General features: G+C 35.0%; 3 protein-coding genes across 7 annotated transcripts; 1 reads left to right on the forward strand and 2 right to left on the reverse strand.

The window, feature by feature from the left end:
* Positions 1-245: 245 nt before the first annotated feature.
* zgc:136472 lies at positions 246-14,805 on the reverse strand. Its single transcript, NM_001040241.1, is given in 11 exon segments — positions 246-420; positions 503-592; positions 2,685-2,866; positions 3,449-3,569; positions 6,347-6,544; positions 8,735-8,860; positions 8,944-9,051; positions 9,604-9,741; positions 11,321-11,454; positions 12,110-12,316; positions 14,576-14,805. Coding segments are annotated over 11 exon segments (1,533 nt in total). The 5' UTR covers positions 14,742-14,805; the 3' UTR covers positions 246-357.
* A 19,056-nt stretch (positions 14,806-33,861) lies between these two features.
* Positions 33,862-41,633, reverse strand: ubn1 (ubinuclein 1). Its single transcript, NM_001105118.1, is given in 8 exon segments — positions 33,862-34,054; positions 34,718-34,788; positions 36,560-37,001; positions 37,512-37,609; positions 39,756-39,893; positions 40,007-40,118; positions 40,830-40,928; positions 41,430-41,633. Coding segments are annotated over 6 exon segments (948 nt in total). The 5' UTR covers positions 40,058-40,118; positions 40,830-40,928; positions 41,430-41,633; the 3' UTR covers positions 33,862-33,906.
* uncx4.1 (Unc4.1 homeobox (C. elegans)) lies at positions 41,524-57,741 on the forward strand. Of its 5 annotated transcripts, XM_073944531.1 has the most exons (5): positions 41,524-41,602; positions 41,717-41,800; positions 48,624-48,713; positions 54,831-55,006; positions 56,437-57,741. In XM_073944531.1, the coding sequence occupies exons 4-5, from the start codon at positions 54,956-54,958 to the stop codon at positions 57,409-57,411; spliced, it is 1,026 nt and encodes a 341-aa protein (XP_073800632.1). In that variant the 5' UTR covers positions 41,524-41,602; positions 41,717-41,800; positions 48,624-48,713; positions 54,831-54,955; the 3' UTR covers positions 57,412-57,741.
* Positions 57,742-72,089: the final 14,348 nt, after the last annotated feature.

The following is a 72,089-nucleotide window of genomic DNA, read 5'->3' on the forward strand; positions in this document are numbered from 1 at the left end:
AAGCTTAGCCTCGGACAGCACTTTGGAGCAGTGGCTCCCTCTTGTGGACATGAGTGATGTGTGCAATTCATTCTTTCAACATTAGACGGAAGAATATCACATTGTGAACAGCAACAGTGGCTGACCAACCATACAGTGACCAATGCATCTTATTTTGGAGAACTTAAGTTGTAAATATTGAAACAACCTGCTGCACTCAAGATTGCTCAAACTGGAAACATCTATACAAAGTCGACTTAGTGTTGTACTTTTTGTAAGTGCTTTACTGTCAATATTTTCATTTCTGTGTAATACAACTTTCAGTTATTATTAAAGTGACACATTTACATTTCAAACAAATTAACAGCAAACACCACATTAGAGTTCCTCTTTCTGTGCAGCTTTCTGGTCTTCTAGATATTTCTTTCTCCGCTGCTCCTCCTGCAACACACACACACACACACAGAGGACTGTGAGTCTGCACAGTGATAATGTATGTATTATATAATCTAATGGGAGATACCTTGGCTTTCTCTGTCTTGGCTTTTTCAATTTCTATTTTCATGAATGTTACTATAGGCTTCAGCTTCCTCTTGCCAGAATAGGGTATCACCTGGAAAATAGGTTTAGTATGATTATTTCAAAATACAACACAATTTATTAACCTTTGTGTCAAAAAAACAAAAACAAAAAAACAGCCTTTCTGCAAGGTCTCAAAAAGTCTTAAGATGTCTTAAATCTCAAAATCTAATTGTTAGGGCCTTACAAAGTCTTACATTTACTGAAATATTGTGTTGTAGGTCTTTAATCTTCTTTAAACAGGTCTTAATTTTCCTTTGTTTAAGTATTGCTACCAAATTTGGCCAAAACCCAAACAATCACCAACAATCATCTCAATAAAACTTTAACTTTTTAATTTAAAAAAGTAATTTTTAACTTTATTTATCATAATGATTTAATTTTTTTTCCTTACAATAATATTTGTTTAAAGGTTCTCTATGTATTTTCTGCTGAGGACGCTGACCTGGACAGATTGCTGTGCATATATTTAGTTTATTTTAAAACGTTTAAAACATTTGTTCATTTTTATTTTATTTTAAAGGAAGTTTATGGTGTAAAAAAAGTGTATGGATGCAACTAGAGCTTGCTTGTTTTTACACAATGTTTAAAATATTTTGCTAAAAAATTTAAATGTAAAATATTTAAATTGTTTATTATTAAAGTATTATTGTATTATTTAATAATATATATTTTGTTTGATAGGGCAAATAAAAATATTTTCCATCTGGGCCATTTGAAAAATGCTTAAGCCGTTAACCCTTAATGGGTCTAAAATTCCATTCATAATGGTCTTAAAAAGTCTTAAATTTAACTTGGTGAAACCTGCAGAAACCCTGAATAAAATCACTTTAAAGTGGACAAAAAGGTCTGTCACAAAACATCATAAAAAATATATTATAATCTTTATTTCAACTTTAACTGACACAATTTTTTTCTCCAGCATCGGTTCTAATTATAATTATTATATATTTTTTTATTTTAAATATATACTTTATTGCACAGACAGGTCAAATATAAAACACACAACAGAAAAACAACACTTCAAACTAGAACTATCGAACATTACGTACAAACACACACACACACACACACACACACACACACACACAAACAAACCGCTCGGTAGAAATGACAAATCTATACAGACCCTTTTAAATGTATAAAAAATAAACAAATGAAATTAAATATAAAAGTATATAGTCCATAAATATAAGGGGGGAAAAAGAGAGAGGAAATGACACAATCTACATTGTAAAAAGCGCTATATAAATAAACATGAATTTAATTGAAATAAAGAATAAAGACAAGTTTACCCCTGACAAACTCAGTCAGAATCTAATGAGGTCAAAAAAAGTTTGAATGGGGGTCCAAGTTTGATAGAATTTGTCAGTAGAGCCCTGAATGAAATCCTTCACCTTTTCTAGAAAAAGAAATCACGTAAGATCTATTAACCTGCTATTGAAAGGGGAAGGTGTTGGACACTTCCAAAGAAGCAAAATGTATCTTCTCGCAACCGGTAAAGCAAATGCAATAACCTCAGATTGTTGTTTTGAGAGAAGAGATGTTAATTCTAATTCTAATTATTAAACATTCATTACTTTATTTTAATGCTTTAAATGCTGGTTTGTTTATAAAATGTCAGTTTAATATGCAGCAGGTGCTCACTGTCAGTGGCCGCAATCCTCTGTTAGGAAATGTTTTTTAAGATATGAAATGACTCAAGCATCACATATTTAAAGGTTTGTCAGTGAAAACCCCTCTTAACTCAAGCTATGTCTAAAATCTACCAGACCAACAACAAAAAAATCTACTTTTGTGAGGTGAAAACAAAAACAGTGTTCAGAATCTTCTGCACTTCATCAAAATCAAGCGCACTCTGTACAACAACAAATAATAGATGTAAAAGTGCAATCAAGTGTAATGTCTAAATGTATTTAATGAGGCTGAATTATTAAATTTTCAATACATGCCTAAGCCAACATGTCTGCAGTTGTTATGAGGCAAAATTATATATAAAAAAAACTGAAAATTAAGCACAAATAATAACACAACAACATGGCTGGCAATCATCATCACTGTTTTCACATTGAAATAGTATTCTGAATATGATGATGATATTTTTCTAACAAAAGCAGACTACTTACTCTCTCTGAATAAAGCGCTGGAAATAATTTGATGGATGGATATTTCTCTCCCAGATGAAGGTGTATGTCATTGGCAGTAATGTCAATTTTGGCGACGACGACACCTTGAATTTGACTGAAGTGATCAGCAAGCTCCTCCCACAGTGGAAACAGAGCACGACATTCACTGTTCCATGGTGCGTCTATTGAAATAATGAGCATACAGAGATTTCTACATACAGTTGAAGTCACAATTATTAAGCATCGACCTGTAAATTTATTTTTTAATTCTTTTAAGTTTTTTACCTAACTTTTATTAAATATTGAAATTAATTTATGTTGACAGTAGATAATGTTTTACTAGATATTTTTTAAGATACTAGTATTCAGCTTAAAGTGACATTTAAAGGCTTAACTAGGTTAAATAGGCAAGTTAGGCTAATTAGGCAAGTCATTGTATAGCGATTAAAAATATAGCTTAATGGAGCTAATAATATTGACCTTAAAATGTTTAAAAAAAAATGTGAACTGCTTTTATTCTAACCGAAATACAACAATTAAGACTTTCTTCAGAAGAAAAAATATAGGAAATACTGTAAAAAAATCCTTGCTCTGTTAAACATCATTTTGGAAATATTTAAAAACACAGTAGGGCTAATCATTTTGACTTCATTTGTATGATCAAAACGCACAGTTACAGCTCTTTACTCGTATCGTGTACCTACAAGCTAACTGAAGGAAAACAATACTGTTATATACATCAAGATGGAGCTTAATGTACCTACAGAACAACACAATCACGTTGTTGTTATGATTGAAGGCCACTTTTTCAAAGTTCATCCCAACCAGTTCTTTAACTGGCTGCGTGTCCCAGTTTGCAGGAACTGGTTCACTTTGCATCTTAGGCTGTAACACACAAAAAGAGAGACTGTGTCAAGCATTATTAGAAAGTTAAGCTTTATTGTCATTGTGTGGAACAAAAATGTCGTGTCTTGCAGGACCACAGTGCCACAAAAATAAACAATCATAAATATGAAAACAACACTGCAAATTAGAGCTATGAACAAAAGGAGAAAAGAAATCCAGAAAAATCACATTTTAGGATTATTTATTATGGTGAAAAAAGTATTTGGTCAATAACAAAATTTTGTCTTAATACTTTGTTATATACCCTTTGTTGGCAACTTGTCGTGTTTAGAGGAGAGAGAATGCTGAGTTGCATCCAAAGAACACAATACTCACTGCAAATAAAGCATGGGGATGAAAACATCATGCTTTGGGGCTGTTTTTCTGCAAAGGGAACAGGAGCCTCATGTACAAAGACTTGCGTTGAAATCATACTAAAACATGTGCGTACGCAGTAAAAATTCAGATGTATAATACAGTGTGTACGCCGAATTACACGTATATTCTCTTTGCACTGAGCGCAACATGCACGAGCGCAAAACCCCTCCCTGCCTCCTCCCCCGTATGAATATGCTAATGACTCTACTTTGGCAACACCCAAGGAAAAAGCCATGGCAAAAGCAAGCAAAAAGAGAAACTTTAAACAGAATGTGAATAGGAGGTGCTGCTTTTGGAGGTAGACCGAAAAAAAACGGGTGTTATTTGCAAGTTTGTTCTCCGGAATTGATAACAAAAGAAGAGAATAGAGTGGGAGAGTTTAGCTGACGCGGGTAACACAGTTGGGTCTAAACATCGCACTGAGTGGATTAAAAAAAGAAATAGTGTGATGTAAAGGTGTGAAAATTTGTAGTGTCCTTGACAGCGTGAGTGGCGTAGCTCGTTAAACGTATGGCAACATGTTTTGACATGTCAAGCATGAACTCGCTTCGAATCCAGCGTCTGATGAACTCATTCTTCTTTTTCCCCCGCTACATATCAGATTCATCACGAGGAAGACAAGTAAGAATCATTAATAAGTGTGTGCATCATATATTATTTGCACGTTTATTGAATGGAAATGTTTCTGATTCACGTATGCAAATTCATCTTCAGATGGCGCCTTTATAGAAATGGGTGTGCAGTAGATCGCTCTGATTACATTGGGCAAACCGGAGACCGCTGCAAGTTGCACTTTAATGTTTGGCTGGTCAACTGCATGGTATGGAAACCTTGTATAACCGCTAGACATGCGGACGAACCGCAAAGACACTTTGTTTGTAGTGTGCAATTAATCACAACTGCCTCTAGGAATCGCCAATGGAAATAAAACAAACACACACAAGAAATGTGCGTATGCCTGGCATGAAGTTGGCGTGGACCAGCGCACATTCCCACGTTTATTTCATCGTTAGTAAATATAAGCGTGAGCGTGAAATCTGGCGTACGCAGCGTTAATACATGAGGGCCCAGGACAACTGATCTGTGTAAAGGAAAGATCGAATGGGGCCATGTATTTGAGATTTTGAGTGAAAACCTTCTTCCATCAGCAAGGGCATTGCAGATGAAACATGGCTGGGTCTTTCAACATGACAATGATCCCAAACACACTGCCCGAGCAATGAAGAAGTGGTTTCGTAAGAAGCATTACAAGGTCCCGGAGAAGCCAAGCCAGTCTCCAGGTCTCAACCCCGCAGAAAATCTTAGGAGGGAGTTGAAAGTCGATGTTGCCCAACGACATCTTCAAAACATCACTACTCTAGAGGGCCAAAATACCAGCAACAGTGTGTGAAAACCTTTTATACTCATAAAGAGTTCAAACAGATGTCATTAATACAGGAGGACAGAGGAGCCTCTTAAAGAAGTTGCAGGTCTGTGAGAGCCAGAAATTCTGCTTGTTATTGACCAAATACTTATTTTACCAATTATTTCATCACAAATCCTACAATGGGATTTTCTGGATTTGTTTTCTTATTTTGTCTCTCATTGTTGAGATATGTCTATGATGAAAACTACAGCTCTCTCTCATCTTTTTAAGTGGGAGAACTTGCACAATTGGTGACTGACTAAATACTTTTTTGCCCCACTGTACATAACATACTGGAGCAGTAATCTAACTATAGACCATTTCAGTGTGATCATGTCATTGGCCCATAAACATTTCCTGTTTGTTATCAAACTATTTTATTTACTGTAATAAGAAGCAATTCAGTATTAATGTTAAAACAGCTATCACAACATTATCAATATGTGGCTCTTTTTGCATTATCGGAAGCTAGAGAAATGAAAATTGTAAAATAGAAAATATGTTGTGACCATTGTTTTTGTTTACATCCCCCAAAGTGGTCTATAGTAACTACTAACTATATATACACAAGTGCTTTTACATAAGGCAGAACAAAGCAAAAGGTTTTTAAGGTAAACACTGTTTTTCTTATTGAGTCCTTGTAAGATGGAGCAAGTTAAGAGTCCGGTGCCTTAAGAGAGAAGAGTGTTTCTACAGGTGGTTTGTCAAACCCACTCACCTGTGTGAAGCACACTCAGAAGTGCTTAATGTTTTTTTTTTTTGTTGTGTTTTATACATTTAATATACATTTGTATACAAATGCTCAATAACATAAATATCTAATAATGGATGTGCACCCAACGGTGTGGAAACTGCATTTTCATGTCGGAAACAACCAAAGACAGCTCAGGAATGTTTCCGGTGTCTTGTTAAATCTACTCTCAGAAGGTAAAAGGAGGACCCAACCTCTTACAAGCCAGATAAAGTGTTTATTAGGTGATGAAAGTATACTCACCTTAACTTTCCCATCCAGATAATTGAGACAGAACTCCATCAGAGTGTGTGTGTCAAACTGATCAGATGGCAGCTGGTATTGAAGGTTGTTGGATAAATTGACCATACGGACCTGAGGAGCCTCCTCTGACCTCACATGGAAATACTCCATCATACGGCCATTGCGTAGCTCACTCACATCGATCAGCACAAACAGAACCTAAAGAGAGAGATTCCAGTCACTATCTGCCTTGGTTTTGACTTATTAGTGAAGGTCCTGAAATATCATTAAAAACATCCTCATTAGGGAAAAAATAACATTATTTATTTAACCCTTGATTGGCCCACAGTGTCAGGGCGACCATGATGGATGTTTCCTATTTTTAAAAATATGTTTCCTTCATCTCAGGGACATAACACTCTCCAGCTTGTCCTAACCAAATAAAAAAAAAAAAAAAAAAAACTAGACTTGGTTGTTTTAAAGGAGTGTAAAAAATCACTATTTAGGTTTCTTGGAAAATGAATGGGAGAAGTGACAGAGAACATTATTATATAAATTGGCAAAAAATTAATAAATCTGGAAAATGTACATAATAAATGGTCTAATACTAAAGCACAAAATCAACATGGAGTGTGTCTAGGCATGGGCCGGCATAAGATTCTGACGGTATGATAACCTTGGATAAAAAAAATCACGCTTTCACGGTATTGTGCTCACTGCTCTAAAATCTGTTCTTTTTAAATGTCTGGGTAAAAAAACAAAACAAAAAAATCCCCTTTGAAAACAGTATATTTAATTTAGAGAAAGATTTAGAATATTTTGGAGCAGTAAACATGTCAGGCTAAATAATTCAAACAAATCATTGACTTCTGCTGTCTTAATTAGTTTCAAAAACACAGATTTCTTTACAAGTTAAAACAGCATGTTTGGAGATTTTTTCTGCTGAAGATACTGCTGTCCTAAAAAAAAGATATATATATATATAGAAATAAAAAATGTTACACATGGCTTAGGAACGGTATTACAGAAAATTTTGGCGGTTTTAAAACCTTGATTTTTCCAAACTGCGGTATACATTGAAAATGGTTATCGCTCCATGCCTAGTGTCAAACACACACACGTATAATCTTTTTTTTTACCTTTTGGGAAATTAATTATGTAATAAATTATATAATAAATAATGAAAATCCTGAAGCATACATTCAGTTTTAATTACCAAAAATAATATGTATGTTTAGTTTACTAAGGCTGCATTTACACTGCAGATCTTTTTTAATGACTGGCTTACAACATCTTTAATCTAATTGTCTGTATTCACACTGCACATGGCAAAGGCGCAATCAGCAGGACAAAAAAAAAAAAGCGCGGGCACTGACTGACAGCTGATAATAAAAGCGCAATCTTTTCTCTTTCCTGTATTTAATCTGTTCGCAGTGTTTCGTTTTATAAAAATTCTTTTGACAGGTTGTTTTACTATAGTTTATGACAGAAAAGTTCTCATTTGGCCATCTTCTTTTAATTTAGGCCTCTTTAAACCAGCAGGCATTTTCCATGATCTGATTTATGCATGTGATATTTGCAATAGTTTTATATTAGTTTATATTGGTTACGTGGTGGATATTGCACTTTCTCGCTCTCGTTACATGCATAAAAACTTGTGCTGCATGACAATATAAAAAGCTTTTCTAGTCCTCGTGTCTGAGATTTAAGGTTAGGAATTCTGATTTGAAATGAAAGCATTGACAGGTGAAAATCTGATCTACCTGCTTACACTGCAGACACGAGGACACAGATCCGATTCATATCGGATAAATTTTCCCATATGAACAAAGCCTGAATCTGATTTCAGATCCATGTGATTTTTCCTGCTTGCATGTACATGGGCTATATCCCATCTGTGCCACATGGGAGAAAAAAAAAATCGGAATTGAGTCACTTGAACCATACAGTGTACATGCAGCCTGTGTTAAATAAACATTTACAAGAAACCCATTTTTGTATATATTATTTGTAATTTCAGATACAAAAAAAAATATTTTTGTCTCTCCATGTTCTGGTTCTGTTACATTGGCTATAAAACATCTTTCAGCACTGACAGAAAAAGCATGCGTCTTGCTCCAAGTGATTTTACTTTTGCTGTTATTATTTTGCTCATTCATTTGTACTAAATATTTAGGATGCACTAAACGTTATTCATTATTTGTTAACTCTGTTATGCTGATATTTCAGTGAATTTCTCAATCACATTTTCAAAACAATAGTCTAGACATGCCATGTGCTGTCTGCTTTGAGGTTTGCATATTGAGTTTCTCACTATCAAAATAGTGAGAAACTCTGTTTAAAGTGTCTAATGTTGATGTCTAAATGTAAGACATCAACATTATCATTTCATATCTAAATGATACTGACCTTCCCTCTGAATCTTTCCGCCGTGGTTTTATAAGCGTTATAGATCTCCTCAAATCCTCCTTCAGTCTTACTAATAAACAGAAGCAAATGATTCAGTATCACCGAGTTCAGGATCTTAGATGCTGTCTGTGAGGAAGAACAAAAACAAAAGAAAGCAGCTTGTTCATTTTGCCATTACATGTCAAATTACCAACTAAATACAAAATTACCACGCCATTGTACTCGGTCACAAGTTCCATCTCATACAGTCTGATAAAATGAACGAGGTCTGTCTTCACCGTGCTGCTCTCCATCTCAAACTGCTGGTCAAGTTTAGACTAAGGAAAGCAATATGAATGAATGAGACACAATTCAATAATATACTGTCCACATAAAGCACCTCACTGTTTTCTGGTACATTACGGTCCCGTGAAGTGCTTTGAAATGTGCATTTTTATTCCTTGTTTGACAATCTTAACTGAAACATGAAGAGGTGTGGCATAAAGTAGCTCCTCCTCTTTAAAAAACAAAACTGCCAATAGAGTTTTGTTTCATCACCGCTCTGCCAGTGAGAGAGATTGAGCTCAAGCGCATTAAATGTGAAGCAGCTTGAAGGGGGTGGGGCATGTCAGATTGACAAAGCATTTGATTGGTCATGATTTGATCAAAATGAAATATGAGCTGACGTGAATAAAATCGCTGCTCCACTTAGGCTGAAGTGACAAACTACAAGCTTTACATGTTTATATCACTTTCATATTTTTTTAAACATGAATGTTGTCACTGTGTTGATGCACAATAGCTTATAGATATTCTAAAAACTAAGAATACTGAATTCAAAAATACTAAAATCTAAAAATTATTTCATGGGACCTTTAAAGAGAGCTGACCTTTCTGATGAGGAGAACAGAGTCTCTGCTGATCTCAAACTTGCTGAAAACTTCATGATGTCTCGTTACTCCAAACGGCAGATCGGCAACGTCTGCTGCAGTTTCGTAAAACACTTTCACTGCGCCTTCCTCAAGATCCTGTGACGCAGAAACACTGATGAACTTTGTTAGAAGCAGTACAAAAAACATATTTAGTTATGGGCTATAATAAGTCATTAGTAGGCTCACACGGAATCAGCGTGCGCAGAAATGCGCAGATTTCCACAGATTTTGGCCTATCATTGAGTCCATTTATTTACCATCATATTATTTTCTTGTGTAAATGTGTGTAAACTTATATTTATTCATTTTTAAATTAATTTCCATAAAATTATTGACTAATATGAAATTGTTCATTGTATTTATTTACAATACACTTTGTATTTAATATTTTCTGTCTTGTTGTAGATATATTATATGAAACTACTTGCTTTGTTTACCAAATAAGTGGCTCTAATTAGATATGCATTGTAAACATAAATAAAAGGTAAAAAGGTATTATTTGGATTATTTCATCAGTTAAGTTCTTAGTTTTGATACTTTCAAAATCATTCCTCATTTTTTACATAATTTTCCGCAGCGATAGCAAAAAATGTCTGCAGATTCTGCATAGCCCTGATCATCAGCCCTTTGTTTTGAACTCACCACACCTTAGTAAAGATATTTTGAGGTTTTAAAAGGTTTTAGTTTTAGATTGATTCATAAAAGAATCAGATTGTCAAAATATGCATAAAGATATTGTCATAATTTAATTTAATATAATATAATTCATGAATAGAGCTCAAATTCCAGTACAGCTTACACATGTTGATATGTTGTGTACATTTGCTGATTTTACCCCTACTAGTTTTTTTCGGATGGTTTGCTCCGCCTTTACTGGATTGTTTTAAGTTATATTACGAGATACGAAAGTCAAAGAAAGGAGGGTGCAACAGTTTTTTGACCGCAATTTATTGTTATACTGCATGAGAATTCATAAACATTATAATTGGAACGAAACCCGAGTCAATCTAGTGCCTGACTGATTTCCTGAAAATTCTGATAGTACAGATGTTTTAAACTGGCTCTTTCGAAACAATTCACATACCATTAGTAAAGACTTACAAATTCTTTAAAACATCTTTAGTTTTGACTGATCAACCCTTTATTTAAATTTGATTTAACTTTCTTTAAATTTTTATAAAATTTGCCAACTATTTGTTAAGTCAATTTAATGTACTAAACATCATGTTATGGCTGATTCCTCAATGAGTCATTTATTACAACTGATTGATTTGATACATTTTCATAAATTTAGCGAGTCACTTGTAAAGTAATTTTAATACGCTAAAATATCTTTTACTTCTGATTCATAAAGGATTCAGTTATAGATTTTATAGAACTTTTCATCAGTATCACAAAACATACAACTAAACCATGAATAAAATGTTTCATTTAAAGTTTTTGAGTTTTAAAAATAATATGGTGAAATTAATAAAAAAATAATTAGCACAAGTATTTAACAATGTTTTTTTTTTTTTTTTTTACGATTATCCATTTTCCTGACAAAAACTAAACAATAAACTATAGGACATATGTAAACTCCTATGAGAGATGACTCAAATTATTCTGATTATTCTATTGTGTGCTACTAAATAAAATAACAAAACAGATGAACTAAAACAAGTTCCCAGTTAACCTTAAATAATCCAAGCACCACAAGTTCCTCTCTGCGCAAGAAGTTCTCCAGCTGTGTGACATTACTGATGATGTCAGCACTCGGCCCTGCTCTTCTTTTAAGCCACGTCAGGATGGAGGCGGAGCTTTTAAGAACTGGGGGAGGAGTTACACAAAAACAATAATAATAATAATAATGCATTTTATTTAAAGGCGCCTTACATGACACTCAAGGTCACCGTACAGGACAGCTGGAACAATCAGTTCAAATAAAAACACAATAAAAGTCAATAGAATACAATACAAACTTTAAAAATGCAGTCGGGTTAAAGAGAGTAAGCTGTTCTAAACAGATGTGTTTTGAGTTTGAATTTAAATTGAGAAAGAGAGTCTAAATTACAGAGCTCAGCAGGGAGTGAATTCCAAAACTGAGGAGCAGAGTGGCTAAAAGATCTGCTCCCCATGGTGACAAGGCGGACAGAGGGAACAGTGAGGTGAATGGAAGAAGAAGACCTGAGTGTTCGAGAAGGTGTGGCGATATGAACAAGATTAGCAAGGTATGGAGGAGCGAGATTGTGGATGGCTTTAAAAGTGAGAAGAAGTATTTTATAATTAATTCTAAAAAAGATGGGAAGCCAGTGAAGCTGTTGTAGAGTGGGTGTGATGTGACAGATAGAGGGAGTTTTTGCGATAATACGGGCTGCAGAGTTTTGTACCAGTTGTAATTCATGAAGAGTTTTTAAAAAATAATGCATGCTCGTATTCACAACAAGTATTTTTTTGTCTAATAAATAAGATATTTCAATCTCACCAGGACAGTACACTGGGTTATTCTTGTCTCCAGACAGGTAGAGTCGTATTGATGGTAGTGTTGTGATGTTCAGGGATTCAGCAAGCTCTTTTTCCTTCTTTACATCCACTCCTCCGAGCTTTACATCAGAATCTGCTTCCTTCAGAGCTCCGGCTGCCTCTCTAAACTCCAGGATCGAGCCCAGAGACTGGCCAGACAGAGGAGCATCTACAGCAGGTTAAGAAATTAACAGCATCAAAGAGTCTTACTGAGATAATTGCTCATGTTTTATCATGATATTGACTTAAGCTTGAAATAAAAGTTACTTTAACAGGGGTAGCCTTTAAAGAAGACTCCATATTTTTGTGTATTTATACAGAAACGTTCAGAGAAACCAAATGTTTATAAGCAATTAAGTCAAAAAGGAGCTTTACCATGAGATTTAATTAGTAGGGAATCAGTAGTATAATTGCAGATAATTTGACATTGCAGCCTGCCATTATCAATGTATTCAAACAAACATCTATACATGAAAAGGGCTCTGGAATCAATCATGTGAAGCTTAGTTTGTTAATTTATTAGTTCATTCATTCATTTTCCTTCAGCTTAGTTCCTTATTCAGTGGAATGAACCGCCAACTATTCCAGCATATGTTTTACAGAGCGGATAACCTTTCATCCAGTCCTGGGATTTAGTTTGTTAATTCATTTTTTATATAGTAGTTACATAGTTTTTATAAGAAGTTTTTGTTTTAACTTTAGTTTAGCTAGCTAATTTTATGAAACGGAGTCTTAATGTAAAGTGTTAATGAACTATATCAGGGGTGCCCAAACTCTGTCCTGGAGGGCCCGTGTCCTGCAAGGTTTAGTTTCAACCCCAATCCAACACAACTGGGCTAACTAATCAAGCTCTTACTAGCCTTTCTAGAAACATCCTTGCAGGTGTGTGCTATAATAACCCTGCTTAAAAAAAACAGCATATGCTAGTATGCTACTCTTGCTGGTTTCAAAGCTGGTTTTGCTGATCTCGATGCTGGTCTTACTAGTCCAGCACTGAGGCCAGCAAAACCAGCATTAAAAGCAGCATCAAAACATTCCTTACCAGCATATGCTGTTTTTTTTACAGCAGGGAACACCACTATAAAATACTACAGAGCAATTCCATGCAAATGTCAATTTTGCCATGAAAAAAATTACATTTTTACCAAAATAGCGAAACCCTTACACATAAAATTTAGAAATGAAGTATTTTACAGTAGGCTACTCAAAAATGTCTCTGTCAATGTTTTCAAACTATTATATTTGATTTAGCAAAGTCACACAAGTGGCAATTTCACATCTATAACAAAGCTTTTTCCTCATAAATGCAAAAATGGCAAATAAAATAAAATTAACAATGTTTGTTCTATAGTAAGCCGACTCTTAACTTTTTGATAAGCTTTATTTTCGTTTGGGTTGTGCAGTTTAATTTTCAGAATTTAATTCACAAACTTTATTGTCACACCCATAATGCATGTTAATTTTCCTCATTCATTCATTTTCTTGTCGACTTAGTCCCTTTATTATTCTGGGGTCGCCACAGCGGAATGAACCGGCAACTTATCCAGCACGTTTTTACGCAGCGGATGCCCTTCCAGCCGCAACCAATCCATGGGAAATAATTTTCCTCATTTAAAATATAAAACATTTTCACAGATCGATATTTTTCTGATCCCAGAACTCTGTGGTAAGTAGTTTTGCAAAATATAAACAACTGATTCAATATAATGTTAACGTATACTTTCTATGGGAATTCATATTTTGAGTTTTTACTGCAAACGTCACATCCATAACGTTGGAATTGCATTACAATCAGAATATCCTTAAAATGCATAGTGAAGATTAATGATAATTATTCACAACATTTTGAACTGTCCTCGATAGTGTTCATTATCGTTCAAATACGTTCATTAGATATCATGTTCATTATTGTTTGTTTTAACTTTACCACTTGTGTGCAGCATACACTGTAGAAAAAAGCTGCAAGTTTCCTCTGCGCTATAAATTCTCACCATTAATTTTTTACAAGTCCCATGTGTGCCTTCTAGTCTTCTAATCTGTCTTCTTTACACACTTATGTGTCTTCATTAGTAAGTAAAAAGTCAATCAGCAGCAGATGTTTACATCCAAAGCAACACAATCCCTCTCTGTTTAAGTCATTTGCTCAAAGGCTCAGTGGTGATAACTCATCGTTCATTTCTTGAGGAGATCGAAAAAGAAACTTCCCAATTACAAGGCCTGAGATAACAGGCACCATCTTTCACGTGAAGTGCCTTCATTTAAAGAGATTATCTTTGAAATACATGATAGAAACTCTGGGAAACAAAACATGCAGTAAACTAAAGCTAGCGTTAATGTTTTTACTCCGAGTTGTTCGCCTCATTGTTTTATCACATAATGGAGCAGGATTTATGACAAGAGAGCCATAAAAACACACACATATACTCACAGAAGTGCACCAGGAGCTGCTCGTGTTGTTTAAGAGCTCGGTGGAAATTGCTTTTTGTCAGCACCAACACATCTTTGTCCTCGACGATTGAATTTGATTGACTCTCGGCCAGAGTTTGGTGTAAAAATAAACACACAATTAAACGCAACGTAACGTCCACCTTCATACTGCCTGCAGGAGCTGAAACTGACTGACCTTTGATTGCGTGAAGAGTAGCTAAAGGTGTGTGTGTGTGTGTGTGTGTCTACGTAATGATATCAGTGTGTACTTTGGCAAATGAATAGTTTACAGCCAATAATGAAAGAGCTGGAGAAGTCTGACGGCGACTTAAAACAGTATTTTTGTCCTTTGTGCACAAATCTCTGATCAGCGATATCTCCTTCATAGAAGGATTTTTTAAAGGGATAGTTCACACAAAATTGATAATTCTGTCATCGTTTACTTTTCATTGACCTCCAAATCTTCTTTCTGTGCACAAAAATATATAAACTCTGAGTAAATAGCCTATTTATTTTCTCCTGAGGTTGTCAATATTTACTGGTTTCCAACTCATTCATTCATTTTCCTTCGGCTTAGTGTCTTTATTCATCAGGGGTCACCACAATAGAATGAACTGCCCACTTATCCAGCATATGTTTTACACAGCGGATGCACTTCCAGCAGCAACCCAGTACCGAGAAACACCCATACTCTTACATTCACACACATACACTACAGCCAATTTTGTTTATTTAATTCACCTATGGTGCATGTCTTTGGATTGTGGGGGAAACCAGAACACCTGGAGAAAACCCACACAAACATTGGGAGAACATGCAAACTCCACACAGAAATGCCAGCTGACGCAGCTGGCATTTGAACCAGTGACCTTCTTGCTGTGAGGCGATGATGTTAACCACTGCACCATGATGCCCCTGGTTTTTAATATTCTTCAAAATTGAATTTATTATTTTAAATGTATTTGTTATCGTTCTATTTCAAATTTATGCACTTTTTTTTCTGGTCAGAGTAACTTCAAGGTCTAAGCACCTCCAAATTTACTGCAGACTTACACTAAATATTTTCAAGTTTTTAAAGTGATATTGAACAGAGCAAGGACATTTTCACAGTAATTCCTATTATAATTATCTCATATATATTTGTCATTCTTTTAGTTTGGCTGGAATCAAATCAGTTATATACTGTACATTTACAGTGCTCAGCATAATTGAGAATACTCCATTTTGAAAACAATTTTTTTATCCATTTCTCAGTAAAAATAGGCAATGTATTTTGGTGCATTTAAACAAAACAGATTTATTCAACAGATATATTTCTTAAAATAATGTTTTAGTCACCAAACATATTTAGAAATTAAAAGATAATGCAATTACACTCAAGCGAAATATTGCCAAAAAAAAATTACAACCAATTTTTTTGCTTCTCTTGATTTTTCCTACTTTTTTAAATTTGTATTTAATTTTTTTCTACAACATATAAGTTTGGGTGCACAAGTTTTTGGGCCGTTATCGTAAATTATTTTGTTAGATGAGCTCCAGATTTGGTTTTCGTACGAACTAATCTAATGTAAATGCACAAATATATTGTGCCGTTTTTAATGTAACAGCCATGTTAATAAAAGCTTTTTAACAAGTTTTTTTTTCCCCCAAGTGCCTTAGACTAATTATTTTGTTTTGCACACGTCAAAGAATCTCTTGATTCTGTGATTCCAAACTGATCCATTAATTACCCATAAGCTCCTTTAGCTCGTTTATAAAACTCTTAAATTGCAATTTAAGCTGAATCCTACTAAATAACAAAATAACTAGTAAGATTTTATGTACTGTCATCATGGCAAAATAAAAAAGTTATAAAATTGCTAATAAACTTCATGTTTAAAAATGTGAATAAGCCTTCTCTCCTTGATACAGCACTTGGGAAATATGTGAAAAAGAATTCACAGAACCGAGGGGTAATATTTTTGACTTCAGACAAACATCAGAATTTCCCCTCTAACAATAATATGTAGACCATAGAATGTTTTATGAAACTTTATTTTCCATATAATACCTTCAAATGTTTTTTTTTTCTTTCAAATAAATCATTTTTAGTATGTTCAAAAACAAAAGCAAGTGCATGTTCTCAACACATTTTGCAGCATTACTGAATTTGGCCACTGTACTTAAACAGCCCTGAGATCATTACACTGGCATCATGTTCATTACCCTGTCCAACAACAACTAAACAAATAAGGAAAAAGTGCAATCTCTGCCTATAGTACAACAGATTGGGACTTCATTTACTGCACTATTTTTTGTGCAGTGAACCCCTCCCCCCTATCATTTACTATTATTATAATAATTGGTTTCAATAAATAGGTTAGGACTCTTTAAAGTCAGATCATCCCCGAAAGTGAAGAATTTGCTTAATTAAGTGCATTACAAGTGCATTCGTTTGCACCGAGGTCACATGGCAGGTCATTTAATTTAATTAAATACTAGTTCATTAAATACCTTGAAAAACAACAACACAAAAAATACATTATAGCCCATTTGGGATCAGTGCATTTCCTCCTGTAAATAAACATTCGTTCTGATTCTAAAATGTAGGAATGAAATGTCTCCTTGTTCAGCTGTAATCTTTGTCCATGTCAAGTCACATCAGCTCAATCTTGATGAGTTTAGGAAAAGTGGCATTAGATAACAGCAGTCCATTTTCATTCATGTGGACATTAATGTAGTTTTCTCCGAGCGTTAAGACCGTCTTTGTGGATTTGGCTTCCATCTGTGTCAAGCAAAAAGGCATTATATTTCTCAAACAGATGTGATGGTTAAATTAAGCCAGAATTACATCAAACAATCAACATGAAATGACTCAATTTACTTCCATAGTTTAAGATTAATTTATGCTAAAACACAGGGCTTTATTTTGTTAAATGTATCATTTAAAAAAGAAAAGTCAAAATTTAAATAATTTTTTTATCTAATGTTTTTAAGTAAAATGGTTGAAATAATGTTCCATCATTCATCATTGAGTGTAACATAATTATTTAAAAATTAAACATATCTATATCATTACTTTTTAATGTATTGAGACAATTATAATAAATGTTTTTATGCTTTAAATTATTAAAATTGTCTTGCTTTATTCATGTCCTTCTATTATTGTAGCGCCACCTATGTGTATTAAGTTTAAGATAGCGCTTCAGGTTTGATAAACTAAATGTTTGATAAACTAAATAACAACAGAGATGTTAAAGTTAGGCACCTCTGATATGATTCTTTTATGATGTAATTCTCTGTTAAAATAAGCTAAATTAGAGTATAAATCTTCCCCAACTTTGATTACATTACCAGAAATGAACTCTGTAAATAATAAAACTCTTGGATAAATCAGAAAATATAATGCATTTAATTAGAATAGAAAAAGATTGGGGAAGAACCCAGTTCTAAGCAAAATACAAAAATTTGCAATATATGCAATAAATAAATAAAGTAAAAATAAAGTATAATAACCCAAATATAATTTTAAAAATTCTATTTATTTTTGAATTTTTATCATGTTTTTTAATTTCTTGTTCTACAAAGCTCTACGAAGCCTGAAAAGATTTCTTTTGACAAACAATATATTTATGATTATTAAAAAAATGGGGGAAAAAAAGAAGAGAGTCTTCTGAGACTTATGCTTGAAATAGATTTAGGGAAGAATTTGAATATCTATTATTATATATTATTTGATATATATTATATAATTATTATGCCAGCTGGTTGACAGGGATTGCTTCAAAACAGAGTATGTAATTTTATTGAAAACTATTAAGAATAACTTCAAAAATATGTCTTGATAGTATCTTAACTAAAATAACACTAGAATAAATATACACATATATACTTTATTAGGTACACCTGTCCAACTGCTTGTTAACGCAAAATTCTAATCACTCAATGCATTTAGTTAAGTGGCTTTGAATGTGGCATGGTTGTTGGTGTCAGACAGGCTGGTCTGAATATTTCAGAAACTGCTGATCTACTGGGATTTTCATGCACAACTATCTCTAGGGTTTACAGAGAATGCTCTGAAAAGGAGAAAATATCCAGTGAGCAGCAGTTCTGTGAGTGCAAATGCCTTGTTGATGCCAGAGGTCAGGAGAATGGCCGGACTGGTTGGAGCTGATAGAAAGGCAACAGTAACTCAACTAATAACTAGCTACAACTGAGGTATGCAGAAGAGCGTCTCTGAACACACAGCATGTCCAACCTTGAGGCGGATGGGCTACAGCAGCAGAACAAAAAATTGGACAATAGAAAATTGGAAAAACGTTGCCTCCTCTGAAAAGTCTAGATTTCTGCTGCCACATTTCTATGGTAGGGTCAGAATTTGACCTCAACAATATGAAAGCATGGATCCATCCTCCCTTGTATCAGCGGTTCAGGCTGGTGGTGGTGTAATGGTGTGGGAGATATTTTCTTGGCACAATTTGGGCCCATTAGTAGCAATTGAGCATCGTGTCAACAACAGCCTACCTGAGTATTGTTGCTGACCATGTCCATCCCTTTATGACCACAGTGTACCCATCTTCTGATGGCTACTTCCAGCAGGATAACATGCCATGTCATAAAGCATGAATCATCTCAGACTGGTTTCTTGAACATGACAATGAATTCACTGTACTCAAATGGCCTCCACAGTCACCAGAACTTAATCCAATAGAGCCCTTGTGGGATGTGGTTTATCAGGAGATTCACATCATGGATGTGCAGCCAACAAATCTGCAGCAACTGTGTGATGCTATCATGTCAATATGGACCGTAAATCTCTGAGGTATATCTCCAGAACCTTGTTGAATCTATGCAACGAAGGATAAAGGCAGTTCTGAATGGGCTCCAACCCGGTACTAGCAAGGTGTACCTAATAAAGTGTCTGGAGAGTGTATAAATGAATTGTATATCTTTTGACATTATTAAATAATTTATTGTTACATTAGTGGAAAACAAGTTCAACTAAAAGATTATTGTGTGTGCAAATTCTTAAGCATTGGAGAAAAAAAAATACAGAAATATTTTTTGCAGTTTTAAATTTTTTATGTGTATTAAAATAAATTGAGTCACTCTGGATTTCATGTTGAAACTACAAGACTGACATCATTAAGTCTAGCTTATGATGTCAAGAAATCAAAGGGGGAAAAAAAAAAAGAATCCACAAATCAAATTCACGGGTTATTACTAAACATGACCAAAATATGATTTGATTTACCAACAAGAAGAAATCATTTAGTCAAACAAAACACAAGCTGAGCATGCAGTATACTCTCAAACTTAAAGATAAACTCATATGAGTCAGAAAGGCAGGACCAAAGAAAGAGAGAAACATAATGCAAGCAAACACTCAAGATGAACACAATGACCAATGTGACCCTGGGCTTTTCCAAAGGGTGGACATTTACCTAAACCAAAGAGCCATGGAGACAGAGAATGAAGCGGAGCAGGAGAGACAGAGAGAAGATGAAGAGTGCTAGAGCACAGCATGGACTTCCCTGAAACGCCAAACACACCAGGAGGAAGAGGAGGAAGAGGAAGAAGAAAACACCAGGATGACTTATGCTACATTACAGTGATGTACAGCTCATCCAGTCTCTCATATACACGTGAAGACAAGAGTACTAAATCATCAGTGTGCGTGTGTGTGTGTGCGCCAACCTGATTTCACTAAGTAGGACATGCTCCTGAATTAACATCTATGTTGATCCTGGAATAACATTCCAATCAGCCAATCAGAATTAAGGTTTAGGCTTGAGGTTAGGCTTATACACTTCAACAAAAGTGTTATCCAACTATTATTCCCCTCTGATTTAATAATCTGGGAATAATTGACAGTTATGGTTGGGTTTAGGGGTGGGCACTAGGTATGGATTACATTTTCTAACAAAAATGATGTTCCAGGATCAACATAGATGTTAATCCAGATTGCACAATCATATCGTACTTGACAAAATCATGACGTGCGTTTGTGTGGGAATTTATCTCTGTACCTCTACGCTGGGCAAGGTGAAGTATGTCATTTTGGTTCGTGTCCAGTGTGTGGCATTACTGTGAAATAAACAGTACATACAGCTGTGGAAAACATTAGGAGACATCTAAAGTCTGTGTGAAATCTAAATTTATGGTGTTTATTTTGCTAGCGCACATTGTACCTAAAGAATGACAATTAATCAGTGGAAATGAATTGAAATAAATAGTTTTGGTAATCTTCAATCAAAGTCTGAATATTTGTTCCTGTGATTGGAATGGCAGTCCTTCTGTGTTGACCTCAGCTTGACGGCTTCTTAGCCACGCCCCTCTTACTGTTAGTCAGCTATGAGGATATGATGCGCAAAAAGAAAGCCCCACCCCCTACTCGATATTCAGTTTCAGTTGGAAGTGGATCAACATATGGAAATAAAAGTCAGCAACATCCGGTTCATGCAGTCTTTAAATTCTCAGGTTCTCTGGATATATTTTGTATGCCTTTGAGTAAAAATGTTAACATTTGTTTTATTCCATTAAGCCTGTTAAAATTTCATCCAGATTAAAAATGATCTAAATAGTATTATTATCTAAAATGTCTTGAAATCTTGGGAAATCTTGACTTTCCCAGGGATGGGTTGTGGCTGAAAGGGCATCCGTTGAGTAAAAACGAGCGGTTCATTCCGCTGTGGCGACCCCGAAATAATAGAGACTAAGCCGACAAGAAAATGAAGGAATGAATGAATGTTCATCTTGACAAAAGGTTTCTTTCATTTATTAGAATAAATGTCATCAGAAGTTTACAGAATAAAACAAAAAATGATGAACTATGAGCCGTAAATCCAGAGAAACTGAGAATTTCCAAGTGGTCTCTTAAATTTTTTCCACAGCTGTATTTAACATACCTTTACATACTGCAGACTTGCATGTACAGTATGTCAGCCAGTTAAGTAACAATTCTGAATTGAATTTAATATTAACGAATACAATAAAATCGCTATAAAGATGAATAAAAACACTGAACACTGACACTGAAAAACAAAAAATGCAAACAAATTAAATGAATAAATAGAAATTTAAGTTATTTACAACTATTAATAAAAAAATGTTTCCCAGAGATGGGTTGCAGCTAGAAGGGCATCCGCTGCGTAAAACATGTGCTTGGCGGTTCATTCCGATTTGGCAACCCCAGATTAAGGGACTAAGCCGAAAAGAAAACAAATGAATGAACGAATAAAATCATATCAATAATATTTAAAAACAATACTAACATACTGAAATTAGAGATAAAGATGAAAAGGGTTTGCCAAAAATATAATAAGAAGAATAAATGCTTCAAAACATTCTGTACATTCAAAAGTAACTTCTTTATTTTACTTGATGCATAGAAAAAATATATTCTTTAAAATTGTTTTTTTTTTACTATAATACAGTTTTAGTTTCATATAGTATATGCAAGACGCACTTCATGATTTGGCCAAATACGCTGCGGTCCTGGATTGACATCTATGTTGATCCTGAAACATGATTTTTGTTGGAAAATGTAGTCCATACCTATTCCCTACTCATAGGCCCAACCATAATTGTAAAGTATTCCCTAAATCAGAGGGGAATAATAGTTGAATAACAATTATGTTGAAGTGCATAAACCTAACTTTAAGCTAAACTTACCATAAACAGTAAACATATCCCTTAATTCTGATTGGCTGACTGGGATGTTGTTCCAGGATCAACATGGATGTTAATCCAGCAGCATGTCCTGCTTTGTGAAATTAGTTTGGCGTATGCAAGACAGTCACTTAATTGTCATTCTAAGTTAAAACTTTATATTTAATATGTATTTTAAGTAATTTGAAGTATTTTTACTTCAAATCGGTTATGCTGAATGAAAGAAATAAAATAAAAAAATTACATTTAATAATTTGATTTTGTTTCAGTTTGGTTTTATTTTTAATAAATCCCGTTTAAAAAATAATCCCGTTTAAAATTAATTCTATTTGTTCCTTAAACTGGCACATAAAACCACACTTCACCTTCACCCAAGCAGCGCTGATGTTTACTGATGTTATTTTGAGAGTGAGTGTCTGCTCACCGTGAGCGAGCGCATGCTGGAAGGCTCCAGGAGCTCCAGGATAAACAGCTGTTTTGCAGGCCTGTGTCTGTGTGGAGAGTTTGCTGCCTGGGCTCAGGCCAGGGAACGGCAGAGCATGCAGAGGGTTGAAGCCAGGCAAAACTCCTGGCTGGACACTGCAGGGGTAAGAGGACGGCAGGAGAGACAGAGACGGGGTGGGCAGAGCTGGAGTCCCACAGGAGATCTCACCCGCGGCCTAAAACGTCACACACAGAAACTCAAGTAATGACCTTAGTACATCATTTGAAATGAAGAGCAATTGATTTAATGTCTTAGGGGTGTTATAATGATGATGATGTAAATGTAAAGCAATGCAATCCGCTTGTTAAGTGTGACGTCACGTGAAGTGGCTTCCGCGTCCAAGCTCTCTATTTAACTGTATGTGGAGACACTTACATGGTGATAATAAACATTTACAAAGTGATGTAATACTTTAGAAAAATCACAATCCAAATATATATATATACATACAGTATATGTCCATGCCTTATATCAGATGGCCAGAATGTGATTACATTTTTTATAAATTGTTAATATTGGTGTCTGTGATGCAGCAAGTCCAGAGACTGATGTGTACACGATGATTTCAAATGAAATTCCCTTTAATGTGTGATAGGACTAAAAAGTGTTCATAAACAAAAAAAATTCTGAATTCAAATGAGTAGCGGCTTGGACCCAGAAGCAGTATTTTATACATCATGACTTAACAAGCGGATACATTCAGCTTTAGACATCCCAGAATTTTTTTTTTATTACATTTTAGAGTATATTAAATACTAACATTGTACTTTTGATTAAACAAATGCAACCCTGGTGTAAAAGAAAGACTTCCTTCGAAAACATTTTACAAACCCAAACTTTTCAACAGTAGTGTATTTACAGTGTTCAGCATATGAAGAGTTCAGATGCAAAAACCTCTAAATGCTGTCTAAAATGATCAAAAAAAAAAATATTCTCCTGTTTATGTTCAGTTATTTCACTTCAAATACAATGAAAAGAACTTATTCGCCCTTATAAAAGTAAAATTAGTGAGCCTACACACAGGAGAAAAAATATCAAACAGCATTTAGAGGTTTTTGCATATATGCATATACTCTTCATACATAAGTACACCCCTCACAAATCTATCTTTTAAATTAATAACTTAATAGGAAGCTTTAGAATATTATATACAGTTGAAGTCAGAATTATTAGCCCCCATGAATTATTAATCCACCTGTTTATTTTTTCCTCAATTTCTGTTTAACAGAGAGACTGTTTCAACCCATTTCTAAACATAATAGTTTTAATAACTCATTTCTAATACCTGATTTATTTGATCTTTGCCATGATGACAGTAAATAATATTTGACTGGATATTTTTTAAGACACTTCAATACAGCTTTCGATACAGTGACATTTAAAGGCTTAACTCGGTTAATTAGGTTAACTAAGCAGGTTAGGGTAATTAGGCAAGTTATTGTTTAATGATGGTTTGTTCTGTTGACTATTGGAAAAAAATAATTAGTTTAAAGGGGCTAATAATTTTGCCCGTAAAATTGTTTATAATCCAATTATTAACTTCTTTCATTTTCTCTCAAAAAATAAAAATATTATCAGACATACTGTGAAAATTTCCTTTCTCTGTTAAACATCATTTGGGAAAATTTTAAAAAATACAATAAAAATAAAAGGGGGCTAATAATTCTGACTTCAACTGTATGTGCATTTAGATTAGTCAGTACTGAAGCCAAATCTGGAGCTTATCTGGAGCTAACAAAATAACTTACAATAGCGGTCCAAAAAGTAGTAGCACCCAAATTTATATGTTATAGAAAAATATTACATACAAATCAAAGAAAAGAGGAAAAATCAAGAGAAGAAAAACATTAAACAATTTAGTTGAAATGTAGGCTGTGATTTTAAATTTTTTTGTGATATTTTACTTAAAATTAATTGTATTATCTTTTGAATTTCTAAATATGTTTGGTGAATAAAATCGTATTTTAATAAATATATCTGCTTAATAAACCTGTTTTGTTTAAATACACCAAAATACACTGCCTTTATTTACTGAGAAATGGATAATAATATTCATTTTCAAATTAGGGTGTACTTAATTATGCTGAGTACTGTATACATCATTTTATATTTATTATAAATTCATATTTATCGTTATATTTATCATGTTATGAAGAATTTATCCAAAAAAATTTATATACATTTTCATATGTTATTACCAAGAATATGACTTGTTTCCCTATAAATAGTGTTCTATTAATGAACTTTCTATTAATCAATGAATGAAATTAAAAGTGAAGCATGAAGTAAAAAGAGTTTGTGTATTACCAATTGCACTTTTTTTCATAAAAACTATGCAAAAAAAAAAAAATGGATTAACTGCAATTTATTTAGTAAGCAGTTAGTATCGCACAATAATAGCCATAATCAAGTATATTTACCCTGTTAGACTAATAATTTTAAAAATCATTTAGCTGCTTTTAAGTTTTCGGAAACCGTTTTCACTTTGATGGCAGAATGCCAATGAATAGTAATAGATGATAATAATATATCTGAAATATTAAAATAATATTAAAATAACAACAATTATTATACCAAACATTTAGATTTGCCATCTAACAAACTTGCAAAAGCTTAGTCTAAACTTTCTCATGAACTATTGATGCATATCTTCCCAACTTAAGATAAAAGTATAATGATTTACAGCATTTTCAAAACAAATAAAAGCCTTGCATAAAAAAACAAAATAGATGGCATGTTTTCAGACATGTTTCATATTCATTTTCAGACAACACAAAACCAATGGTTTAACTTACGTGAAGTTGGCACCCCATGAAAATAAACAATCCCCAAAACTATTAAAATCTTACATTTGTGTTGATTTGTGCTGCAAAAAAAATGAACGTTTGTGCTGGCTTGGTGTCTGAGATAATAAAATAATAATAAAATAATTCTTATAAAAATAATCTTTCAGACACCAAACCGGCACAAACGTTTGTTTTTTGCGGCACAAATGACCACAAATGTAGCACAAATTAATGGAATAGTTTTGGGGATTATTTATTTTTATGGGGTGCCAACAACACAGAGGTATATTACTACTTCTGAAGAGTTGTATTTGGTGGTATTTATAAAAAAAAAAAAAAAAAAAAATAATAATAATAAACAAATGCCCTCACGGCTGCCATAGAGGCGTGTGTGTGTCCTCTGGAGGCGGTGGTGGTCAGCAGTCTGGCCACCCCCTGCACCATTGACGCACAGTGACCCTGCGCTCCATCTGGAGGAGCCACCAGCGTCAGCTTCAGACTAGCCTTCTCTCCAGCCTCTGAATCCCCAGCAGCCTCAGCGCTGACCGGACTCCTCTGCTTCTCCATTTTGTTGCTGGCAGCGGCTGAAGATCTGTGGCTCTGGATGCAGTGCTGCGTGGAGAAGTTATTGGATGGTGTTTTTGCAGTGGTGCTCAGCGTGGCTGCAGCTTCAGGCTGCATGTTTGCAGGTAAACCCAGACGTTTGCGTTTCAGAGCAGGCGGACCCTGAACTTCATTGACATTCCTACTGTCCTCAGGGGCGCCGCTGGCCTGTGTGGCCAACAGTGGGAAAGGCTAGATTTTGAAACAAGTTTAACTCTAAAATTTCCTAATAAATGCAACATTCAAGACCTTGAGGTACCTTCTTTAGTTTTGTTGTGCCTATTGGTTTCTTCCTTGCCCTGTAAAATGCAGAGAAATGGCATTAAAATAACCACACAAAGGCTGAAGACTTTTTGTGCATTTCAGACATTCATTGAGGCATTTTGAGTGGCTGAAAATGTGGAATTATGATAGCCAAACAGCCCAGGACTAAATATAGTTACATTTGTCAGTCTACTAGCACAAACTACACATATCCCACATATATACACATCTAATGAGGGACATAATGAAACATTTGGAACTGGAGAAAATCAGATTCTCCCTAAAAAAAAAGAAACAAGTCAAATTCTATAAAAATCTGGCAACCTTTCATAGATTATTTTAAAGACAAAAATTCTATGGAAACGGTTAAATTGAAGAGGATTAGACAAATTTAGCTTAAAACTGAAGGTCAGTATTTATTTATTTTCATTATTATTATTATTATTTTTATTTACTTATTTTTCATCTATTATTATGTTACTTTCTTATGTATTGTGTGTATATTGTATCTTTTATTGTTAAATTTTGTGTAAATGTTCGTCGGACCAAATTTGTAAGTCAATGTGCTTGAATATTTAAATAAAATAATAAATACATTTATATATAAATTTAAATGTGAAATTATGAAAAGAGCAAGTTTAAAAATATATTTTTTGTTACTGTTAAACAGGACTACTAAAATGGACTGTATGAGTGTGCATGTGGGTAGTTTTTCTTCACAAAGTGACATTGGAAAATATTAGCATGGCATGTTAATAGCATGAATGGGATCATTCTGTCATCCCGATAAAATAAATATAAAAGGAAAAACATTTCTTCTCACAGTATATATTTACAGTACCTGTGAATGTTTTGCTTTTTGCTCATCTTGTTTTCCCCAAAACATTTAAATGAATAATAAAAAACAACGAACCAAACTCTTCTTTGTAAAGGTTGGCTATACATCTAAGGACTGTGTAGTAATGTAAAATTATACTTACACAACACCAGTAATGTGACCATGTGCTTTTCGGGTTTCTATAAGCAGAATCCTATTGAGAAAAATGAGAGAAATAAATCAGAAACTAACAATTCTGAAGATTTAAAGCAGGATTTACAGACTTTTTTAATATGATCACACATTATATATACCCTTTTCAAATGCATATTTATGCACATTTTGCACAAAGTCAATAATCATATATAGGTAAATGCCAGGATATTTATATCGATGGAAAACATTTTATAAAGAATATGTCTGAAAAAGGGCAAAGCCGTGGCGCAGTAGGTAGTGCTGTCACCTTATAGCATGAAGGTCACTGGTTCAAGCCTCGGCTCAGTTGGTGTTTCTGTGTGGAGTTTGCATGTTCTCCCTGCGTTCGTGTGGGTTTGACATGTGGTACAGGTGAATTGGGTAGGGTAAATTGTCCGTTGTGTATGTTTGTGAATGTGTGTCTGGATGTTTCCCAGAGATGGGTTGCGGCTGGAAGGGCATCCCCTGCATAAAAACTTGCTGGATAAGTTGGCGGTTCATTCCGCTGTGGTGACCCCGGATTAATAAAGGGACTAAGCCGACAAGAAAATTAATGAATGAATATTTCTGAAAAATATAAATCTACATTTTCATGGTGTTATTAGCAAGAATTTGACTTTTCTCTCAATAAATACTGTTCCATATCAACTTTCTAATAAATCAAAGAATAAAAACAGTGGAGTAAAAAATATTGGGAGTTTGTTATTATCAATGCAAATAAAATATCTGAGTAATGCCACATATAACCTTAAAAAAAACAGTAAACTTTATTTTTTGAAATAATTTTAATAATTCAGCAGATCTCAGAGCTTGGATGGAGCACGTTTAGCTTAGCTTAGCATAAAGCATTGAATCAGATTAGACCAGTGGTTCTCAAACTGTGGTACGTGTACCACCAGTGGTACGCAGGCTTCCGTCTAGTGGTACGCGGAAGAATCAATTATGTCATACATGTATGTACATGTTACATATATTTCAAAATTTATCAAAAATTATTTATATATGAATATGATGACATATAGCGTATATTTCTAAGGTCCAGGCAATATTTCCAGGTGTTTTAGTACAGCATTTTTTTTTTTATTTTTGGGAACAGTAACCTACTATTTTTAACCTTTAAAAGCACAATTTAATTTAAATGTTGACGTTTTGAGTTTATTTATTTTTTGTTTTTTACATATAAGCACAGTGCAGTGTTAATTTTCAGACTCTTTATAATATTTAAAGTGGCTGACAATAATAAATATTATTAATAATAGGAATTAAACTGCCACATTTTTGAACTGTGCAGATCTGTAGCTGCTTTATTGGGCCATCTAAGCTACTGTATTTCATTAATGCTCATTATGGTGGTACTTGGAGAGACGATTTTTTTTTTGAGGTGGTACTTGATGAAAAAAGTTTGAGAACCACTGGATTAGACCATTAGCATCAATTTCAAAACAAACAAACAAAAACATTTAAAATGTTTCGATTATTTTCCTGTTTAAACCTCAACTCTTCTGAATTTATGTTGTGTACCAAGACTGACGAAAAATTTAAAGTTGCTGATTGTGCATTGTTGTATATTGTATATTATAAATATGGGTAGGCGAGGGAGTGGCGCAGTAGGTAGTGCTGTCGCCTCACAGCAAGAAGGTCGCTGGGTTGCTGGTTCGAGCCTAGGATCAGTTGGCGTTTCTGTGTGGAGTTTGCATGTTCTCCCTGCCTTCGCGTGGGTTTCCTCCGGGTGCTCCGGTTTCCCCCACAGTCCAAAGACATGCGGTACAGGTGAATTGGGTAGGCTAAATTGTCTGTAGTGTATGAGTGTGTGTGAATGTGTGTGTGGATGTTTCCCAGAAATGGGTTGCCGCTGGAAGGGCATCCGCTGTGTAAAAACTTGTTGGATAAGTTGGCTGTTCATTCCGCTGTGGCGATACCGGATTAATAAAGCGACTAAGCCAACAAGAAAATGATTGAATTAATAAATATGGGTCAAATATAAAAAAATAAATTCTGACAAGGTTTTGAAGGATAGTGGTACAATATGACCAATTACATAACTTGCTAATTATGAATAATTAATCTCGGCCCTCGCTGTTTCTCTTGTATTGATTTGACAATTTTCATAATTTTAAAGTATTAATGTTTGCTTTGTATACCTGGACTGCATCCACCCTTTGGGCCAAAGTGATTTAACATCCGCCTCCAGGAACGCTTTCAGATACTCCTCTAAACTAGAGCAGGAGGGCGACTCTGAATCATAAATCATCATTTTCACATTGACAATCTCACAGAGCAGCTCCCTGTCAAAACACACAGCGACATTTGTGTATACCCATGATCAAAGGTCACATAATAAAACGATGCTTGATTTTATTACAAAACCTGGTTCTCATTAGATTAATAGAATATTTGATGAGATCGAACGCTCCGTTTTTGTGTCATTTACTAGCATCTATGAATAATCATGTACACACAAGAGTCCCGACCTGATCTCTTCATTCCATCTGAATCGCTTGCGAGGCCCAAATACCCGTTTTCCACTCCTCTCTTCTTCTTCCTCATCAGATCCATCAATCGCTCGCTCTTTCTCAGCCTCGAGTCTTAAAGCACACAGAAGAACACACAAATATAACAATACAATCAGAGTGAAAATTAAAACATCAATAAAAGCGCAGTGATGTCCGATTACTTGGCAGCTCTGGCTTCAGAGTGAGCCTGGCAGTGATTCTGGAAGCGGGTGATCTGCTCTGGCATGGATCTGGCGACAGCATTCTCCAGCTTCTTCAGCAGCTCCTGCATCTGCTCATCCTGATGACATACAGCATTTAATTTATATATAGTATATGAATCAAGGTTAAAATGTTTTTATTTCCGAGTAATAATTGTCTACTTTTTACCATGATTTACAAAAGACATTCATTGAAACTCCATTCATCGTAACAAGTTTTTCAAAAACATGGAGTACGTTAACATGGACACCAATAACCTGATGTTAATACGATTAAGACACTGTTCTGATTAAGAGTCTACCAATGTAAACAGCGATTTTTGATTCAATTTTCAATTTCAATTCATCTTTATTTCTATCGCACTTTTACAATGTAGTCGGAAGCAGCTTAACATAGAAGATTATGGTCAATTGAAAGTGTCAGTCCAGTTTTTAGTGTTGAGGTTCAGTTCAGTTTAGTTCTGTGTGGTTTAATATTCGCTGCTGAAAGTTTGATGACCTTAATCTGACTAAAGTCATAATCGAACTAAACTGAAATCGAATTAAGACATGTGGAGTGTGCCTAATCACATTATTGTAGTGCAGAACAGACATTACAAACACTTTAATCAAACTATTACCATCATATAGGACTTTTGCCACATTTTGCAACAGAATAGTCTACACCAGGTGTGGGCAAACTTGATCCTGGAGGGCCAGTGTCCTGCATAGTTTAGCTCCAACCCTATTCAAACAGACCTCCCTATAGAGTTCAAGTGATCTTGAAGACACTGATTAGTTTGTTCAGGTGTGTTTGACTAGTGTTGGAACAAAACTCTGCAAAAGGGGGTTAAAGTTAAAGTCGATAACTTAAAAATGAAACACCCGAAATTACATGAAACTTCGGTGGAAATGTATGCAACTCTTGTAAACACCTTAATCATATTATTTTCTTATTCAGATTAAGGCAACTCATTTGATTATGGATGTCATGTAAATGTAGTTATTGTTAGTCATATTAGACAAAATAATTGTATAACATACTAACAGAGACTAATTAATGACCACAGTGGAACCCCAAAATACTATTTAGTTGCTATTTTAAATTTATACTTTGCCACATTCCACTAAATCAATAAGTTTTACAACAATAAGATTTCCATCGTTTAAAATATAATAAATCTTGTGTAATTATATATATTTTCTATGTATTTTTTATTAATGTAGGTTGGATTAGGTCTGTTGATATCATTTACGTAAATGCACAATGCATTCGGAAAGTATTCATAGTTCTTCACTTTTTCTACAGTTTTATTTTTTTTTGGCTACAGCCTCATTCCAAAATGGATTAAATAAATTTATTTCCTTAACATTCTACACACAATACCTCATAATGTCAATGTGAAAAAGAAAGATTTTTTTGAAATTGTTGCAAATTTATTACAAATAAAAAAGCTGAAAAATCACATGTACATCAGTAATCACAGCCTTTGCAGTGAAGCTCTAAATTGAGCTCTGGTACATTCTGTTTCCACTAATCATTCTTGAGATGTTTCAGCAGATTAATTGGAGTTCATCTGTGGTAAATGTCAGATGATTGGACATGATTTGAAAAGGAATACACCTGTCTATATAAGGTCCCAGGGTTGACAGTGCATGTCAAAGCACAAACCAAGCATGAAGGAATTATGTGAAAGGAATTGTGTGTAAACCTCTGAGACAGGATTGTCTCGGGGCACAAGGCTGGGGAAGGTTACAAAAAAATTCTGCTGCTCTAAAAGTTCCAATGAGCACAGTGGCCTCCATCATGCATAAATGGAAGATGTTTGGAACCACCAGGACTCTTCCTAGAGCTGGCCGGCAATCTAAGCGGAGTCATCAGGGGAGAAGGGCCTTAGTCAGGGAGGTGATCAATGAACCGATGGTCACTCTATCTGAGCTCCAGCATTTTTCTGTGGAGAGAGGAGACCCTTCTAGAAGGACAACCATCTGTGCAGCAATCCACCAATCAGTCAATCAATCAATCAAAAAGGCATCTGAAAGACTCTCAGACCATAAGAAACAAACTTCTCTGGTCAGATGAGACTAAAATTAAACTCTTTGGAGTGAATGCCAGGCGTTACATTTGGAAAAAACCAGGCACCGCTCATCACCAGGCTAATACCATCTCTACAGTGAAGCATGGTGTTGACAGCATCATGCTGTGGGGATGTTTTTCAGCAGCAGGAATTGGAAGACTAGTCAGGACAGAGGGAAAGATGAATGCAGCAATGTACAGAGACATCCTGAATGAAAACCTGCTTCAGAGTGCTCTTGACCTAAGACTTGGGCAATGGTTCTTCTTCCAGCAGGACAACGACCTAAAGCACACCGCCAAAATATCAATGGATTGGCTTTACAACAACTCGGTAAATGTCCTTGAGTGGCCAAGCCAGAGCCCAGACCTACAGTAAATCCTATTAAACATCTCTGGAGAGATCTGAAAATGGCTGTAAACCATCACTTCCCATCCACAGAGCTTGAGAGGTACTGCAAAGAGGATGGGCAAAAATTCCCAAAAGACAGGTGTCAAGCTTGTGGCATCATATTCAAGACTTGAAGCTATAGTTGCTGCCAAAGGTGCATCAACAAAGTATTGAGCAAAGGCTTTGAATACTCATGTTCATGTGATTTATTCGTTTTTTTATTTTTAATAAATTTGCAACAATTTCAAAAAATATTTTTTTCACATTGTCATTATAGGGTATTGTGTGTAGAATTTTGAGGAAATAAATTAATTTAAACCATGTTGGAGTAAGGCTCTACCATTAAAGAAAAAAATGGGGGCGTCAAAAAAAGTCAAGCGCTATGAATATGTTCTGGATGCACTGTATGTGCTACACTGAATGAAAATGAAACAATATTTCACCAATATTTTGATGTTTTATTTTCTCAAAACATTAAAAGTAGACAGTTTTTGATTTATTGTTACCATTAGATTATATGGTCACACTTTAAAATAAAGTCCCATTAGTTAATGTTAATGCATTTAACCAACATGAACTGAGAATGAAATATACTTGTACAGCATTTATTAATCAAAGCTCAATATTTACTAATGCTTTATTAAAACAAAATAGTTGTGCATTAACAACTAACTATGAATGACTTTTTCATTAACTGAAGGTGAACAAAAGGTCAATAAAAACTGTAATAAATGTTTTGTTTCATGTTTGTTCAAACACTAATGAAAGTGTTACTGATTATATTATGCATAATAATAAAACTGATCAGATTACAGTAGTGTTGTTATTATTAACATTATTATGCACTATTGACACAATGCAAATGAGTCAAATTTGATCAATTGTCCATAACTGTTTTTCACACAAAGACTCGTCACTTATATGATAATAAAATTCAAAGGATCGTTGCAAACATCATTTTTGCATTTAAGGGCTGTATTTTTTTGTCTTTAGAGGGAAAACTGTCTTTCAAACACTGTAAAATGCTCAATATACTTTTGTATTATGTAATGCAGGGACATTCTCAAAGATTATTTTGTCAGACAATCTTATCTGACTCAAACTAGTTTTCTGAAGAACCTCTTGAATTAATATCTAGATATTGTTTCTCTTTCAATTTCAAACATTTAGATCGAAGGTAACCTAAAAGAGTGCCAATTATGACATCCAAGAAGCAGAATATAATATGAACTTTACATTAATTATATTTGACTCTTTCATAATGATTAGAGATTCTAAAAGATGAGAAATCACACTGAATGAATGTAAAGTAAAAACCAAGAACAAAAATGTAAGAAATTGTCAACATTGAATTCATTTATTTTAGTGTTAAGGTGTCATGCAGTTCTCAAAACCTGCTGTTGACTGTGGAGCTTTTTGGCTCTTTTAACCAGTGTGCCTTTGCTGCAGGACAGCTGTGATGCCAAGTAGGAGAAGATTCTGGAACGCACTTTCCCACCAAGCTGCTTAGAGTTCACTTCCACACTGAACATATACAACGAGACAGAGGATAGCATTACAGTAAGAAAATACACTGTCCTAAATCACGATCAACAGTAGAAAAAGAATGTTTAGGGATCTATATACAGAATGAATTGTTAAAGTGATAGTTCACCCAAAACTAAACCTTCTGTCATCATTCGCACTCACCCTTTACCTGTTTGACTTTCTTTCTACTGTTGAACTCAAAAGATATTATTTTTAAAAACCATTGACTTAGATTGTATTTGTTTTTCCTGGAAGTCAATGCTTGCCGATTAATAATATTGTTAAGAATATCTTCATTTGTGTTCAACAGTAAAGAAATTGCAACCACTTGAGGGTGAGTAAACAGTGAGTCATTTCTTTTTATTATTGGTTGAACTATGCCTTTAAGTGAACTGTAATCAGTACTTTCTTTCCTCATGGTCTCACTCTTTAATTCAGCAAATAAAGTAAACTACATTCACACTATTACGGTCATTTGACTGTCAAGTACACCTCAGATTATAAACTACATAGTTTTGGTAATTAGAGAACAATTTTAGAGGATGTAAACACTCTTTGCTTGATATATTGATCTTACAGAAGAGAATGAAATATAATGATTATACATTTGGCATATTATTTAGATGATGTACAATGAATTAATATTCATCCTCCACTTACTCTAGTAAAACACTGTTGAGTTCTGAAGACAAAATCTCCATCTTGTTCTGTCCTTCAATGTTTTTGGCAGCCTAAAATAAAACACAAGTCATGTCTGAGAATAACTCATGTATTCCTACAGTACAAACTTATAATCTAAAGCCAAAAGAGCAAATGTCTATCCGACAACTCTCAAAATGATTTAAAAGTATTACAACTATATGTCATTGAATTTCCTGGCTTTTTTCTGATTTTCAATGCACTGTAAAAAATTGATGACAAAAAGTCAAGACAACAAATCTTCAACTACAAACAACAAAAATTCAACTACATTTAAATTATACAAAAGTTTAAATTAATATTTTAGTCTGTTTGATTGATGCAAGTTGAAATAACTAGTATAGTTAACTGAAGATTTTAAAGGAGCAAGATTTTGTTTACAGTGTGACTAAAATGTGATGAAGTAACGTAAATGTGTCAAGACTTTCAATTTCCTTACCTTCCATTCATTTTTAGCAATTAAAAAAATTATGCTGCTTGATGTTGTAAAACGTAATTTACTTATATTGTTTAAATATTTATTGAGTGTCGGCTGACAAATGAGCAAGGAATAAAATGGCTTAGATAAAATAGACCAACCACAAAAATATGGAAACTCAGAAAAATTCTTTAGAAAATTAATTTTTAAGAATGAAAGCCAAATTTAAAATGACAAGCTAAAATACATGATATTCCATGACTTTAAAAATATTTAATATTCCCTGACTTTCAGTGTCTGGAACAGACCTTCTAAAATTCCATATTGCAGATATGACTTGGAAAAAAAAAAAAAATAATCCCTGACCTTCAGTGTCTGTAATAGATCCTTTAAAATTCCATGATATTCCAGAAATGACTTGAACAAAAAAATCTATATTATTTCCTTAATGTCAGTGTCTGAAATAGACCTTTAAAATTCTAGAAAATTCTAGAAATTACTTGAACAAAAAATGTATAATATTCCTGCAATTTCATCATCTGGAACAGACCTTTTAAAATTCCAAAATATTTCAGAAATTACTTACATTTTTTTTTTAAATCCATAATTTCAGTGTCTGAAATAGATCTTTTAAATTCCATGATATGCCAGAAATTACTTGAACTAATAATATATAAATATTTTCCAACTTTTATCATCTGGAACAGGCGTTTTAAAAATCCATATTCCAGAAATTACTTAAAATAAAAATATATAATATTCCCTGACTTTCAGTGTCTTTTTTTTCTTTTTTAAATATTTCCCAAATAATGCTTAACAAATCAAGGAAATTTTCACAGTATGTCTAATAATATTTTTTCTTCTGGAGAAAGTCTTATTTGTTTTATTTCGACTAGAATAAAAGCAGTTTTACATTTTTTATCAACCATTTTAAGGTGAAAATTATCAACCCCTTTAAGTTATTTTTTTTTCCCTGACTGTCTTCAGAACAAATCATCGTTATACAATAACTTGCCTATTTACCTTAACCTGCCATGTAAACCTAGTTAAACTAGTTAAGCCTTTAAATGTCACTTTAAGCTGTATAAAAGTGTCTTGAAAAATATTTAGTCAAATATTATTTACTGTCATCATTGCAAAGATAAAATAAATCAGTTATTAGAAATGAGTTATTAAAACTATTATGTTTAGAAATGTGTTGAAAAATATTCTCTCTGTAAATCAGAAATTGAGGGAAAAAATATTCAGGGGGGCTAATAATTCTGACTTCAACTGTAATATTTCCTGACTTTCAGCATCTGGAATAGACCAGAATTTAAAATTCCATAATATTTCCAAAATTCCATAAACCGTGGAAACCTGCCCGTTGCAATTGCAACAATTACCTGTGAAATGTCCTTAATGTGTTGCTCTAGCATAGGCGGTAGACCATCGGGAAGTAATGCAGGTGGTTTCTCAGCGACAGACACTACTAGAGCCTCTCCGTTCACCTCCTCCAGACCTGGAGGGCAGATGTTCTGCGGCTCGCCTAACAGATCATCCAGGTCAAAGTCTTGCTCTGCTGCTTTGACTGCTTGCAGAAGGTCGTCTGCACTGGCAGAGCCGATGAGTGAGAAAAGAGGGTCAGATGAAACATGTGCTTCCTGAATCTCCGCTTGTATGGCGGGACCTGTGTGTATGGCATTGAGAGAATGCAGTTCTTTCTCTCTAGAATTAAACTCCTTCATCTGCTGAAGCTTCTCCTTATGGAACTTCTTCAGCATCTTATCGATACTTAATGGCTTCTTGTTTTTCTTCTTCTTTGCAGAAGATTTATCTGGCGGGGTGCTGAGAAACAAGCCAAAAATAGGAGAAGTAAACTTTGATTGTTCGTTATAGTGATCCTGTACAAGAATTTCAAACATGTTCTTAAAGGATAGTTCACCAAAACCAAAATGAACATTCATTATTTACTCAACCTCTGAGAAACCACAAGTTTAATTATAGACAAAAGACCCAGGTAAAATAATAAATGATTATTTTCTCTTTCTTATAGCATTCTAGTTTTGACTTGTTTGTAGTTTTAATAATATTTTGGCTAATTAACTCAAAAATAGATTCATTCATCTCGATGAAGAGACTCAAAGATCAGAGACAGGAAAATGATCCAAACTTCCCATCAGTATTATTTAGTTGAATATCGGAGACATTAACTTTCATAGTAATGTTTTAGTCAATGTGAACTGGTTTCCAACATTTTTCAAACTATCTTCCTTTGTGTTAAATGTACATGTTTGGGTGAACTATTCCTTTAACAGTAAACATTATACAGTAAACTAATCTCTGGAGTAGATTAACCTCTTTGTGAATTCCTCTTCATCCTTCTTAGCAAGCCCATATTCATCTCTCTTCTTCTTCATTATCTTCTTCTCTTTTCCTTGCTTAAGCTTTCGTTTCTAAAAGCAATTAAGAAGCACGAAATAATAATGCATGTTGAAAAATGAAAGTGATCATGTGTAGAACAATCATTTGCATAAATCTTAAGAAAAAAAAAAAGAGAAGAGTTGCACAACCAGCTATGCACAAGTTACTTGGTTACTTATACACTACTAAATATGTCTTCATGTGCATAATTTAAAATATAACTACATAAACAAAATAACTGTGAAAGCCTTCAATAAGCAATGGTTAACACTGATCTACAAAAAACGATTAATGATGCAGTGTTACATAAGTGAAGCCTCACATTTTTATAGTTCACACAGAGGCGGTAACAAATTTATTTTCGTAAAACTTTCATTTTTAAAAAACTGCATTATTTGGCCGCCAAAACAGCATTGTCATGTATATTGATTGCCAACACAAAACAACTACATTTTTTCCCATTTCTGCAGTGTTGTGTAAATGCACCAAATGACTGGTGCACCTCAACTTTCTACAAATTCAACGTCAATTTTGCAAGATACACTGGAAAAAAATGGTTCATTCGATTTACTAAATTTAAGGTCAATAATTGGAATCAATTTAAATTGGCTGAATTTAAAGTGTGCAGTATGTAAGTTTGACACCCAGTGGTTGAACTAGGTACTGCACTTTTGGATCAAAACACGCAAGTGTAGATTGCCAGATTTACAGCGAGCCTGACTATCGAGCCTAAAGGCTGATTTAGCCCATGTTCAAAATAAAAGCAAAGGCACATGGTAGAAAGAATATTATCCATTATAAAGAGAGTTTTTGTTCCAACCAGCACCTGAAATTTTTATTTTAGAAACAGCTTCTATTTCTTGCAACTGAACAACGAAAAACTGACAATGATCACCTCAAGTACACCTCATGTTCTTTATTCAGTGTTAAATGCTTATAATGAGAGTTTGAATGTCATTTTACATGACATTTATTGCCATGTACTGAAAGCTGCAGCAGATAGTTCACCTCAGATCTTAAAAATAAAATAAACAGTCTGTAATTAAACTGTGACTCAACACATATCAATGATTCAGCATGTACATTTAATAATGTTTCAGAGGTTTAATATATGTTAATTAGATTACGGGTGACGCAGTAGGTAGTGCTGTCGCCTCACAGCAAGGTCGCTGGTTCGAACCTCGGCTCAGTTGGTGTTTCTGTGTGGAGTTTGCAAGTTCTCCCTGCGTTTGCGTGGGTTTCCTTTGGGTGCTCTGGTTTCCCCCACAGTCCAAAGACATGCGGTACAGGTGAATTGGAAAGGCTAAATTGTCTATAGTGTATGATGTTTCTCAGAGATGGGTTGTGGCTGGAAGGGCATCCGCTGCGTAAAAATGTGCTGGATAAGTTGGCGGTTTATACCGCTGTGGCGACCCCGGATTAATAAAGAAACTAAGCCGACAAGAAAATGCATGAATGAATGAATAATTAGATTACAAACCTTACTATTTCATTGGAGTGCAGTAAATACACTATTCTTTTTCTGAATGGCTGGTTCAAATTTCCGTCATGTTTCGTCTGGCCCAAACAGCCAAACTGCTTAATGCAAATCTCGTCAGGTAGTGTGTTGTTAGGACATGAGGTTACAATGTAACCTGCTCAAATGTTTACATTCGTAATATTTATATTATTTGCTAATTAATAACCTCATGTGGAACTCTGAATCTGCTTCTCATTTTAGAGTCTGCTACTGTCCACCAGAGGTTGCATTTCAGTCGTGGACGCATACTTTGACAGCCTTCATGACTGGATGATTGAAATAAGCTGTTTTCAACCCGGGGTGCTAAAATATAATTGGCTAAAGTGGCATAGGGCGGGTTAAAAGCACCAAAACAAAGACAGACAAAAACACACATTTTCAAAGCAGAACATCTGACTTAAGCATTAATGTTCAGATAAACAAGAATGCTAACTTAGCAAGTTTCTTAAATTTCTGCAAACATATAAAGCCATTTTTATGCATTAGAAGAGTCAAAAGCGTACACACAGCACCTTTGAACTAACAAATTAAGTGAAATATTACTAAATTTAGTTTGTTTGTTTAAATTCAGCTCTTATAAAATGTTCACTAAAAAAAGTTTTTTTTTCAGTGTAGAGGTTATTAGACAGGTTGAAGAATTCTTAAATGTGTTTACACACCTTGGGTTTAAGGCCACTGTCCTCAAAATCATTCTCGTTCTCTCCTTCATCAGAAGCTGGCCGGAACTGCAGAGTCCCAGAGTTGATGTAAAAGCCTCCATATCTGGTGGTCAGACAAGCTGGGACGAGCTCGTCATACTGTGGACACGGTGGCATAGAGGAAAAATGTTGACTTGAGTAAAACCTTTTCTATAAGGGTATTTGATATTCTATAATATCATCTGGATATACAAAGACTGGCCAGAACTCACAGCCTCAGAGTTATCAATGAACGAATCGGACTCATCGTAACCAAAGCCCATATCCACCAGGTCCTGTAATCTGTCTTTTTTTCTTTTGCCGGCTCCACCCTAAGCAAGAACACTGGAGATATTTACTGCATGTATTGGAGAGAGATAAAACTAAAATATCACCTGCTTCACAGTTAACCCTTTAAAGGGCACTCACTGAAATACTCTGGTAAAACCTGGTAATTACAAGACTTTTATGACTAATGAAAAAAATTATGAAAAAAAATAATGAAACAAATTATATTGTAATCAGGTTCCTCACCTGATAAAGGGTTAAAGAACAATAGTAAATACAACAAGAACAATAAAACTTAATGACAACCAGCATTTTATTTACACTGTAAAACCCAAAAAGTTAAGGTAACTCAAACCAATTGAGGAAACCGATTGCTACAAACCATTTAAATTCAAAAACTATTCCAGATGAATACTGTGACTTTAATCCATTTAAGTGAAAGTACAGTGCAGTAAAACCCAATAAATAAAGATAACCTAAACCAACTAAAATACTGTAAAACCCAATAAGTTGAGACAACTCAAACCATTTTAGGAAAACCAATTGCTACAAAACATTCAAGTTAAAAAAACTAATCTCTATGAGTTCTGTGAACATCATTGAAGTAATGAGGTACTTAACTTAGTTCAAAACTCTTTATAAATGAGCAGAATTAACTTTCAGTCAGTTTTGAGTTAACTACACTCATTTCATTTGATGAAGATGACTGTTGGACTGACATAGATGCCTTTGTAAGTGGAATATATATCCACTTGAGTTCATACTCACATATTTGGCTTCAAATTTTTTTGCAAGTGCCTCCAGTTCATCTCTAACTGTGTCTTCTACCACTTCGTCGAATGTTTGTTTTGTTTTCTCAGGGGTTTCCTTAAAATCAGAAGAAAGGTTTAATCCACAGGAACTAAATCAATTACTCAACAACTTAAACTAAATATTAGTAAATGTTTCTTTGGATTTACAATTTTTCATTGTACATGAGAAAAACCTAATTTTTGTTTTATTCTGTAAACATCCGATGACATTTCTTCCGAATTTAAAATAGATTTCTTTGTAATTTACAGCTTTCTCTGCATAAAATAACATAATTTCAGACTTTTTCTAATGTTTTTAAATGTTTTAATCAATTTTCATTTCCAACATTTTATTTGAAATCTAGAAGAAATGCTAAATGACACATTTAATTAAAAATAAATAAAAATAAACTAATAATTTTCTTAATTAGCCAAAATGTCATTTTGTTTACTGACAATGCTCAACACTATTACCATTTATAAATCGGTAGATATTTTCCATTAAAGTTTTTATTTAACCAAAAACGTTTTGTAATTAAACATTCGTTCAAACAACAATGCCTGTATGGTTGTTTACCTTTGTGCTGATCAAATCCGGGTAGTTAAACTCCGGGCAGCGTTGTTCATCCGGCTCGAACAGCTTTAATTCCACCCTGGTTGCAGCATGTGGAGGGGGTGGCGATTCTACCGCCGGGTTTGGCGCAAGTAAACCCGGTTTGACAGTTTGGTCAGTGATAGTCTGGATTGGAGGTATGGCGGGCAGAGGAAAGTGTGCGTTGCTTGATAATGCGGTGAGATGAACTCTTTTTGGCGCGGCCATATTGCTCAGACTGACGGCAACGTTCTTCGGTTCTTCCCGAACAGGTGCGAATTTGATTGATTAATTATGAACCCGTGAAGTTAATTGAAGTCGCTGTCATTCCCCTGCCTTGAAAAGCGAAGATGGAGGTAAGCGGCACTTCACAATCAGCATCCTAGAGAACAACACGAGAAGATGCAATGGTTCAACCAACAAAACCATTTTAGTTTTGGAATAATAATAAGATTAACTGGTACCAAATCGTGTTTTCTTTTTTCTGGCTAACTTATGTCAATTGTTTGTAGGACTTCTAATGTCCACTGTAAACGAATTATATAATCAATTAGTCCTGACAGCATGTTTTAGTTCATTGTACCTTAAGTTACACAAGCTGTTTTAAGTCGGTTTAACATTGTTTAAGATTGTTATTTTTTGTACCTGGACTCAACTTAGTCTTAGTGGGACCTAACTAATTTTGTCATTTACTAAATACACACAAAGCATGCTCATAGGACATACCTCTGTGCTCTGACCCAGATACTGTGCCCCAGTAAGCCTATACCTTACTCAGTGTACCCATATACACTAAACTGTGTAGTGTGGACTTGCTATAGGCCCACAGTGGACTTAAATTGTGCCCCACTCTGTTTTATGTCGTTTGCCGGCATTGTATATATATATATTTTGCCCAGGCATGTTTGCTTGTAAATTTGTGCACTAATACACTCAAGTACAAGAAATGTGAGCTTTATCAAACGGTATAATACTTCAAAACTATTGCATAGTAATAGCTATAACAGAAAAGCATACCTTAGGAAATTGAGATATAAATTGGATCCCATGTAGAAATTACCCTTTTACATTAAGAAACATCTTAATGGATTCCTTTAGGAATAGTTCCAAAATACGATACTAAATGGGATCCTATAAAGAAATCTTATTAAATTAAAAATTGACATGGGTGGACTCATAATTTGATTCAACTTTAAAAAAAAAATTAAGGCAACCAAGATTGTTTTTACATTGTAGGCCTACTTTTAATTTTTTTTAACAGTTTTAGTTTTAAAATAGGCCACTGAATAAATTTTGCAATTTGAATAGAGTATTTTATTATTATTTAAAAAGTACAATAAATGACAAAATTTAAACACTTGCAATGATAATCTTGACCGCTTAGAATTGTAACTTCTGCAAATAGTTTGTAGAACTCCTAAAGTATTTCTACATTAAAACGTATAAGATCAATTATTCATAACAACATGTTTATAGTTTATTGTAACTTGTCAAACTAAGTTAATCATGTTCTGACCTAATTTTATAAGTTACACAAGCTGTTTCAAGTCAGTTTAACACAATATAAGTTCAATGGACTCATGAGCTTAATTTGATTCAGCTTACAAAATTCCAGTGTAGTGTACTTTTAATGCACTTCTAATGTTCAACTAAAGCAAACATCTCTTTACGCTGCTATCTTTGTCTTTATAAATGGGCTAGGATACATGTGCAAAACCAAGTCTGATTTTAAGTCTAACTTATTTTCCCTCGGCTAAACCTTTGAAATATAGGCCAGTGACAGCACATTTTAATAACAGCGTATAGGTGAACGTAGAGAGGTTCTTTAAAACGTCACAATGTGACGCAATAAAGCAAATTAGGACGTCGTGAAAATGTTTTCTACCCAGATTCGTTGAGTACGGTAAAAACGTTAATACAACAGTGTCATTGACATTGTATGTAACCTAATAATATATATTTTCAGGTCGCATTTTCATTTAACCTAGATAGCTGTGCGTTTGGTGACATGCATTTTTTCCATGAACCATTTTCCATTGCTATAGCCTAGTGCATTTGAAGAAAATGCTAGAAATAAAACCTACCACGGATGTTTCTCCATGTCATGTAATGGTGACTCGCTGCTGATATGCTGTCCTGTGCGACATGTTCATGAAGTCTCCATCAGCCGGTGTCTTCCTTTATCTTCGCGGCCCTCGGTGAAGCGCGGATCCGTCGTCGCATTGGTAGTCGAACAGTCTCCGTGAAGGTTTCGCTAGAGTTATCATGGCAATGGAGAATTGTGGTTTTCAGATACTGAGCGCAAATAGAAGATCTCTGACATGGATTGGTTCCATTTAGCGACCTACAAGATTTCCGTTCGAACTACGTCGACGTACAGTTATGCTGGAAGCATTTTATTAGACACATTTCATCACTGATACGGACACCCACAAGTATTTCCCAAAATCATAAATCACTGCTCTCATTGGACAGATCACTGTAGTCAGTTTAATCGTCATCATCCTGCGCCTGATTTTTTTCCTATTTTCTACATTAGGAAGTCACTTGTGCAGCAGGATTCACTCCGTTGTCTCCGTTTAAGCTTGTGTATTAACCAATTAGATGATATAGTTGTATTCTATGTAACTGTAAGACTGTTAAGGTTTATACTTATACTTCTTCTTCTCATTTGCTATTTTCCCATTGTTAATGTAATGACCAACGCGGTGCTGTCCGTGGTACTGAACACGCAATTACTGCAACAAAAAAGCATGCAATGCGAGTGTAAGGATGTGCACTGTGATGTAGGCTGTACTGTTTGTATGGTTTTGCCTATGAATTGTCAGTTTAGGTGGTTATATGGTATGCATAAGCTAGTAACCTTGACATAAAAATATTTATAAGACGTGAAATAGTTAAATGTAGTCAGATTTGATAAGGTCTAGAGGAAAATAATATAAAATTACTAGTAGTTAATAATAATTGGGGCATTGTTTCAAGTTTTGTTGTATAGTAATAAGTAACCAGTAGATGGCAGCAGATTTCTTAAAACTGAAGAAAATTGTTCAACAATAATTTGGTGGTGTTTCTGTTAATACACTCATATGCATGAGACTCTTTCCCTTTTGGTCGTTTTTGGAAAAGCTAATTTCTTTTTAGATTCATTTAGTTTTACCATTTCATTTCTATACCAGATTTAAAAAGAATAATAGAGTGGCTAGTAGAGAAATTAATATTTCAAGTTTCTAAACTGAAGCATAATTTAATTGAATATGATTCTTACATTGGTAGTGTGTCCATTATAATTGGTGATTTATTATTGTTAGGATATTTTTTAATGCGCTGCTGTTTTATCGCTATACAACAAGATTGAAATGATAAAGATAACATGAGCTACAACTTTCCAACAAATATCCTCAAGGTACTTATTATAAAAAGAAATGCATCCGTTGCCTACACATGTGGTCCATTTAATGTTGAGCTGCACGTTATCAGTCTTTTGTCAATATCACTTGACCATTGTGACGTCTTTCATATAATATTAAATTAAATGTTTCAATTTAATGTTGTAAATAAATCTGCTTTTTTAAAAATATAAACACTGTCACGCATAGAGGAATATGCAGAAGACATTGGCCTGCAAATCAAGGCAAAAATGTATGTAATTCTGTTCGAAATTAGATTTTTTTTGTTTTTACTGTAATAAGTTCATTATAAAATGTAAAAAAAATACTGTATTTGTTATTATAAAGCAATGTTTTCTACTAATTTTTAAATATTATTAAATAAATTAGAAGATTACACATGACAACTATTTCCTCCGGCCCACCTAGCCTCAATCAAGTTTGGTCCATTTAAAGTTGAGCCGTACGTTATCAGTCTCTTGTCAATATCAGTTGACCATTGTGACATGTCTTTCATATAATGTAGACTAAAACAATGTCCTTGAATGGTACTCCAGTGCCTTTTTGAGAAGGTAAAACTTTTGTTTCTCAAGAGATGCCCAAAGTTGTCCCATTGTAACTTTTATTTGGCCCACCAACCCATCTGAGAGGAGAGTGAGAATGATGGAGAGGGTTGGGGCGATTGCCATATCCTTTTTAGCTAAAAAAGCAAACTTAAATTAAATGTTTCAATTTAATGTTGTATATGAATCTGCTTTTTTAAAAATGTAAATACTGTCACGCATAGAGGACTATGCAGAGGACTCTGGCGAACAAATCAAGGCAAAACTAGTGTAATTCTGTTATAAAATAGATTGTTTTGTTTTAACTGTAATAGGTTCATAATAAAATGTATAAAAAATACTGCATTAGTTATTATAAAGCAATGTTTTCTGATCATTTTTAAATATTATTAAAGAAATTAGGAAATTACCCATGCAATTACCTCCGGCCCACTATAGCCTCAATCATTGGCCTTTCATAAGAAAAAGTTTGGGCATCCCTGTTCTATAAAGAGAGCGCATATAGGGCTGGATCGGCCAGATGGCAGCACACCTGGTTCATCATAGCCACCAAGCAGCGTCTGTCTCTTTAATTCTGTCTGATATGAATGAAAGACCTGTTTCAGTTTAAAGTGCTTGGCCATTTTGCACCAACTGAACACGCATTAAGAAACACTGGCAATAAATGCAGGTCATTTTACTGACTTTATCACAATGCTCTTTCGTATTTCCTCCAGCGGAAATCTCCAAGTCTCCTCTTTGAGCTGCATTAAGATTCACCTCAGCTTCTTCTCTACGGGCGCTCGCCGTGGAACGAGCCTCTTATGAATCGAATTTGACAGTCACAAAGGCGTCATAATTGCAGTCTGTCGCATTCCATTCCATGTTAACATATCACAAACTTATTCAAACGTAATTCGGGACGCATATGCTTTCGCTCTCTCTCTCTCTCTCTCTAGCAATTATAAATGAATTTCACGGTGGAGGCTTTTAATGCTAATAAGATCCCCCTCCCCGCTGGCTTGCGAACGAACAGGCCAGTCTCACTGACAAACAGGGCGCGAAGACCCGTGGTGTGCGAGAGAGACATGTATGGCCTCAGAAGAAGAGAGAGGGAGGACAGAGGATCAGATTGCATCTCTTTTGTTTAACCAGACTCCTGTTTCAATGAGCTAATGGAGCGGAAGAGATTGGCGCCCCGCGGCTAGAGGAGGCCGACAGAAGCGCCGAATTAAAAAAGGTGTCAATAAATGTGTGAAAGACAATGAGCTAAAATACACAAGCTTTATAGGGAGGACAAAGGGGGACAGATGGATAGTGAGGAGGGGGTTCCGACCACTGACAGGACCCCTCAGCGTTTCATCAGAGCGGAGAGAGAGTTACAATATTGTCCCGGGATGATTTAAGGCGCTGTGGGACTCGGGTCCCCAAAGTGAATAATTTAGTCCTTTTATTAACTTGAGCAAACATGAGCTGTTTTTAATTAACCAGTTAGATCAGAGCACGACGGCCAAATGCATCCATCAGTGGGTGCTTTAAGAGAAACGCAGAACTTAAAACAAGTTTAACATTTCGGAACCTACTTTAGGGGTGCCGATGGCATTTATTAGTTGAATAAATATTGCAGAACAATTATATCATTATACAATTATAAAGTCTACTCACATCTTAATGTTTACTGTATATGTCGAGTTTATGAGAGAGGCAATGACTCGGATTACCAGTAGGTAGCGCTCTGGCTACCATCAGTCATCAGTTGGGTAGCCTAATTAAGCAAAAAAATTAAGTACATTTAATTAGGCTCTGGATCCATAAACACAATTATGTATTTAATTGATGGGCTCGTCTAATTATTCTGTCGCTCAATTTACACCTGCTTGCTTAACTGTGTATGAGAACCATGCTTTGGTACGGTAAGATACTGAACAAATAGGCCTATTGCTGGAGAAGAAACGATTGAATAATGATGTTTTATCAACTTAAAATATTTATATACATTTTACTCAAACTAATTTTCATTTATTTAAAACGTCAGTCTAAATTAAAAATGGTGGGCTACTTTTTAAGGAAAATTTTTTATTTAACCCCCCAAAATTGACATCAACACAGATCAGTTTTATAAATCTTTGGTAACAAAGTGTTTACCCTAAATCAGACAACCAAAATGGTCTTGGGTATAGCATAGGCCTAATCATTTTTGGCTGTAGGGTTTAAAACAAAGCAGCTCTTTTGGGCGACAAGGATAGGGCAACGAAGGCAATTCATTAAGCTGCCGAGTTAACCTGCCTCGCCTTAATTAAAACATCTCCGCTAGTTTACAGTGTGGATACTGGGGCGTCTCTGGGGTGTTGGGTTTCCTGGGCGCAGCAGATGGCCGCGCCGGCCGAAAATAATAGTTGACGCTCCTCCTCCCATGTTTTATTGTACCAGACCCGAACAACCGTGAGGCCGCGAGCCACCAGGGGATTAGAACAGCGTGGATAACAAAGAGATATTAACTATTCAAGGCGCTCACCAAACCAGCGCGGTCAGTGCACATCAAGAACCTGATTGATACCCAGGCGGATGACACGAGTCACATGACGTGTTTGAGATTTATTTATTGAGAAAGCGAGAGATGGGTGATCTTCGGTTCTCTGAGGAGCTATTTGACTTATAGATCGCTGAAGTCTCCAAGCACTTCTTGTCACCATCGATAAGCCGAGTTTTTATTAAAGGGGAGTTAATTTTTAACTCTTCAAGACATTTGAAATTATCACTGACCTTTACGTTGTGTAGAGTCTGTAGTGTTTGGATTTCAGCAAAATAACAAAAACATAGCTCATTTCCAACATTAGATCCCAATTAATAGTTTCTGTAAAACTTAACTAGTTTGGCTATTTGGTTTTAGTTAATCATAAATGGACATGAAAATGGAAAAAAAAGGGCCACAAACTTTCCTTGAATATGTTTTCAGTTCTTATATATAGGCTATATATTGCTGAAAGTAAATAATAGTAATAAAACAGACTATATAGGGCATCACTGGCGCAGTGGGTTGCACGATTGCCTCACAGCAAGAAGGTTACTGGTTCGAGCCTCGACTGGGTCAGTTGGCCTTTCTGTTTGCATGTTTTCCCTATGTTCGAGTGGGTTTCCTCTGGGTGCTCTGGTTCTCCCACAAGTCCAAAAATTTGCTCTATAGGTGAATTGGGTAGGCTAAATTGTCTGTAGTGTATGTGTGTGAATGAGAGTGTTTGGGTGTTTCCCAGGTTGCAGCTGGAAGGGCATCCGCTGTGTAAAACATTTGCTGGATTGGCGGTTCATTCATCCTGACTATATCAGACAGTATCTGTCCACAAGCAAGTATTTTTTATATTGTACAGTTTGTTGAATATTTAATAATAGTATTGAAATAAGGCAGTGGTAAACTTATTCTGATGTTTTGATCTTGCCTTGCAAACCTTTTTAAGTCACGTTTTTTTAAGGAGGAAAGAAAATTGAAGAATGCTGTAATATACATATATATAAATGATTTAACCCACTTAGTTATTTCTGTAAATCTTTAAAAAGTTAACTTTTGGCTCACCAATTTCGTTTGCAAACCTACCATTTGTTTTAGATGCAAAGAATCTCTCTGGTCTAGGGCAGAACAGGATCGTAAGTACATTAAAAGTGTGAAAAAAATAAGGAATTTGGAACAGGCAAACTTTGTCCCCTATAAGGCCATACAAGGAAATGTAGATTTTTAACCTGGAACCACAGATGATGGTTTTACATTGTGGAGAGATATAACCACTAAAAATAATTATTTAAAAAGGAGGTAATGTTATCATTTGAACAGGTGAGAACTAAATATAAATGACCCCTAAATATATATATTTTTAGATATTTCCCAATTAGAAGCTTTGTGCAGAAACATATTGTCCCTTGATTTTATTGTCATTCTACCCCCCCCCCCAAAAAAGGTGTCTCCTCAATAATAAATCGAAATCATGAATGAAAAGTTTTTATGAAGCTTTTTTTGTTGCTGCAAAAGTTAATAATGAGGCAACCCTAGATGTTTGGCAGAAAGATCTGGGATGCTCAATCGATGCAGACACTTGGGCACACATTTGGCAGTATTTAAATTATTCTCCATTCTGTGTAAAGTTAACGAAAGTGATTTTATGCATTGTATTTGGTATAAAAATTAAAGGCTATTGGGTACAGATTAATAGGAGGTTAAGTCTTATATTTAATACAAGATGTAATAATTTGAAGAGTGCAACAAACAGGAAGTTGTTTAACTATCTTTCCTATGTTTTAGAGTGTATTTCTTAAATGTAGTATATCTGATAAACCACCGACAGTATCAGAATGGAATAAAGTAATATTTAAAAGTAATATTTGATGTTATGTCATTGAGATATATTACCCACAGGTCAAGGGGAAATTTATTTATTTTGCAAAACTCTTCTATTGTTTTAATTGTCACTTTGTGTATTTTTATGTCTTCTTTTTGATCTTCATTATGTGCTGTGATAATGCTATGATGTTGAGAAATGTGCTAGTTGTTATCTGTCGTTATTATTCTGTTGTATTGTGTTGTTAAAATAAAGGCAAAAAAAGTATAGCCTTTTATGAAATTTTAAGTTTAATATATTGTGAGTGTTAAAAAAAATCATAATATGAAATTATAATTTATTCACTTTTTATTAACTATGATTTATTATTGACCATTACGTCTTTATGAATTACAATACAAAATGTTTTTGCCATATACATTATTGGACACCTTGCATTCAGCTATAACAGAACGCTAGGTGGCGATAAAATCACGGTTTCTTTATCCACATGACAGTTCAAGTTTTTGACAGCTGTGATACCTGTGCTCTTGATTACCAATGAAGTCGTGTCACAGGTCCGTTCTGCTAATTTCCCTCGCTTTTTCACGTAGATGGATTGAATCAATATGCTTTTAGCACATAAAAACGCGCAGCCCTCTTCTATATCCAAGTGCTCCTACACTGTCCTTCAAATTCAAAGTGAAAATAGTGGGCTTTGAAAAAATATGTATGTAAATTACGCTCACAAAGGCTCCGAAAAATTGCCGTCATCACCATAGCTCCAACGATATCATTATATATTTTGAAAATGTTAATCTGTTCAGCGGATTTCCCTGGGGAGGCAAGTAAATTAGTTCTATTTCCGAGCAAACCAGCGCGAGGCAACGGGAAGCGACAAGCACCTTCGATTCGCTGATTACAATTAGACAATCCCTGCTCGGGGTCCGTCAAGCATTGATAATTTTTGGCATATTAAGCACGTTTTAGCAAAAGGTGATAAGTCAGATTTAATTGAAATGAAATTATTGCTCTAATAGAAGTTTGAGTTATTGTTATTAAAAGGATTTCCATTTTGCCCAACCTCATAAATGCAGACCAGGGTAAGATTTCTGAAGGGCACTGTAGGTTGTCGAGGCATAATAAGGTAATTTGAAGGGGAATTGCGTTTTATTTCCTCTCTCTTAGTCAGAAATGAGGTGAATTAAAACTCGGAATCAATCGCTTTTTGCTTTCCGCTTTCTCTGCAGTCAGCCCAACAATTGCAGATAATTAGTGCGCGGGAAAGTTTTAATTGCATGATTAGCTGAGCGGGATTAGAGGGACATTTGCCTGGTGGGATAGCCTAGATTTCCACTAAAACACCAAACTATGTGCTTGAGTGAAACACAAACACTGAAAGGAAAATCATTTTACACTTTAATTGGTTCCGTTTGTGGATCAAATGACTTTCAACAATTAATTTACGTTTCACACTCTAATTATCTGTACATCGACTAATGTGCAGCTCAGTTATGATAGCTACAAATGAATTCACGTTACGTTAATTCAGCAATTAAGACCTTCAAAAGTAGTATATTGATTTTTTAATTAAAATGTTTTATTGGAACTAATGGTTATTTATGATTAACGTTTAAAAAGCAAGCTTCAGGGTGAGATGAGTATTTATAAAAAGCCCAATCCATTTCATCTTAAACTTTCTATGCACTTAATAAAGAAGCTAACAAATAAACCCGACCCCTCTTAACCTCTTTAAATAAGTTTATTTCAAAAGTGTACATAAATATTTATTTTACACTGAAAAGAAATGTGTAAGGGTTGTGATTTATTATATAAACGTGCATGTACAAATCCTTAGGTGGATTTCCATATACGGCATTCAGACGTTAAAATGATTTAATTTTGACACGTGTTGATTCTTCATTTGTTTTTATAATACCGCCTTCTAGTACAGATTGAAAGTATCGAAAGTGTGATAAAAGTGGGCGAAAACGCACTGAACCCTGCCTCTCGTGTGGCTCGGGTACGTATTATTATGAAGTTAATTAAAGCTCGCGCATCTGACACAGTCACTCCGGCGGATTAAAAACAACGGGCGCCTTGCAACGCTTCGCAGGGGCCGCGTGTCAAGGGTTGTCTACCCAGGAGCCGCGCGCACGTCGAGCGGATACCGCTTGCTCAGAACTGGAGGGGTGCCCTTTCAAGAAGCGGTTTTCAAAAAGCAAACGACAAGAAGCCAATTATTGAACTTAGATGTCGGAGGAGGGGCAGAATGAAACGATTTCCATAATTCCTGTATGCGATGTGATGAAATGTTTGGGGATAAAGAGTGGAGGAGAGAGATACAAACCAAGCAGCATCAAACGCGCGCTCACGCAGGGAATGTGTGCTTTGAAAGCTACTAGTGCTGGAAGAGAGGCCTTTTTTCCCCCCTCAAAGTGCTGATTTGAAATGAACACATTGAAATGCAGAGAGGCGGCCAGCCAACAGACTGCGGGGTCAAGTGACGAACGGATTATATGCTTCTTCTTAATAATATTAATTAAACAATTTGCATGCTAATAAGGTAACAATTATCGTGCCTCTCTGTTGAAAGATTTAGGTTATTACTACACGCCATCCGGGTGCTGCTGAGGGTCAGCGCAAGCGGGCGAGTGGTGAGAAATTTCAACTCAAATTAACATTCTGGCAGCTGGAGAAATTGGATAAATAAAGTGGAATTAATTCTCAGTAATGGAGGAGGAGAGCAGGGAGAGGGAAAGACCCGTGTGCTTGCTTTACACATGGATGGGATTGATTACCATCCTGTATTCACAACCATCTCTCTTTCTCTCGCTCACTCACTTCTTTCCTTTCTAAATCCAATGCTAAATAAATAACAACAAATAAAAATGGACATGCTACAGATGAACTAAATACATTTATTCATTTTTTTCCTTTGACTTTGTACTTTTATTCATCAGGGGTCACCACAGCGGAGTGAACCGCCATGAACTACATTACAAATAAAAAACCTAAAAGTTTACAATCCTTCCATTATAAAATAATCACAAAATATTTAATGATTATGTCCCTCTTAGTTTAAACTTTTAATATTTTGTCTGTGCACCTGTGCGAGCTAATCTAACCTTGTGCATTTGTGGATTTTAATCGAATGTAATGCCTCATTTACATAGAAACTTTCTATTAAAAAAATCCTAATCTCACTTTAAATGGTTTGAACTTATTTGTAAAATGACCTCACACCATACACTCTCTCTGGAAATAACAAAGATGTAAGTTCTTTAACTTTACAAAACATAAAAACTAATGTAAAACCCTTGACATGTCAAGATTTCAATCGGATCTAGCTTTCCTCCCTCGCAAATAATCTGTCAGGCTCACTTTTGTTTCCACCTTCAGATATATATTTTTTCATAACACCTGCAAAGATCATGGCCACAGTAATCAGAACTGTGGAAATGAGTTGAAACTATTCGAGGCGCGCTCGCGTGTAGATATTAGAAAGGCTGAGGTGCTTGTAGTTTTAAATTCATCCTGACAGCTCGCAACAGGGTGGGAGATGCTTCATCCGTTCTAGGATCACTCTATTCAGGGCACGATGCCTCCGCGTAATGGGAGAACAGCGTTTTACGCATTCAGAGAGAGCCAGACGTTCCTCGAAAAGTATCAGATGTGGGATACTTGGCGTTTTCGGTTGTTAGGATGTTATTTTGTGTCTGTACAGAACAAATGCGGCGGTCAGAGCAGAACAATTAGCAATTGGAACAGAACCATTGTGTGTTTATGTAGAATTTAGTCGGGAATCAATCAATTTGCCGGTTTCGCCTCCTCCCCTTTCTCCTCCCCCTCGCCTAGTTGTGATGTCTCATGTCGTGTTGTGACAGCGCTGGTATTGTTTATTGAGGTGGATGTCAGGTATAATTAGCAATCGATATGGAAAACGTTTGTGTCGTGGCTCTGACGTCACCGACGATTAGGCTTTCTTATTGGTCGCGAATTCCCTAGCGCGAGAGCTAGTTATTTGGACAAGGGGAGAGTTGATGTTGACAAAGTAGGAGAGAGCGAATAAGCCCGCACGCCTGCCTCGGTCTCCTTATTCCTAATTCGGGAGCGCAAGGCATGTCAACGCCGCACGTCCCTTCACGGCTGCTGCATGCGTTCTGAGGGAAGAGTTGGAGCTTGTTTTGGCCAGACGAACGCGAGATGCAATGATGGATAGCCGGATCCTCGAGCATCCTCATGCCCAATTTGGAGGCTCTTTGGGAAGCATGGTTGGAATGGGTTTCCCCTACCACCTCGGTCATCATCATGTTTACGATATCTCCGGACACCAGCTACAGTCGGCGGCCGCTGTACCTTTTTCTATAGACGGATTACTTAACGGATCATGCTCGGGGTCTGTTGCAAACTCCAACCCATTGCTTGGATCTGGTTGTGGTGTAAACGGGGATAGTCAATATAAACTGGGCGGTAAGAGAATACTTTTTTTCTCAGTATAGCATGTGTACAGTTTTTGTGAGTATTTAATAGTTACGCGAGGCCTCTCGCCAAAAGAATCTGGAATATTTCTGTTCTTGCACTTTTGAATTGGAAGATTTTACAGGTTAAATAGAATGTAGGCCGATTTTACTCTTACTCGATTTTAGTCTAATGATGCACTGACAAATAAATTGTAGTCTTATTGTTACTGTGATAACGACAGGTGATTTTTTTTTCATTGGATTAAAAATCTTTGATTTGTGTTATGGGCAACCCTATGTATATTTATAGTTCTATAATTTTAAAATGCATAAATAAGATCATAAAACATTATGCAAACGTGTTAAAACCCTGTCAAATTAAATAAGACTTTGAACAATAATCAAATGCATTTTCATTTGAGTGTATTTTAAAATTAACATTAGTAATACTGCATTTGACCTATATATTTTAAGTACCCTTCACCGGTCAATTTAAACATGAAAAATAATGCACTTGTTTAAAATATTGTCATTTTATTTTATAATCATATGGATGTTATTCATTTTAAATTAACGTTCTTTAAATAATTTGCCAACAAAATCTTATGTATAATTTCTGCTAATTTCAAGCAGAATGTTTATGTGCATGTTCATCTTTGCATGCGCGTTCTGAAAGACTTTGTGGTTCTAGATGGCGGAGACCCCGACAAGGAAAGCCCTGGTTGTAAAAGGAGGCGAACACGTACAAATTTTACGGGTTGGCAGCTGGAGGAACTAGAGAAAGCCTTCAACGAAAGCCATTATCCGGACGTGTTCATGCGCGAGGCGCTCGCGCTACGTCTAGACCTTGTTGAGTCACGTGTTCAGGTAAATGATGGTTTGTTTTTATGTCACAACAAAATCTTTCATTGACCTTTATCATAATGGCCTACTAATTATTAATTAGACGGAGTAGCAATAGCCATGCTCATCTGTTTGTGATTCCTATAGGTTTAGTGTGAATTTAATAGAAAGCCTTTAAATGATGAATGTCAAAATTATTATTTTCTATGTGCATGACATGATACACAATTTAAAACAACATTACTTTGTAAATGATAATCATATAAAAGTCATTTAATCATTAAAAACATTGGTCGATAATTTAACTGATTTGGATATTAATTCATGCTAACTGATTACTGGTTTAGTTGTGTATGAATGCGATTTTTAAAGCGAATTATTATAAACAATTTATATTCAAAATAATGCTATTGTTACAATGTTTCTAATCTTTAAATGCCCTGTTTTTTATCATAATGAAACAATATTGCATTGTAGTTGATAGCTAATATATGTGATCAATTTACCTATTCTTTACTAATAAATGCAGGCCAGTGGGTTGTAAATGATCTTCGGTAACCGCTGAACGTGCAGCTTTTGTCTGCATTTAATCATTTTTTGTTGAAAATCGACGCTGGGTGAGAATCAGTTTTGTTTGGGGAGTTAAAAGCTTAGCTTTGTATTACGCTTATTCCTTAAGGAAGATTAGCCTGCTTTATCGTTTGGTTTGTATGCTCACAGATTTTAGCAAAATTAACATTTCATGTGTATACACAGCTATTGTCATGTAGCCTCGATGTCTCTATGTTAGTATGCGTCTTAGCCTGCTGGTGGATGCTAACTCGCGTGTTATCAGCGCTGAACAGACGGCAGTCGCCATGTGAGGGGCCTGGGTGTGAGGTGCAAGCCTGCTGCTCCCTGCCTCTTCTGGGCCAAATCTGTCCTAGCGCTTATACGCGCCTAAATGAACTTTAGGGGAACAGGCCCAAATTAGCCACGCAAGATCCAGGCTTAATTGAAAGATTGAGAGTGAGCCATTACATTGAATCAACTGATAATTAAGACAAGCGCATCTGTGGCTGCGAGCTTTATGATAGAAAATATGCTTGGATGTAAACATTCCCTCTGTCCAAGTTCGTCATATTGTTAATGAACCCTGGATGTAAAACAAGACATATTTTCATAAAATAAGTGCCATTTAACCCTTGTATTTTGTTTGTATATTTTGAGAACTATTGCTGTTTTATTTAACCGAATAAATGCTTAATATTAAATAATGTGATGTCTAATAATACTGAAATAAATTATTTAAATATTCCTAGCAGGTGCTTCTCAGATTCATTTAAACATTTGCATTAATAATAATTTTGCCAGTCGAGAGTTATAGCTAATTAGACGTATTTTCTTTAACATGCATTCATACTCATATTTCTAACGTGCATTTATATTCACTAAAAAAACTATTTGATTTCTAGGTTTGGTTTCAAAACCGGCGAGCCAAATGGCGCAAAAAGGAGAACACGAAAAAAGGGCCCGGTCGACCGGCTCACAACTCTCACCCCACTACCTGCAGCGGCGAGCCAATGGACCCAGAGGAAATAGCACGACGGGAGTTGGAGCGTTTGGAGAAGAAAAAGCGAAAACAGGAACGTAAACTGCTCAAGTCTCAGAACAAGCTCTTAGCCGGTGAGCTCTTCCACACGCCCGGTTCTGACAGCGACAGTGGAGTATCGCAAAGCACCGATAGCGAGTCCACTCCGCACACTGGGCCTCAGCATAGCGCGCACCGGCAGCAGACAGAACATATATGTGAGCAACATGCACGCCACCAAAGAGCCAGTACGGTCAATGAGACAGCGGAGCCCATGGACTCCACACGGAACTCTGGCCTGTGCCCCGCAAACGGCATCACACGCGCCTCCACGCTCCAGAAACTCAACCCATTTAGTGTGGAGAGTTTACTAGCCGACTCGAGTCCCAGGAGAAAAACTATCCTGGATTTTTCTCAGTTACCGCCGCAGCGACCACTGGTCGGTAAAGGCCATTTCCTTCTGTATCCCATTACCCAGCCGCTGGGTTTCATTGTGCCACAGACAGCGATGAAACAGAGTCATGATTCAGGAAACTCGGGTCACCACTGTTCCACGACAGACACCTCAACCTCAAACCAGAAAAATGTCAATCACTTGTGCAGAGACAACACCGGTGCAAGCGACGAGCTGCAGAGAGAAACCAAGAACTCTTCAATCCAGTCTCCAAGCACAAGCTCAGAGAAATGCTTTTCAGAATCTAACTCGCCACAAAAGGAGTCTGAAAATGACTCCGAGTCCACTGTCACAAACTCTAGTCAGAAAGAAAGCATCTCTGCTAACCTGTCTGAATATTCTGACAGGAAAAGCCGCAGTTCTGCTGACACAAATACAGATGGAGAGGATGTAGACATGGACTGAAATATAAATAGGCCAGAAGCAGTGGCGCCAAGTGACTTGTCACAATCCCAAAGCTGATAACGACACGTTTTTTTGTATACAAGACTGTTTGAATTCACTTTTTCTACTTTCCAGAAACGGATATTCTTTATTCAGGTGAACTGTCTGTCTGTTTCGGCTTAAAATGTTTGTTCCAGTTCAGTGGCTCTGCTCACTTGAAGGAGCAGGTTAGCTACACGAGCAGGACACACGAACAAAACATCCTCAAATCGTTGTATAAATGATAAAGTATCGAAAATATTTATATATGTATCATTTTGATAAGTAATAATAAAATATTGTGAAAGAAAATATCTTGTATCACCATCTCAGTTGCTTTTGGTTAGCCTGTCTGTTTTGTTTATCGCTTTGAGAGGCTGCTGTACAGCAGACTCGTGTTTATTGCTTTAACAAATTCATTCATTCAAAACCTCCAGTTAAAATGAGGTCTCACGCCGCGGGCGGTAGGACCCGGTCAGCTCCTGTGGAGTTTTGATATGAAAGTAATTATTTTCCCGGTGGCGGCTGGGAGGATACGTTTTTTTTCTGTTAGCCTGAAGGGTTATTATACATTACCGATTCCAGCGATATGAAATCACATAAACTTCCAACAATAATAGAATTAGCATGAAAGGCTGGCGAGTCAGATTGAAATGGGGAAATAATAGCCTAGGCAGCTGCGAGCGTACGTGTGAGGATGAGTGTGTGTGTGCGCGCGCGCGCAGTGAGGCAAGCCTGGGTGATTCGCGGGGTGGAATTTTCATGAGGCGCGCGGGCCTGTCAGGGCACGCGGAGGCGGCAATATTAAGATAGATGTTCGATGATATCCCTCATTGTTCTGTCGCGTACATTGATGTTCCTGCCTTATCGGCCTATTGATCATTTGTCGCTCTATAAAAGAACAGCCCTCCCTCCCTCTCTCTCTCACACACACACACACCACTGTGACTTTCTCTCTCTCTTTCTCCCTCTCTCTCTCTCACACACACACACATTGAGAGAAGGAGACCAATTTAGTATAATAATGTTACCTAGACGGCCAAAAACGCATGGCACGCTAAACCATATGCATTGGAAATTATTAGCCGGTTTAAGTCAATTTAAGAGTGTAAGGAGGGACGTCTGTCAAGGAAAAACGAAAGACTGTCCCAGCGTGGGCCTGCGATGGATTTTAGCAATATAGCTACTTCCTTATGCAAAACCTTTAATTATCACATTTCCTAAAAGATTTTCTCAACACACAGTTTAGATTCTGTACAAGTGGGCAGTATTGTACGAATCTAAAGCCGCCACCCTCCGGTCATCTTCATTGAGCTCCTGTATTTGCAAATAAATTAAAAGTAAACGGAGGGGCTCCGGCTTTACCCTATGAATGACATCTTCCAGCCTTAATAACATTTACATAATTTCTTATTTCGGGTTACTGCTATTTGCACTGCATGAGACCTAGCTTATAGGAAAAATAATGAGAGAAGGGATCATCTCTGGGGGGGTGTGCTACTTCAGCGACGAGAAACATAAATGTTTTAGTGTAGTTATGAGCGCAGGAAGAAATGACTGTGAGAAAAGCTGTATTTTATAGTGGCATATTTTATAGGAGTTGATTGTGAAGGTCTGACACTCCCCCCATTACACTCACTGGGGATCCTGCAAGCGCTGGTAGGCATAATTTATTAAGACAAACAATGAATTGATTTATACTAAATGAATTGATGATGCTGCAGGCTCTCCTCACGTCTGGTCTGGCCCCCAGCGCTGTAATCTACTCTTGTACTGGGTTTATAGATTCAGGGAGTAAAAAAGTTTTCACTTTGAGCCCTGAGACTCATTATAAACGGGGAAGGGAGGAGTGTAAATTGTTTTTACGCTATTATCTGTCCGTAAGCCGCAATTTCTCTTGCTAATTATGAAGGTGTTGCTTCTCATCGACAGCCGGCTGCTGATTTTCAATTTAACTGATCATCATACATTCATTTCTCCGCATGATAAATCTACAAGGCCGCCATGCCCCGGGAACCGAGTGGAGAAACAGCAGCGAGAGGGGGGTGGTGGAAAGAGTGTGGCTGTCAGGGCGAGTTAATGGGGGAAGTGTATGCGCCAATGAGTGCGGATCAGGCAGCTAATTTACCACCTCCCGTAGCCTTCTATCTCCGTATCTCATTTCCTCCTTTCTCCCGGGAGGGATTGCCACCCTAGAGCCGCGTGTACAGGCAACGGACAACTAGGTTGACTTCATAAAAAAATCGCCCATTAAAAACCTCAACAGAAATGATGGTCCAAAGCATTATGTTCTGAAGTTGGATTAATTAATGCTGGTTGACATACTCATTTAATTGCAATTAAAAAGCAACATTTGCACAATTAATTAACAAAGCCAATTATCATTCTACACCATACAGTTTTTTTGTACTGTAAAGGCGCATTAAAAGCTGCATAAAAGGTAGCTGTTTAATCTTGTCCAGGGATTTACCAAAAAATAAAAAAATAAATTATACAGATGCATGCAGATGAAATTATTTTAAAGTGCTTTATGTTATATGAAAATACATATTATATGTTATTTCATTACATATAGCCTGCCTTCAAAAGTTTACTCAACAGAATAGTATAACAAATATTTTTGAAGTACAAATATACTATGAAGTCAATTTATAAAACTCATAAGGAAGGGAGCATTACTGCGGAAATAACCTTATAATACAACATTATTGTAACATTTCAAATATAAAATGATTAATGTATTAACTCGAAATTAACTATGAATTAATAATATTTAAATATAAGAAAACATCCTACAAACTTAACTAAAACTGCATCCCATTGACACAAAAATAAATCCGACAGATTAATCTTCGTTTTTACTCTGAATATGGCTCAGAAAACCTGCTCATAGCTTAAGCTACATTAGCTTGTAAGCCGTTAAATGCATTTTTGTTCTTCGGAAGATAATATATTTAGTTTAATGCTTCATGTGGGATATATCCTTAAATATTGAGCAAGTATCCCACATGCTCCAGTCATGCGCTGTAAACTCTATAATCTCTCTTCATTTTATGGTAGGCCTACTTTTTTATAGGTCTACATGACCACGCGATTTTTGTAAGTGTCGGTTGTTGCAAGTGTAACCCCGCTAAAATATTTACTCTAGAATATGTTATAGATTGATAAATAATGTAAGTACCTCTACCGTTCAGTATTGATTATTAAAGTGGTTGGACTGTTACTTCAGCTGGCTTAGGCATTTAATTTTGGTGGTAGATTTTATGTATACTTAAAAAGGCAGCTGAAACATCCTGAATGTGACATAACTGACCAAGCAACCTGTTTAATGTAGGCCTATTTAGTAGGACTCCCAACAATCTGTTTTGAGATGCTTTGAGTAGGCCGGTGATGGTACACCGCTTAAGGTAGTAGCGCACAATTTCCTCGGTCGTGTCTTTAGGCCTCTGTAATTTGGTAGATAAATCAAGCACGTTTTGGTCTCAGGTTTAGCCTTTCAAGCTAGGTGATTGATTCGAGACCCGCGGTACTACAGGGTCACTGACAGTCTGGATAAATCAGACTAGTACTGCGGCCGACTAATGAGACCAGATTATTTCAACAGCCTGAAACGAGCGTGAAAAATAAGATCTACCTCATCCCGAGGTGTCAAATCGATTCAACATCACCGAGCAAAAACATAGGCCTACACACATACATTCGCGCACGGATGGGTCCTCATTGTTTAATTGGACCTAAAGCACAGGTAGGCTCTCATATTAAATTGTCACAACTCATATAGCAGTAGCCTACCGCGTTAACTGAAGAATGTTTCAATTAATATTTTGAGCTAGCCTAAAGCCTTAAGGTCCAGATGGTTGACCGATATGAATATAGTAGACAGATAAGATATTTTATGTTCAAAATATTAGCATCATATAAAGATTTCACCGATGAAAAACCTGTGCAATGTGCCATAAATATTTCTCTGGAACAGATCGCTTCACATAAGACATTATGTAATGTATGAAGCATCTCCATAGTCGTTTTTTCCCCTCAATAATAGCCAGAAAAAAGTTGTGTGTGTATGAAACACCAGGCTAATATAAAAGCCGTGAGTGTTAAATCATAAAATGAATTAAGGCAGTGAAAGTGATGCATGGCAAACATTATTAAAGTTTTGCATAAATTGAAATGTTCGCCTGTTACGGTCTAAACTTGTTTTAAATTAATTCCATGGGTGTCTCAAAGCAACAAAAGATTAAATTTCGCACCCCCTCTAGTTCTCTCCTGAAGTTATTCAATAGCTTATCATACACGTTTATGATCAATTGTAAAGATGTTTAAAAAGCTAAGTCGTTATGTAGACCAGGGAGAAATTATTCTTTAAATGGGACCCCTGCCTTTGTGAGGGGCATGTTGGTGTTGGTAACGATCTCACACCCGCGATTCTGATTCTCCAGCCTTATTCTGTTATTATCACCTGACCAAATGTGTTTCATTATAAGCCTCTTCAATTTTAAGAATTACTCGCTGAGAGATGTTCACGCACGGTTAACCCTGTATGTCCTACACATTCTCTCTCGGTGTTAAATATATTTAATCTATACATGACCACTGGAATCCAAAAAAAAAAAGGGGGATTTAAACATGTCAAAGAAGATTGTGAAGCAGTCATCTGTAAACGTGTTGGCACAGAAGGCATGGGGAGAAGTAGCAGATTGGCACACACTGAGGCTGGGCTATCTTTATTATATGCCAGGGGAGAGCAAGGGCAGGGCAGAGCAGAGCAGTTGGGCTCAATCTTACATACACATGCCCACTGTACCCCTGGCATCTATTAACACAAAATATGCTCTACTGACCTGGGGATGAAGTTGGGGGAAATAATGCAAAGAAAAAAGTTGGAAAAGGACAAAAGAATAGGAATGATACCTTGATCGACAATATTGGAACAAACAATGTAATCTTAAGGAGGAATTTGGTGTAAAAAAAGTGTTTTTAAATTTAGGCTTTGCAAGGGCAATGCTAGGGGTCTGTGGAAATGTTTAGGGAAATAAAAATAATTAATAAAAATATATAAATAATTAAAACAATTTAAAAAACGATAATCACACGAACTGCATTATAATTATAAGATTAGAATTAGATTAAAACGAATGCACAAATTAAATAGATTTTGTGGTATTTTATATAAACTGGAGTAAAATATAGATTAAATGTTTGTGAAATAAGTCTATTATGCTCACTAATAAGTTTTAATATTGTTATCATTTCCACATTACACCTTATTAATCTATCGTTTTGATGCTTAAAATAAAATTTGTATTTGTTTATATGGTATTTTATGCATATTTCATCCAGAAATTAAAATGATCGATAGTTTAATCTATAATAAATAGCATTACGATATTTATTATCAGCAGTGAATAGTGCCTGAGATTTTTAAGCTCCATAAAGTGCATTCATCCATCATAAAAGCAATGCACATGACTCCAGTGGGTTAAAGAAGGCCTCAAGTGGAGCAATGGATATTTTGTCCAAAACCGAATATTTAAAGGGTCACGAAACACCAAAACACATTTGTTTTTTAGATGTTGACAGTCATATATGTGTCCCACACTGCTAAAAACACTATTAAGACACATATTATTCACAAAAAAGTGAAAATTGGTTGTTCAAAGCAAATTCGTTCTTCTGATTTAAAAATAAAAATTGAAGCAACGTCATGGCCATGAGATCATTGTGTAAATTGCAGTGTGGAGATTTGCTGTCTGTACCGGCTTTGTTGTTGAGTTTTCAGCACATCCGTTTCATGAGAAAGACTTGGTTCTAACCAATCAACGTGCTCTATTGTGAACGAGATGCAACTTTGTTAATATGCATGATATAGCTTCGAAGACTCCTTCATAGAGATGCCACATTGTGTTGCTAACCGTATTTCAAACAAGTAGTAGAACAATTGTTCGGAGACATGGGTCGCCAATGTTGCGTTTATAAATGTGCTGCAACAAAGGTTTTGTTTACATTTCCCTGCAATGAGAGCACAGCTTGCGTGTGGACCCACATGTGTGGATTACAGTGGTCTACTAACACACAACAAAAATATGCTCTAAGAAACATTTTTTACCTGAAAGCTTTGGTGAAACCGGAATTTTTTCACTCTAAACAACAACTGTCTTCCAACACCTTGTATACATGCTTTCATAAAATAATATTGAGTTAGAACGTAGGCCACAGGAAAGAAGTGAAAAGGATGGGGCAAAACAAAATGCCATTTGCAAAATAGAAGTGTAATGTGAGAAGAAAAATGTTGAAGAATTTTGATGTAAGAGAAGATGATCTTGAGTTTTTTTTTACTCCTCTCTGTTTGTATGAACTGGAGAAACTCAACTCTGGAAGCCAGTAATAACAGCTTAAAGTTTCATATACAGATATTTTTCTTACAAAAACCTATCACCTTGTTTCAGAAGTCATAAATTAACCCACTTGGTTGTTGTTGGATTACTTTTATGATGGACAGAACTTCAAAAAACACGAGGACCAATATCTTCTGTTTGAACAGTAAGAAATAAGCTTAAATTAAAAATTCATCTGAAATAATTAATCTGCGCACACTATAGACTACCTGACAAAGTCTTGTTGTCTATCCCAGTTGTAAGAGCAGCAAATAATAACTTGACCATTACATTACAAACCACAGGAGTGGGCAAATACTTGCTCCTTTTTAAACTTCAACCTCCACATCAAAGGGCCTGAAAGCAAAGAAGGTGAAGGTGCTCAAGAGTTGGGCAGCCCAGTCACCAGATGTGAACATTATTGAGTAGATGAAGGAGGAGGCATTGAAGATGAATCCAAAGAGTCTTGATAAACTCTGGGAGTTCATCTTTGCCATTCCAGGTGACTTTATTAATAAGTGATTTGAGTCATTGCAGAGATGTATAGATACAGTCCTCCAAGCTCATGGGAGTCATACACAAAATTGATTAATTTCCCACTGCAGCATGACTTTATATTCTATATTGTACATTATTTCTGTTAAGTGACAAGTCTTTTGTCTAAGCAAAGTCAGACCTTACTGTCCTAATTAAATAATTAATAATCAAGGCATGATCATATTTTATTTTGGTAAAATAAGCGTAATCTACTGGCCTTTGCCTTTCATATAAGCCATTTCTGATAAATGATCAACTAGAAGTCAAGTTGTTCCTAAAACTTGGATAGGCGACAAGACTTTTGCCAGGTAGTGTATATCACATATACACTGTAAAAAAATCTTTTTATTAACAGTTTTCATATTTTGTGTTTTCCATTTATTTATGGTTGTGAATTGCATTATGGGAGCTTGATCTCTGCTATGTTCAATTCAATTCAATTCAGCTTTATTTGTATAGCGCTTTTACAATGCAGATTGTGTCAAAGCAGCTTCACATAAATGGTCATAGTAACCAGAACAGTGTAGTTCAGTTTTTAGTGTTTAAGTTCACTTTTGACTTTTAATGTTGAAAATTCAACTCTACAGTTTAACAAAGTGACTTTAATGAACATTTTAGTAGTTATAATAATATAATGCATTATAAATACATATAGAGGAATTCTCTGATGGGTTGCGGCTGTAAGGGCATCCGCTGTGTAAAACATATGCTGGATAAGTTGGTGGTTCATTCCGCTGTGGTGACCCCAGATTAATAAAGGGACTAAACCGAAAATAAAATGAATGAATGAATATAGAGAAATAAATCTTAAAAATTACAGAAAAAGTAATGGTAAATGTTTTTGTAGCCTAATATACAATATAAATCCAGACAATATATCACTTTAAACTATTAAAAATAAGGGTAAAAGTTGCTGAAAGAAAAATCAAGGTCCCATAATGCTAAAAATAAAATGGGTAAAAAATACATGAATCCCAAACTATGGAAAACTACTAATTTACAGATATTTTTTAGTGTAGTAAAGGATTTTAGGAAGATAACAAAGTCAAAAAGTAGTCAGGGTCAACTGTATAATTTGCCAGTGTAGAACGTACAAAAAGTGTTATCAATCTGATTATTGAATTTATTTTAATTAGCACTGGCAGGTATGCTTGTTAAATGGGCATTCCCAATACAGCAAAAACAACAATGATTAAAAAAAAATCACATTAGACCCAATTAATTAGTTTTAATTTCATTCTAAATGCACTGAAGTGCTTGTTAAATGGAGGATGAGGCGTATTAAAAACGCCAACCTCCACTCACACTCACACACACACACGCATACACACATGCACACACACACACTCACAAGGAATGGTAAATAAACAGCTTAAGCCTGCTTTCCGGTGGAATGGGCAACAGACTCCCTTGGTGGCACCCGGCAACCATAATCTGGCGTAAATAATGACATCTCTCTTCACGGCCGCAAGCTTTAGCCAAATTAAGACACACACACATTCACACACACGCACACAGTGAGAGAAAGAGAGGGAGAAAAAGCCAGTAACACTAATTATTTACTTTGGGCTGGACCACACTGACCCTCTGGCCACACCAGAGCTTGCCAGGACCAGCGGGCAGAGACGAGTCAAGCATCTGCTGAGACACACAGAGAGAGAAACAACACTCAGTCTGCCGTTTGCTGGAGTGAGTGAGAGATCAGACCCACAGGTGTGTGTGTGAGAGACAGGAAAAGGATGGAAAAGTCTGAAGCTAATGGAGATAAATGCAGGGATTTACTGTACTTTAAAAGTTCAAGACAATTACAGACCAACACAGAGTTTTGTACTTTTAAAGTTGTGTTAAAGCCTAGTGGTGCAATGTGAAGAATACTGTCCTAGTAGCATGATTTAGGGGTCATTGTGTAGTAATCGCTAGTCCACCACAAGCAAGTCTAAATTCAAATGATTGTTTTCAAGTTTGGCTGTTTTGTGATGAGTCTTACTGGCTTTCATTTGGTTTTACTGTTTATTATATTTATCATTTATATTAAAGATGTTAAAGCTTGTTTAATCCACAGAATAATAAAAAATCCGACTTTCTTATAAGTTATACATTTCATAAATCTTTGAACATATCTCACAATTAGACTCACAAAATGACAGATTTGTGACTCTGCGTCTTTCAGGTTCGATAAACATCCTTTTCCAAGAGCATATTCAGTGTTTATCTTAATTCTGAATTAAAAACTGTATTGTGAAATTGAAACTTGAAAGTCAGTAAAAAGTCTGAATTGCCATAAAAAAAGATGTAAAGTTGCAAGTGTGGTCGAAAAACTTGGAAATTGAAAGACAATAGGACAGAATTAAGGGAAACGAGAATCACAATATTAATTAAAAATAATGAGAAATAAAATATGAGTTTTAAGAACGGCAATAAATAGAGTTAATTATGAAAGAAGAGTCAGAATGGTGAAATATATTCTCACAATTATAAAAAAATAAAGTCATTATTGTGAGATACAACCTTGAATTATAATAATAAATCAGATTTACAAGAAAGCATAAAGAATTTCAGAATTCTGATATATAAAGATGCGAGTTTGACCTTCAAAGTCAGACATTTTTCAAAATAAAATCAAGATGTAAAACAAAGTTTCAAGATGTAAACCCACAATTAAAGCTAATGGTAAAAAGTCAGAAGAGACACTTACTTACAATGTCAAAATATAATCTTGAATTTTGGTAAGAATTGTGAGATAAAAAAGCCTGTAAAAATGCTGGGTTCTACACAATTCATGATGTCCCAACACAAATAGGATTAAGCTAAATATTAACAATTAAGTAGATTGAGCATAAAACAATTAAGTTGTCAATAAAAATATAAAAAATCGTGTTGTGTTTTTTTTGTTGTTGTTTTTTTTGTGCACATTTTTTTATTCCACGGAGGAAACAAGCTGCAGAAGTAAAACATGTAGAAAAACCATCCTATAAATAACAAAAATAAAATGTTGATAAATTTAAATAAATAAAAAAAGAATAGGTGATATCTATTGTTTTTCAGTTTAAATGCATTTAAAAGATGTTATTCAAAGTTAAATTATGGGTTGCAGCTGGAAGGGCATACGCTGCGTAAAACATATGCTGGATAAGTTGGCGGTTCATTCCTCTGTGGCGACCCCAGATTAATAAACGGACTAAGCCGAAAAGAAAATGAATGAATGAATAATTGGTCATTTTCATAATGTTCAAGATTCATAGTAACTTCTCAATTAAAATCTTTTTAGTTGGTAAGATTTCTGAGATTTAAACAAGGAAATGGTTAAAATACTTTTTATACAGTATATAGGCCTCTTCCACTGTAAAAATGCAGGGTTTCACACAATCAGTTTGTGTTGGGACAACATGAAGGAATTAAGGTAACGTGTTAGTTTTTACAAATGTAAGTGGATTGAACATAAAACAATGAAGTTGTCCCCACAAAAACACAAGAATTGTGTTGTTACAGCTCATTTTAAATAAATATTGTGAACAAACAGCAAACATATTTTTTTTGAGTGTGAAAAAAAGTCAAGATTTAAGATTTTAGTACCTTCAAGTCAAACATTTTACATAATAAATCAAGATATAAAACAAAGTTGCGAGATTTAAACCCACAGTCAAAGCTAAAGTAAAAAGCCAGAAGTTAAGTTAATATTAAGTTTAACAATTTAATGGATTGAGCCTAAAACAATTAAGTTGTCACTAAACAACATCTCAAAAATTGTGTTGTTTCTGCTCATTTTAATAGGCTGCAATAATCTTTCTTATTTCATGGTGGAAACAAGCTGCCAAAAATGATCTCATAAATAGCAAAAATAAAAAAAAATTAAAAAAAATAAATTAAAATAAATAAAAAAAGTGGGTGAATGTCTTTAACAATCTCTTTATGGAGTCTGTAACATGCATTCAAAATGCATTTAAATTACTTTATTCCAACAACATTAACATTATTAGTTTGTTGGTCATTTAATAAACAGTAAGTAGTCATTTCCATAATTGTCAAGATTTATAGTAACTTGCTAATTAAAATCTATTATATTGACAACATTGCTGAGATGTGCACACAGAAATGGTCAAGATACTTATATATGGGGAAAATTAAGCAAACAGGATTTTTATTTTCAGACATTTGGGCCTTTTTATCAACAAATCTAAAAAATTTAATTTCACAAATTAACAGTTAGAAAAGAAATATAGAGCTAGCTGTCTAATAATTTGATTTAAGAACTTTTTAAGGCTTTTGATGCACTAATGATTTTATTTTGAATGGTTTTGTTATGCTAACAGTAAAGTCAACTAGTAGTCTTTTCTGTCAAGTTTAACAATTAGATTTTTACAAAGGAATGACAGAATTTCCATTAATATAAGATTTTCTTGAAGGGGAAATGAAGCAAACATGCACCGGTATTGCATTTGTAAACAATTATTTCTTGTAATCCATTTAAGCACAAAGTATATAAAAAAGGATAGATACACAAACACATTCACTCACACACACACTTGGCTCAAGTCCATAAGATATAATGGGTTTTAAGCTGGCATAACTCATATGCTAAATTAAATAGTGTCCATTGTTTCCAATGTTTCATTTGACAAATCTTATTTCAGTTTCCATTTGCTTTGGTGCGGGCCAGTGGGCATAGTCTTCCTGCAATTAAAAAGCTCTCTCTCATTCGCTCTCAAACCCTTATTCTCTCTCTTTCTCTCTAAACCTCTAACTATAAGAGTCAAAGAAAGAGAAAGACGTTTGTGCTCTATTTCAATAATACTGTTTACAAGCAGTGATGATGAACTGAAGCACAGATCCAGTTGTGCGCAGCTGCTAAAAATGGCAATAATCATTACGAAACGGTTAAAAAAAATCCTTCTGCATTCTAGAAAATGACAAGTAAATAAACGGTTGGAGAATGAAATAGATTGAGCTCACCCACTGCAGTTCAGAGCATTAATTAACCACATTGAAAACAATTATCTACTGTATGAAATGCTGGCTACTATTAGGCTATAATTAAGTCACCGCTATTAATCAACTAAGTAAAAATAATGAGCCTTTAATGAAATTACAGGATACATGTAGAATAAGTAAATGACTCATTACACAGGCACATAATCAAAATGTTAATGATTAAACTATTTTAACTCTGTTTTCATTGATTATTTTTTATTAATGTAATTAATTAACTCCGATGACTTGGTGTATAAGAAACGGAAAAGAAGCTGAAGTTAGTTTCCACCAGCAATAAACGGCCAGGATTTTAAGCATAAATAACAATGTGTTTAATAGCTGATGATGGATTTACTTTGTATTCAAAAACAGCTGCAAATAAGTCACAGATGCACTCATTGTTTTGCTACTTGTTCAAACTAAGCAGAACAACACAATTCTTAAGAATTGTTTATGACAACTGTTTTATGTTTAATCCACTCACATTTTTTTAAAGGGCACCTATGATGAAAATCATCTTTTGGAAGCTGTTAGGACAGAGCTGTGTGGAGCTCTAGTGTGTCCACAGTCATATTGGGGTGATATAAAGACAATAAGACTTTTTTTTTTAATTTCTTGATGTTAAAATAGGATCCAAATCGCTCTTTTTTTGAGGCCGACCACAACAATATGTAGGAGTGTGGTTTCCCCACCCACAGAATTGATTGGCAGCTGCTTATTAACATGTCTCTGTAGTAATGCATATAATCATATCAACAAGACAGGATGTGCGCAAAGCAACTGGGATTAAAAGATCTGTTCGGCTCTCTTTGATCATTAATCATCATAAAATGTGATCCAGAATGAGTTTTACAAGTTTAAAACATTTTTAAAACAGTGTATGCTTATAATTAATTACAGCGATTTTACCTTCTTTATCACAGCCGCATGTCAGCACAATTCTTTTTGTGGACAGTTTGTAGATGTTAAATCAGGTTTATTTTGAACATTAACATAACGGATATCCATACAGCAGTAGTTATTAATGTGTATCCTGTCACATTTTGGTGCAAAACAGCACAAAGTTAAACGTACGGGCTATGTGTGTCCGTTGTGTGTATGTGCATGAACTTTGTATTGACATTGTATGACTCATCGAAAGGTTTGCATTAAGTCCACAACAAGTACATCAAATAATCATTGGGAAAGTTCTTACTGTAGCATTTCTCACAAACGTTACATGAGATCTGCTTCCTTCATGTCTGTCACAGTGCTGTTTATCTGATGCAGCCAAGGCAGAGATTAAGGTACACTTTGGCAGGCACTTAATAGATTTGTGTTGGGATGGCATAAAAGGATTGTGTGGATTTTTTAGTGTAACGATTTTATTAAAAGAAAACACTCTTTCAATTGTCTTTTTTAGTCTATTCAGTCTAAGTGTCACATTAATGAATCACTGTTTATTTAGAAAAAATTGTTAAATTTACCAGCATAAAAGGACCAAGAATAAAATTTCAAATTTTAGCCTTGAAAATAAAGTGTCTAAAGCAATGATCTCAAACTCAATTCCTGGAGGGATCTGCAGATGTTAGCTCCAACCATCTCCAACTCACACCTGCGTAACAGTCTCTAGTTCAGAACACCTTGCTTAGTTAGATCAGCTGTGTTTGATTACGGTTGGAGCAAAACTGTGCAGAGCTGCAGCCCTCCAGGAAAAATAATAATTCTGACTTCAACTATATATATATATATATATATATATATATATATATATATATATATATATATATATATATATATATATATATATAAAAACTTCAGATGCAAAAATCTCTGAATGCCGTGTGAAATGTTCTCTTAAAATGAGCATTTTTCTCAGCCTCCTATGTTTATGTTCAGTTATTTCACTTGAAAGGCAGAAATCTTGACAGAAATCTGAGAAAAACTATAATTTTAGAAAAAAAATATCTAATGACTTTGAGGTTTCTAAACTATATATGGTAATATTTATATTTCAGGTAACACCTTTACCTGATATAGTTTAAGTAATAATTCCCATAATTAACTGGCTTATTACCTGCCTATTATTATAATTGTTTAGTTTATTGGCACTTATAAAATATTTTTCCTCATCCCTAATCCTACTTAATACCTAAACTCAATTACTAACTATAAATAAGCACCTAATTAGTTTATTGAGCTAATAATAAACTAATCTTTGTTAAAAATGTTTGTTAAAAGCATGAATATTACAATAAAATAAAGTATGACTTACTTTTCTACAAAAATAAATAAATAAATAAATAAATAAATAAATAAATAAATATATATATATATATATATATATATATATATATATATATATATATATATATATATATATATGCTTATTTTAATGTGTTACTTTAAATGAAAAGTTCTTCAACATCCAAAGGGCCTTTTAATTCTATAAAAAGTTCTATTCAAAACCACTCTTCAGATTAATGTTAAAGTCAAAATTATTTGCCTCCTGTGAAATTTTCTCTGTTTTTCAAATATTTCCCAAATAATGTTTAACAGTTTAAGGAATTTTTCAAAGTATTTGCTATAATATTCTTTCTTCTGGAGCAAGTCTTATTTATTTTATTTTGGCTAGAATAAAAGCAGTTTTTTATTTATTATAACCACTTTAAGGTCAATATTATTAGCCTCCAGAAGCAATATTTATTTTCAATTGTCTACAGAACAAACCATCATTATACAATGATTTGCCTAGTTACCCTAACTTGCCTAATTAACACAATTATGCCTTTAAATTAT

The sequence above is a fragment of the Danio rerio genome, chromosome 1, assembly GCF_049306965.1.
Source record: "Danio rerio strain Tuebingen ecotype United States chromosome 1, GRCz12tu, whole genome shotgun sequence".
Taxonomy (NCBI): Eukaryota; Metazoa; Chordata; class Actinopteri; order Cypriniformes; family Danionidae; genus Danio; species Danio rerio.

Coding starts and splice junctions, on each gene's coding strand:
- uncx4.1 (XM_073944527.1), top strand. CDS start 48,599: ATGAGAGTGTTTGGGTGTTTCCCAGGTTGCAGCTGGAAGGGCATCCGC. Junction 48,714..54,830: donor CAGACAGTATCTGTCCACAA/GCAAGTATTTTT, acceptor TTGTGGTTCTAG/ATGGCGGAGACCCCGACAAG. Junction 55,007..56,436: donor TTGTTGAGTCACGTGTTCAG/GTAAATGATGGT, acceptor TTTGATTTCTAG/GTTTGGTTTCAAAACCGGCG.